Genomic DNA, 72,089 nt, shown 5'->3' with positions numbered 1-72,089 from the left:
ATTTTGCAGGGGTGGCCAGATAGAAGAGTAGAAGTTCCAGAGTGTATACGTGTTTATTGGAATTACAGAGAGGAATTAAGTGTTCAAGATGGACTCATTTTTAAAAGTGACAGAATTGTAGTACCACAAGATTTGAGGAAAGAGATATTGAATATTATATATGACAGTCATCTGGGTGTTGAATTATGTAAAAAGTGGGCACGAGAAGCTGTATATTGGCCAGGTATGTGTGCCCAAATTGAAGAATTGGTACTGTCATGTACCACATGTCACAACTTCACAATACCTGCGGGATCACAATACCTAGTGGAACGCCTCCCCCAATATGAACCCACCTGTACACTACGCTCTACATCGAAGACCCTCCTCCGGGTACCTACCCATAGGGAAGCTTGGAGGGTGACAACAAGGAAAAGGGCCTTCTCAGTGGTGGCCCCCGAATTATGGAACAATCTCCCTGATGAGGTACGCCTGGCACCAACATTACTATCGTTTCGGCGCCAGGTTAAAACTTTCCTCTTTTCCCAGGCATTTTAGCATTTTATTATGTGTTGAAAACTGTCTTGCTTCTTCTGGGTATTTTATAATTTTAAAGTTTTTAAAAAAGTTTTAAATTTGTTTATATGTGACCTATTGTATTTTTATGTTTGACTGTTGTGCACTGCCCAGAGAGCTTCGGCTATGGGGCGGTATAGAAATTTAATAAAATAAAAAATAAATAAAATAAAAAAGAACCAATGTTACCTCATGAAATTCCAAGAAGACCTTGGCAGAAGCTAGGAATGGACTTGTTTGAATTTGAAAGAAAGGACTATCTACTTTTGGTTGATTATTATTCAAAATATGTGGAAATATGTTTGCTTGAAGACACTACAAGTAGATCAGTAATTTTACACTGCAAATCTATATTTGCAAGACATGGTATACCTGAAGAGGTTGTCAGTGATAATGGCCCTCAGTTTTGCTCTAGAGACTTTAAAATGTTTGCCAAAGATTTGGACTTTGTTCACACAACATCCAGTCCACTATTACCTCAATCAAATGGAATGGCAGAAAGAGCAATCCAAACAGTAAAGAGGATTCTTAAGAAATCTAGTCTGAATAACACAGATCCTTAGAACATAAGAACCTAAGAAGAGCCTGCTGGATCAGGCCAGTGGCCCATCTAGTCCAGCATCCTGTTCTCACAGTGGCCAACCAGGTGCCTGGGGGAAGCCCGCAAGCAGGACCCGAGTGCAAGAACACTCTCCCCTCCTGAGGCTTCCGGCAACTGGTTTTCAGAAGCATGCTGCCTCTGACTAGGGTGGCAGAGCACAGCCATCATGGCTAGTAGCCATTGATAGCCCTGTCCTCCATGAATTTGTCTAATCTTCTTTTAAAGCTGGTGCCCATTACTGCATCTTGTGGGAGCAAATTCCATAGTTTAACTATGCGCTGAGTAAAGAAGTACTTCCTTTTGTCTGTCCTGAATCTTCCAACATTCAGCTTCTTTGAATGTCCACGAGTTCTAGTATTATGAGAGAGGGAGAAGAACTTTTCTCTATCCACTTTCTCAATGCCATGCATAATTTTATACACTTCTATCATGTCTCCTCTGACCCACCTTTTCTCTAAACTAAAAAGCCCCAAATGCTGCAACCTTTCCTCGTAAGGGAGTCGCTCCATTCCCTTGATCATTCTGGTTGCCCTCTTCTGAACCTTTTCCAACTCTATAATATCCTTTTCGAGATGAGGCGACCAGAACTGTACACAGTATTCCAAATGCGGCCGCACCATAGATTTATACAACGGCATTATGATATCAGCTGTTTTATTTTCAATACCTTTCCTAATTATCGCTAGCATGGAATTTGCCTTTTTCACAGCTGCCGCACACTGGGTCAACATTTTCATCGTGCTGTCCACTACAACCCCGAGGTCTCTCTCCTGGTCGGTCACCGCCAGTTCAGACCCCATGAGCGTATATGTGAAATTAAGATTTTTTGCTCCAATATGCATAATTTTACACTTGTTTATATTGAATTGCATTTGCCATTTTTCTGCCCATTCACTCAGTTTGGAGAGGTCTTTTTGGAGCTCTTCGCAATCCCTTTTTGTTTTAACAACCCTGAACAATTTAGTGTCATTAGCAAACTTGGCCACTTCACTGCTCACTCCTAATTCTAGGTCATTAATGAACAAGTTGAAAAGTACAGGTCCCAATACCGATCCTTGAGGGACTCCACTTTCTACAGCCCTCCATTGGGAGAACTGTCCGTTTATTCCTACTCTCTGCTTTCTGCTTCTTAACCAATTTCTTATCCACAAGAGGACCTCTCCTCTTATTCCATGACTGCTAAGCTTCCTCAGAAGCCTTTGGTGAGGTACCTTGTCAAACGCTTTTTGAAAGTCTAAGTACACTATGTCCACTGGATCACCTCTATCTATATGCTTGTTGACACTCTCAAAGAATTCTAATAGGTTACTGAGACAGGACTTTACCTTGCAGAAGCCATGCTGGCTCTGCTTCAGCAAGGCTTGTTCTTCTATGTGCTTAGTTAATCTAGCTTTAATAATACTTTCTACCAGTTTTCCAGGGACAGAAGTTAAGCTAACTGGCCTGTAATTTCCGGGATCCCCTCTGGATCCCTTTTTGAAGATTGGCATTACATTTGCCACTTTCCAGTCCTCAGGCACGGAGGAGGACCCAAGGGACAAGTTACATATTTTAGTTAGCAGATCAGCAATTTCACATTTGAGTTCTTTGAGAACTCTCGGGTGGATGCCATCCGGGCCCGGTGATTTGTCAGTTTTTATATTGTCCATTAAGCTTAGAACTTCCTCTCTCGTTACCACTATTTGTCTCAGTTCCTCAGAATCCCTTCCTGCAAATGTTAGTTCAGGTTCAGGGATCTGCCCTATATCTTCCACTGTGAAGACAGATGCAAAGAATTCATTTAGCTTCTCTGCAATCTCCTTATCGTTCTTTAGTACACCTTTGACTCCCTTATCATCCAAGGGTCCAATTGTCTCCCTAGATGGTCTCCTGCTTTGAATGTATTTATAGAATTTTTTGTTGTTGGTTTTTATGTTCTTAGCAATGTGCTCCTCAAATTCTTTTTTAGCATCCCTTATTGTCTTCTTGCATTTCTTTTGCCAGAGTTTGTGTTCTTTTTTATTTTCTTCATTTGGACAAGACTTCCATTTTTTGAAGGAAGACTTTTTGCCTCTAAGAGCTTCCTTGACTTTGCTCGTTAACCATGCTGGCATCTTCTTGGCCCTGGCGGTACCTTTTCTGGTCTGCGGTATGCACTCCAGTTGAGTTTCTAATATAGTGTTTTTAAACAACTTCCAAGCATTTTCGAGTGATGTGACCCTCTGGACTTTGTTTTTCAGATTTCTTTTTACCAATCCCCTCATTTTTGTGAAGTTTCCTCTTTTGAAGTCAAATGTGACCGTGTTGGATTTTCTTGGCAATTGGCCATTTACATGTATGTTTAATTTAATAGCACTGTGGTCACTGTTCCCAATCGGTTCAACAACACTTACATCTTGCACCAGGTCCCGGTCCCCACTGAGGATTAAGTCCAGGGTTGCCGTCCCTCTGTTCGGTTCCATGACCAACTGGTCTAGGGAATAGTCATTTAGAATATCTAGAAACTTTGCTTCTTTGTCATGACTGGAACACATATGCAGCCAGTCTATGTCCGGGTAGTTGAAGTCACCCATTACTACCACATTTCCTAGTTTGGATGCTTCCTCAATTTCATATCCCATCTCCAGGTCTCCCTGAGCATTTTGATCAGGGGGACGATAGATCGTTCCCAGTATTAAGTCCCTCCTGGGGCATGGTATCACCACCCACAATGATTCTGTGGAGGAGTCTGCCTCTTTTGGGGTTTCGAGCTTGCTGGATTCAATGCCTTCTTTCACGTATAGAGCGACTCCGCCACCAATACGTCCTTCCCTGTCCCTCCGATATAGTTTATATCCAGGGATAACCGTATCCCACTGGTTTTCTCCATTCCACCAGGTCTCCGTTATGCTCACTATATCAATGCTCTCCTCTAAGACCAAGCACTCCAGTTCTCCCATCTTGGTTCGCAGGCTCCTAGCATTAGCGTACAGGCACTTGTAAGCAGTGTCTCTCTTCAAGTGTCTTTGGCACTTGTGGTTAGGCCTGTGGTAATTTTGCTCTTCTGAATTTATATCCTGTGCCCCTGCTCTCACAATGCCTACTTCTAGGCCTACCCCTTTTAAAATTTCATCATTTCTTTGGTTTTTATCCCAGGGGGAGGTTTATTCCGAACCGGACCTTTCTCAGCTCCTGTCGGGTTTCCCCCCTCAGTCAGTTTAAAAGCTGCTCTGCCACCTTTTTAATTTTAAGTGCCAGCAGTCCGGTTCCATTCTGGTTCAAGTGGAGCCCGTCCCTTTTGTACAGGCCCGGCTTGTCCCAAAAAGTTCCCCAGTGCCTAACAAATCCAAACCCTTCCACCCGACACCATCGTCTCATCCACGCATTGAGACTGCGAAGCTGGGCCTGTCTGGCTGGTCCTGTGCGTGGAACCGGTAGCATTTCAGAGAAAGCCACCTTGGAGGTCCTGGCTTTCAGCATCCTACCTAGCAACCTAAATTTTGCTTCCAGGACCTCACGGCTGCATTTCCCCATGTCGTTGGTGCCAACGTGCACCATGACCACTGACTCCTTCCCAGCACTGTCTACCAAACTATCTAAACGACGGGCGATATCCGCAACCTTCGCACCAGGCAGGCAAAACACCTTGCGGTCTACACGCCCATCACATACCCCACTGTCTATGTTCCTAATGATCGAATCACCCACTACAAGGATCCTTCCAGCCCCTGGAGATATATCCTCGGCACGAGAGGATAGCTGCTCATCCCCCAAGGAATGGGTCCCTTCTAAGGGATCGTTTCCCTCTTCCTCAGCTGGATGCTCTCCTTCCCCGAGACCATTGTTGTCCATGATAGCAGGAGAGCTATCATCGTTGGAGTGGGACACAGCTATAACGTCCCTGAAGGCCTCCTCCACACACCTCTCTGCCTCTCTCAGCTTTTCCAGGTCCGCCACCTTGGCCTCAAGGAAATGAAGTCGTTCCCGGAGAGCCAGGAGCTCATTGCACCGAGAGCACACCCACGACTTCTGTCCAACAGGCAGATAGTCGTACATGCTGCAGGCAGTGCAAAACACTGGAAAGCCCCCACATCCCTGCTGGCTTCTTACCTGCATAGTTTTGTTTAAGGTTTATTACGTCAATGGGTTGGAGACTGTGGTTTAGTTGAGGTCAGGGACCAGACGGGCAGAGTGGGGGGCCCTGGCCTCCTCGCCCTGCTGCCGAACTCGCTCTGCTGCTTAACTCGCCTTGACGCTTTGTCAGCTGGGGCTCCCTCTAGCTCGTGGAGCAGGCTCCCTCGCTAGGGTGCTCTGACTTTATATGTGTGGCTGGTTCCTCCCAGCTACTGCTGCCAGCCAATGATGTGTTACTTGAGGCTGATGGCTATCAGCTGGGGCTTAACTCTTTAGTATTCTCTCAGGCTTCCTTCCTGAGCGAGGGGCGGGGCTGTTTAAGCTTTTGGCTGCTTTTAATCTAAGCAAGGGGCTGCGCCTTCCAGGCAAGTCTTTTGTGTTTGTTGTTTTCCCACCTAGAACAGCCTGACCTTTCTTTAACCTAGGGAAACAGAGCTTGTGGTTGTGTTTCAGGAAGGCTGAAGCTGCCCTTTTTAGCAAGGACTGAGCTGACTCTCTCCCTGTATGTATCGGTGGAGTTTCCTTTTCCCCCTTCTCTCCGACTGGAATTTAGCCTTGTTTATAGTGTCCCCTGAAGCTTTCCTGCTAGGGCGGTGTTGAAAACTAGCTTTCTATACGCTTCCTTCTCCTAGGATCTGTCTCCTAAGATATAGGTTCTTTCAGGATTTGGCTCCTAGCTCAGGGTGACCTTGGGCTGCCCTTATTAGTTATTTCTCTGAGCTGTTTTACTTCAATTTAAATAATGGAATAAATGGGAGCTACTTACCCTCTTTTCGCTCTGCTGCTTAACTCGCCTTGACGCTTTGTCAGCTGGGGCTCCCTCTAGCTCGTGGAGCAGATAAGATAAGATAAGATCCTTATCTTAGTTTATTGGATTGCAGAAATACGCCTACAGTAGATACAGCCTCACCTGCACAACTTTTAATGGGGAGTCGTTTAAGAACCAGGCTGCCTACCTCAGCACCGTTGTTACTACCTCAGCAGGTAAAAGGTGACATACAGACACATCTGAAGAGAAGACAAGAAAAACAGAAGCTTTACTTTGACAAAGGTTCAAAGCCTTTACCACCTTTGCAGGTTGGTGATTCTGTTAATGTTCGGCAAAATGGAGTGTGGAAACCAGTGAGAGTGACTGGACAAAACATGACTCCAAGATCATATTTGGTTCAGACTGATGATTTAGCTGTCTACTAAAGGAACAGAAGAGATCTTCAAAGCACTCCAAGTTGTGAACCAAAAATGGATGAGACTACTGAGACTGCAACTGCACCTCCATCAGGGGTAGACCTATCAGAGTCTCAAGACAACAAAAGTGGAACAGTTGTAGCACAAAGTGCCAGTGATATGCCAGAGAAGATTTTGGACTCTGAGTTACCTGTTACTACATCAAGAGGCAGAGTGATCAGAAAACCAATTCGATATAGACAGTAGTTTCTATCTTTTTCTTAAAAATAAAAAAGGGAGATGTAATGTGAGTAGGAACTCAAGTGAATTAGAAGTATTGTATGGGGGAATCAGTTGGGGGTGGGACCAGTAGGAAAACGAAAGTAGAGTTTTGGGTTATGCAGCAACAGACTTTTCAGTAAAGTTTGTTTCTTCTAAACAGTGTTCGGAGTTCATTTCAACACCTGCAAATATTACAGATACAGCTACAACTCAATGTGTGTCCTTTGTTGCGTGGGTATACCAAACAGAGCAGACAACCCATTCTGGACTGAGGTTTTGCAAAGAGCTCTCAATCTGAAAGCAAATTGCTTTTCCAAAACTCAGTCCAGCAGAATTTGAACAAACTGAAACAATTTCAGACAGATTAGGCCCCTTTCTTCATCTTTTCCACGAAAAAGCCACTTTTCCCTAAAAAAGAAAAAGAAAGAAGGAGAAAAGATTCCCAATATGGTTTAACAACTCATATCTTGGAAATAAAACATGAAACAGCTGATGTTTTTCACTTTGACAAACAGTCTGTGCTGACCTTTACAGGTTTGCCAGTAGGGTTAGACTGACAAATTACTTTCGTAATGGGACTTATTAGACTCCCAGAATAATATTACAGTGTCACCCTTCCGGAAACTGGAGTTCAGACTGTGTCAGCACTTCCATTTTGCAGAGACTTTATAATACAGCAGTTGAAAAAAAAAATGTCTGTGGGCAGCAACTTGACATGCCACATCTCAAGCCAAAAATGACTTGAATGGCTTTTGTAAAATAGAAGCTTGTTAGCTTATGACAGTTTTGTGCCTGTTTATGATATCAAAACCAAGGTTTTTATTTCATGCAGTGATTGGCTTTACTCCATTTTGTTGTTTTCAATGCAAGTATTAGAGGTGTGGGGGTGAAAGCAGAAGCTGCAGATTTTTCATTGAGAAAACCTTAATGAAGATTGTTGCTCAATATACACTTACCAGGCCGTATGTGCCATACTCTTCAATTGACCTTACTTATGGATTAATGCACTGTGTAAAAAGGAGAATTTTAACTTTTAAACATTTGCAATTTGTCATGGGCCACTTTCACACTGTACATTTATTCCACTATTATTCCACTTTAAACAGTCATGGTTTCCTCAAAGAATCCTGGGAAATGTAGTTTGTGAAGAGTACTGAGAGTTGTTAGGAGGCCCCGATTCCCCTCACAGACATGCAATTTCCAGAATTTCCTGGGAAGAGGGATTGAATATTAAATCATCTGGGAAATTGTAGCTCTGTGAGAAGACTAAGGGTGTCCTAACAACTCTCAGTACCTTTCACAAACTACATTTCCCAGGATTCTTTGAGGGAAGCCATGGCCGCTTTAAGTGGAATAATAGTGGAATAAATGTATGGTGTGAATGTGGACAAAGAGGCGAGATTGCTTTCTGTTGGGAAGCTATTCAGCCTCAAGTTCCCAGCCTGGCTCTGATCCAAAGTAATAGGAGTATTTTAAACCGATGTCCAGCTGGCTTTACAATATGTAGACTTTTAGTACTGTCAGTATATTCCTGGCACTACAGCCTTGGAGATAATATTCTTGCCTATGGGACAAACACTAAAATATACTTTGGTTTGCTGAGGATATCTAGGTTTGTTATTTATGGGGATGTCAATGAAGTTGTATTTTATGTTTACGATGGGCTGGTTCTACAAACTTGCATGACTATTTCTACTCACAAAACAGTCCAATGCATGTTTACTGAGAAATAAATTCCACTGAGCCTACTGGGTTTTACTTCCTAATAAGTGTACATAGGATTACAGCCTAACAGTGCAATCCTATGCATATCTACTCAGGACTTATTCCCAGATAAGTGTGTGCAGGATTACAGGCCCAATCAGTGTTGTTAGCAATTAAATAAGCATATGCACTATTATATATGCAAAAGCACAAATCCCTTTGCTTAAAAATATGTGGGGGTGTTTGACCTGTGCCAATAACACGATTATTTATTTTATTTGTTTATTATTTCATTTATATCTTACATTTCCTCCAAGGAGCTGAAGGTAGCATACATGGTTCTCCCCCTCCCCGTTTTATCATCACAACAACCCTGTGAGGTAGGTTAGGCTGAGAGACAGTGATTGGCCCAAGGTCACCCAGTGAGCTTCACAGCTGAGTGGAGATGTGAACCCTGGTCTCCCAGATCCTAGTCTGACACTCTAATCACTACATCACACTGGCTATGAGGTATAGCTATAGTTATATAGTGTGTGTATATAGTAACTATATTGCTATATTTACTATGAGGTAGAAAATAGTAGCTATAATATATACACTGCTTTTTTATGTATTTACGTTTCCAATTTAATCTTGAATATTTCTCAAGAGCCAGCTCTTCGGCTTTGCTCAAAAAAAAAAAAAAAGTCCCCACAAGTCTGAAATAGCGCTCCTGAAGTCCACACCTTCTACCTTGCTCATCCCAGAGTGCAGGACATGGAATAATGGGCTCAAGCTACAGGAAGCCAGATTTCAACTGAACATCATGAAAAACTTTCTAACTGTTAGAGCAATGGAACCAATTACCTAGGGAGGTGGTGGGTTCTCCAGCACTGGAGGCATTCAAGAGAAAACTGGACAGCCAGCTGTTGGGTATATTTTAATTTGGATTCCTGCATTGAGCAGCATGGAAGTTGTTAAAGGGACAGGCCTCAGGCTGGGAGCCATTCTGACAAATCCCTTCAAGCATATTGCCAGGTCAACATGGGGACATAGGTCCCTGGTGTTCAGGGGGATGGTTCCTTGTGGTGTGTGTGTGTGTAAACTTCAAGGGTATGGGCCCTGGGTATTCCCACTTGGAGATTTGGGACTCAAGAGCTCCTGACCTTCTGGGCTTGGGCTGTGGCCCAGGCCTGGTCAAGATGCTGGGGACTAGGTTGTCCTCTGGTGCCATTGGATGGATGCCTATGGCTGGTCCCATCTGAATTGGAGCTGCTCTGGACAGGGATCCAACAGGTCTTGAATAACCAGAGGAGCCAGGGAGTTGTCTCATGGACCAGGGATCAAACAGAGCTTTTTGCTTTCTTATACAGTGTTGTTTCTCTGGAACTGCTGAGTGTGGGAACTGGTGTTACTGCATCGTCTTTCCACCTGGGGTAGGACCGCATTTCATGTCCAGGAACCAACCACACTGCTAGTGAATATATGAATCCACTATAAGTTAGTGTCCTTAATCAAGGTGAAATAAGGAAGATTTTCCAAACCATTCTCCTGAAATCCCATCACATCTTTATCACTTGACTTTGAGACCCATCAGCATGTTGATGTGTGAGCGTTGTTGCGTGACAGCACACGTTACTTTGGAGTTAAGTTGAGCAAGAAACTTCACAAAGGCTTGAGAAAGTTTTAAGAGTCTTTACTAAGACATTACGGCCAAAGGCATAGTTCCCCCCCCTTCTTCCCTCTCAAAAGTAAAAGTAAGAAAGACACAGACAGCACTCTAACATCAACAGTTAGAGCCTTTTCCCAAGCTGTTATCTACAGTTACCATGACAACTACTGGCCTTGGATGTCTGCTCTCTCAGGCCAGGCACAGCAGATAAGGCTGCTTCTCCAAACACTTCTTGTAACTTTCCAGACGTGATGGAAAAACACTCAGTGACAGTACAGTACAATGGTCAACACAGCATGCCAGTTCCACTGGATTGCCTTTTGTGAGCATAAGAAAATAAGAAGAGCCTTGCTGGATCAGACCAAAGTCTCATCTGTTCCAGCATCCTGTTCTCACAGTAGCCGTCTGTTACAGCAGGTGAATTGAGTGAAGTATCCAGAGCACAGCCGTGTCCCGATTTCTTGGATGAGTTTCAGTTGGTACAGCTTGAGGGCGTTGACAAGGTGCTTGGACAGGTTCATGCAACCACTTCTGTGCTGGATCCTTGCCCTTCTTGGCTAATAAAAGCTAGCAGGGATGGAACAGCTGGCTGGGCCAGGGAAGTGATTAATGCCTCTCTGCGAGAGTGGGTGGTCCCTGGCTGCCTGAAAGAGGTGGTAGCGAGACCACTCCTGAAGAGACCCTCCCTGGACCCAAAAAATCTTAATAACTATAGGCCAGTAGCAAATGTTCCATTCCTGGGCAAGGTCCTTGAACTAGTGGTGGCTGGCCAGCTCCAGACACTCTTGGATGAGACCAATTATTTCAGTCAGGTTTCAGGCCTGGTTTTGGCACAGAAACAGCCTTGGTTGCCCTGTATGATGACCTCTGTCGGGAGAGAGACAGAGGGAGTGTGACTTTGTTGATTCTCCTTGATCTCTCAGCGGCTTTCGATGCCATTGACCATGGTATCCTTCTGGGAAGATTGGCTGAGTTGAGAGTGGGAGGGACTGCATGGCGGTGGTTCTGCTCCTACTTGGCAGGTTGGCTCCAGAAGGTGGTACTTGGGGAACATTGCTCGGTACCCTGGACTCTCCAGTATGGGCTTCCACAGGGGTCAGTTCTGTCCCCCATGCTGTTCAACATCTACATGAAACCGTTGGGTGCGGTCATCAGGAGCTTTGGCGTGCTTTACCATCAATATGCTGATGACATGCAGCTCTATTTCTCCTTTTCATCTTCTTCAGGTGAGGCTGTCAATGTACTGAACCAGTGCCTGGCTGCGACAATGGACTGTATGAGGGCTAATAAACTGAGGCTAAATCCAGACAAGACTGAGATGCTGCTAGTGGGTGGTTCTTCTGACCAGATGGTGGATGTCCAAGCTGTCCTAGATGGGATTGCACTCCCCCTGAAGGAGCAGGTTTGTAGCTTAGTGGTTCTCCTAGAACCATCTCTGTCACTTGAGGCTCAGGTAGCTTCGGTGGCATGCAGTGCCTTCTACCAACTTCGGTTGGTGGCCCAGCTATGCCCCTATCTGGACAGGGATAACCTGGCTCAGTTGTCCATGCTCTGGTAACCTCCAAGCAGAGCTTGGAAGATTACTTTTAAAAAGTAATAAATTACAGTTACCCTTACATGGCCCCAAAAAGTAGTAATTACCATTACAATTGCAATTGCTCTGAAAGTAACTGATTACTTTACTTTTCCTCCAAAGTAATCGCTACAATTACATTTCAGTTACTTAAAAAAATGCCTACAAGGTGCTGGCCTTGGCTGGTGCACATCTAAATAGCCTAAAACAACATTAAAAATAAACACATACAGAGGTAGGAGAATAATTATTTTTATTCATAAGATAGCAATGGTGGTCTCTCCACTGGTAAGGGTGGTGGGGAGGGAGGTTGAGGCCACTACTCAGATCTTTGCACGCCAAACCAAGTGCAACCCCCCCACTCAGCCAGCCAGCATAATCTCTCTCACTTAAGCACCTCCCAGACCCTGCCCTGCCACCAACTAAGGGACACTCAAGCAAACATTTTCCTGAGATGCAAAAAAGTTAAAATACTGCAAATGCAGCATAGTACTCAGAGAGGGTGGTGGAGGCCACTGTGTGCCAAGTGCAAACACACACACACACATTGTCATCTTTCACCTCCACAGTTCTTTATCTCCATTCTGCTGCTGCCTCCTCCTTCTCTTTTATCCATGTTCTTGACCTCCGGATCCTTTCCCCCTCCACTCCATTCTTCACCACCACTATCCATTTTTAAAAATAATTGTTTTCTCCACTCCACCCTGTCTCACTCTCCGCCTCCTCCCTCATCGCCTCCTGCCCATCCACAGAGCATGAGGAAAGAGTGACACTGCACAGAAGCCCAGTTTGTGGCACATGATTTTCATCCACAAATCAGAGGAGCAGAAGACTTCCCCTGCTCCCCCCCAAGTAATGCCCAAAAGTAATTCTGGAAATGTTAGAATTACTCCACAAAAGTAGTAAAATTACTCCTAGTTCTATTACAATCAAAATGTAAAGGAATTACCCACTTGTTACTCAAAAAAGTAATGAATTACAAGTAATTCATTAGTTGTAACTAGTTATGTCCAAGCGCTGCCTCCAAGTTAGATTACTGCAATGCGCTCTACATGGGGTTGCCTTTGAAGACAGTTCGGAAGCTCCAGCTTGTGCAAAATGCAGCAGCCAGATTGGTAACAGGGACCAGATGGTTCGAACATATAAAACCAATTCTGGCCGACTTGCATTGGCTGCCTGTATGTTTTCGAGCTCGATTCAAGGTGCTGGTTTTAACATATAAAGCCTTACACGGCTTAGGACCACAATACCTGATGGAACGCCTCTCCTGACATGAACGCGCCCATACACTACGGTCAGCATCCAAGGCCCTCCTCCGGGTGCCTACTCGGAGGGAATCTGGGTGTCTGGCAACAAGGGAGAGGGCCTTCTCAATGGTGGTCCCCAAATTATGGAATGATCTCCTTGACGAGGTGTGCCTGGCGCCAACACTGTTATCTTTTCGGCACCAGGTGAAGACTTTCCTCTTCTCCCAGGCATTAGATCATGTGTTTTTAAATTGTTTTTAAGTTTTTTAAAATTGTGTTTTTAAATTGTTTTTTGTGTTTTAAAATTTGTATATTTGTTTTTAATTGCTGTAAACTGCCCAGAGAGCTTCAGCTATGGGGCGGTATATAAATGCAATAAATAAATAAATAAATAAACCCCACAAGCAAAACCTGAATGCAACAGCACTTTCCCCACCTGTGAAACTCAGCATTGGGCATTGAGAGGCAAATTGCCTCTGATCCTGAAAGTAGCCATTAATAGCTTTATCCACCATTCATTTATCTAATCTTTTAAATACTTATCTTTTAAAGACTTCTAAAGTGGTGGCCATCACTATATATTATAACAAATCCATGGTTTTAGTGCTGTGTGAAAAAGGACTTAATTTTGTTTGTCCTGAATCTTGAAAAATTCAGCTTTATTGTATGCCCCTGGGTTCTAGTATTACGAGGGAGAAGAAACGTTTCTGTATCCTCGTTCTCCATACTGTGCATAATCTTATACCCTTTACACATCTTTATCCTAAACTAAAAAGCTTTACATGTTGTAGTTTTTGCTGATAGGGAAGTTATTCCAGTCCCATGATCAAGTTGCTTTCCCTTTTCTGAACCTCTTCCAAGCCTACAGTATTCTTTGTTGAGGTGCTGTAACAAGTATTGCAAGTGTGGCTGCACCATCGATTTATATATCAGTGTTATGATATTGGCAGTTTTGTTTCCAGTCCCTTCCCTAATGACTCCTAGCATGGAATCCACCTTTTTCACAGCTGCTGCATGGGTCATTTTGTAAACCAATTACAGGTTTTGATACAATCAAGTGATATATACATTTTGTAAAATAAATAAATGTCAGTGAGCTATCCATCACAATTCCAAGATCTGTTTCCTGATCAGATCCCATAAGAATATATATGGAGTTAGGATTGATTATTTGTTTGCATCACTATGGTTCCAGGGGACATATATGTATTTTTAAAAAGTTCTATTTAGTTTCATTGTAGCTTTTCCTGAAAGAATCCTGTCAATGGGGATGCAATAGGAGTCAAGTATTTATGAAGTCTCCATAGAAAATGTAAAGAGATGGCCGGTTTCCAATGCAACATTTGTTTTGACACCATGGGAATCTTTCCAAATGCCCTCCCATAGAGGAAAACACTATATAGGGACTGTCCTCAAGTGTATTGCTGACATTTTATCTGGAGAAAAACTGCCCACATCCCACGGCTCAGGCACTGAAGCTATTTCAGGTTAGTTCACCTTTTGGGTTGATAGTAGTGAATCACTCAGCAGCTATTCTCTAAGGTACCATTTCAGTGCAGGGAGGCTCTTAGAAATAAAAGTTCACGTTCACCACTGACATAAAATACAAATGTTTGGCAAAGTACAAAAATCCTATTGCCCACCCATAAATTATCCCATCCCTTTTGGGAAGTACACGTAAAACTAAAAAGTTGCACATTGAATGGTTTGGTTAATTACCTTCCTTTCAAACCATTTTTTATATTCCCTAAAGACACCCAAGGATCTTTGTTTCACGGAAATTAAAGTCTACTTTAGTGGCAGCCTACATAATGAAAACATTTTGTAATAATAAACATGTAGGGCCCTATTCAGATTCTGTATGCAGACTTCTGTGTTGTAGAAGCCAGTGGAGGTCACTCATGGATTTAAACTATTATATACCTCCAGTCGCATTCAGAATGAAAACTTGCTGAGTCCAAGAAAAGTTCTTAGGATATCCATCTCCCAGGGAGAACTCCTCTAGCCACAGAGGTTTTAATTGCTTCCTCTCTCACTATAAATGCTAATCCTGAGATGCCAAAGCCCAATATTATGTCATAGTTTGGTCAAAGAAAGGTGTTGGGCTCTTCCCACATAAAGTATTAGTGACTGCCTAAGACTGCAACCCTATACACACTTACCTGGGAGTAAGTCCCAATCAACTCAGTGGAGCTTACTTCTGATTAGACATGCCTAGGCTTGCACCATACACCTCTTAGCAGGTAAAGATTAGCCAATCACCATTGGCTTGGTAGAGAGGGTTGGCGCTTAACAGACAAGTGTTCTGTTCACAAGAGGCTAGTGCAAAATTAAGAAATTAATTAAGAAATGATAGTTTGAGACTTGCAGAGGTGTAGTTGAGTTAGGCTGCAATCTTAATCCCACTTACCCAAGAGTAAGACCCATTGAATTCAATAGGACCTGCTTGAATAGACTAATGGTGTTACTCTGTTACAAACACAGCAAAGAGTCCAGTAACACTTTACAGAAACATTTATTATTGCATAAGCTTTTGTGGACTAGCATCTGATGAAGCGGATCCTGGTTTATACACTTGTTACCCTTTAAGGTGCTACAAGAGTCTTGTTGGTTTAGCTAGATACTTTGAAACTTGATCTCTTTGCATCACTCCCTTTAGGCTAGGGCTGGGTAACTTGTGGGCTCTAAAAGACCACTGTGGTATCTAGCTCATGTTCCAGAGGCTGGAAGTTTGTTCAACCATACACCTTCAGGGGTAGCCACGATCTATATAGAGCCTGTGGTCCAAGGGCCACATCATGCAATCGATTAGTTCACATTTCTGGCAAGAGCAATTTCTTCTACCTTCAGCAGCCCACTGGGCGGGCGGGCGGGCGGGCGGGCGGGCGGGCGGGCGGGCAAGCAAGCAAGCAAGCAAGCAAGCAAGCAAGCAAGCAAGCAAGCAAGCAAGCAAGCAAAGTAGTGTGTCATGCTCACTTTTGGATCTGCCCACTGCCAGCATGTGGACTCTGACAAATGGAAAAATGTGGAACTGTGGCCCTTGGTAGAAAAATAAAAGACTCCCCACTCCTCTATATCAAGGTAAGGATCATCTTGAAGCAAATATTGCTACTGTTATTCAATGCATACACTTGGGAATGATGGGGTAAACTCATCCACACCATACATTTAAAGCACATGGCTTCCCCCAAAGAATCCTGGGAAGTGTAGTTTGTTAAGGGTACTGAGAGTTGTTGGGAGACCCTTATTCCTCTCTCAGAGCTACACTTCCCAGAGTTCCCTGAAAAAAGGGGATTGTTCCACTACTGAGAATTTTAGCTCTGGGAGGGGAACAGGGGTCTCCTAACAACTCTCAGCACCCTTAACAAACTACACTTCCCAGGATTCTTTGGGGGAAGCCATGACCATTTGAAGTGCTTTAGATGTAGAGTAGAGATGAGGACACTATACAGTGAGGGACCTCAGGCCTGGAGACTAAATACAGCCCTCCAGTCCTTTCTGTGTGTCCCTTGGGATTCTCCACAGGGTAGACCCCTCCTCGACCACACCCTCTATTGGCCAGGGCGAGTACACCATCCTTGAGTGTTTTTGCCTGGCTGTAATGTGCCCTTGACCTCTGATCATGCCTTTTGCTTCCTGGATGGAGGATAAAGGTATGTGTAGAAACTAATCTAATGCACAAAGATAACATTTATATTCCTTGCTTCATCTACTTTTGCCTCTGGCCCCGCCCACCCCCACATATGGACCCCAGAAGGTTGCCCAGAAAGGAATGCAGATCTCGAGATGAAAACAGCTCCCCACTCCTGCTGCAGAGCTTTTAGCATTCTATCCTAAATCTTTCCAGAAGTGGTAGCTTCTGTTGCACACACTGGATTAATTTCACTTTAAACCTGGGAATTAAAATAGATCCTGGAGCATAATAGATCCATATGCTCCCACAGAGTTGTATACTTTAAAGAACACTCCTGCCATTTCTTCTCTGTCAGCCTACATCAGTCCCACAAGTGAAATGCCTTCCTCCCTTCCTTACATCTGAATCTCTTCAGATGCCTCAAACATTAGTGAGGTGGATTTCTGCTTCTGAATCATGACATCTTACTTTAAAATTTAGTTTGGAGTGGTAGCTGGGGAGGAGATCTACTGCTTTCTCCTTCATGGAGGAAAACTTTGCACTTCCAACCACTTATCCTCTCTGTCTTTTGTGTTGACTCAGGATCCCAGACAGCTGCAGAATTTAACCAGATGTAAGAGAAAGGCCTGCACATTTTACAAGGCAATAATCTCGTTCCGGAGTTTATGCCCACAAAGTTGAGGATGAAGGGATTTATTAGAGTGAGGGAACTGAGGTGAACAACTCCTCTTCTATCATAAATAAAAGCTGAACTTCCTGCCTCCCATCTCACACATGTATTTTCTTTTACATATGTTACTTCCTTGTCCTTGTTACAACCATGACCTTCAGACTGATTACAGAACAGTTATTTTCATTCACCTTTGTATCAATTTATATCAGATGTTGGCTATAAAAAAAGATCAGATTAATACATGAAGGGCATATAAAGACTAGCTTAGTGGAACTTCCTAGTGGAGGGGCAGTGTACCTCTGAATGCCAGATGCTAGGGGCAACTAGCAAGGGAAGGCCGCAACCTTCATTGGGAGTGCCTACAGCAGCCGCAGTGGAGAACTCTCAGCCCACAGAACTAATTAAGCCCACAATGCTATCATACATGATGTCAGGTGAGGAGCAAGTAAAGATGTGGCTGGGATTGGCTGCAATGGGACTGCTCTCAGTGCTGATCAGCTGATGGGTGCTGTGAGCAGCCCCTTTGAAGCTGCACTATCAGCAGCACCAACCAGATGACTGACACAGCAAGCACACTTTCAAATCAGCTCCTCTCAGTACTGATCAGCTGATGATGCTGTGCTTTCAAAAGAGCTCTCTTATCATCATCAATTTGTATGTCACCTTTCCATAGTTAAACCACACTCAAGGCAGCTTACAACATTGAAGAACGACACAATTCACTGTTACAATATATTACAAAAATGTTATATGTTAAATAATCAAAACAATAAGCTAACAAAAAATCTCAATAAATATGCAGTACACTTAAACAAACCCTACAAAATTCATGATAAAGCAAAAGGCCCCATCTGCATTATACATTTAAAACAGGAGTATACTGCTTTAAATACTCATAGCTTCCCCCAAAGATTCATGGGAATTGTAGTTTAAGGGTGCTGAGAGATGTTATGAGATCCCTGTTCCCCTCACGGAGCTACAAATTCAGAGTTCCCTGAAAAAAGGGACTGACTGTTAAACCACTCTGAGAACTGTATCTCTGTGATGGGAATAGGGGTTGCCTAACAACTGTCAGCAAAACTACCAACAAACTACAGCTCCTAGTTAACAAGCTATACTTCCCAGGAATCTTTGGAGGAAGTCACAACTGTAGTTGTAGTTGGGGTCTAACAATAAAAATATAAAAAGCATAATCCCAGTTACAGTAAAAAATAATGCATCCCCAAAATTAAATCTTGCCCCAACAAAAACCCCTAAAGAACACCTCAACCTAGTAGTTCCTAGGACTCCTGAGCTGACAGTCTTGCAGGACTCACAAAAAAGATGGCCCCTTCAGCAGCAGCGGCAGCAGCTGTTGTATGTGGAATCTGTCAAGGCGCACATACTAAAATGTGAAATTTGGAAACAGACACTCCTCTTCTGTTCTTATTTGAAGCACTAGAACTCCTTGGTCAGAAAATGAGATGTAAACACAATTTTTGACATCTTATGGAATATCCCCTTCTGAGTAAACATGCATAGGATCATGTTTCAGGCAGAGCTTGGAAGATTACTTTTAAAAAGTAATAAATTACAGTTACAATTACTTGGCCCAAAAAAGTAGTAATTACCGTCACAATTACAATTGCTCTGAAAGTAACTGATTACTTTGCTTTTTCTCAAAAGTAATCACTACAATTACATTTCAGTTACTTTTAAAAAAAACGTCCTACAAGGCGCTGGCCTTGGCTGCTGCACATCTAAGAAGCCTAAAACAATATTAAAAATAAACACACACACACAGGGGGTAGTAGAATAAAAAAATTTATCCATAAGATTAACATAATGGCATAACAGAATCTCACATCCCCCCAAGCAATGAAGATACCCCAACTCTTGAAATCAAATTTTACACTTGAAATGCTTTTATAATATGTTTCTGTTATGTCTCAAAAGAACAAGATGCTCAAAGAGCATGTCAGACAAGAAATGTCTTTTTACAGTCATTATGTTGCCACCAGTACTGAACAGGCGTTCTACTGCGGCGCTTGAAGGCATGCCTGTGTTGTGCTGCAAAAAACACCGCAGCACACGTGGAAAGCCATGGAGTGATGACACTTCCCTGCTGGGAGACCTCAGGTACCTCACCAGTTCCTCCTCAGCAGTGTCCACTGCTGACTTCTTGCCCTGGGGCAGAAAGTTAAAGAAGTCATCTTCTAAGTCATCTCCTTCCTGGTCTTTATCTGAAGACTGATCACTGTCCTCATTAAGTACACCCATCTTTATTTCAGCTTTCGACAAGGCTTCCATTGTGTATCTAAGAAAGAGAGAAGATATGTTAACACATATATGTTAGGAAACCATCATCTGCTCTTCATTTCCTGATGCTTGTCATGTCCCCTGGTTCAGGGTCCAGCCTGAGCCTGTGGATGATGACATGGAAGGTAGGAAGGTGACCAAGTCACCACACTCATGGGGCAGCACAGCAGACCCTTAAGGATTACCTGCAGCAACCCAAGGTTGTGATGAGGAGCCCCAGGTAGAAAAGGCCCAGCCCCTGCCTACCACCTTAAGCCCTCTGATGCCTCCCTGGAGACAACATTTCCCTTGGAGTAATCCACCCAAAGGGCTTCCCTAATGTTCTTACTTGTTGGTATGGGTGGTGGCCTGACACGATTCCAGCCAATCTAGTTTGAAGCGAGGGTGTAGGCAGGCTGCCAGAAGAAGCCTCTTGTCCTCCCAGATAGCTGCAAACCGCTTTCTTAGGGCTTCGCGCACACCTCTCAGCAGATGAAAACAGTATGTGTACCTCTCAGGTTTGTTTTCCAGTCCTTCTAACTTGCGGTCCAGATTGCAGAGCGTTGGTAGCAAATACCCCATGAACATGCTGTTCTCCCGTTGCAGGATATCTAGGGACTGGGCTAGTGGCTCCATAATCTCTGTGTATTCCTGTACCACTTCAATCTCAGCAGCTGTGATCCTGGACAAGGAGCAGCGGTCCATTATGGCATGCATTTTTAGTGGCACAGTTGACAGGAGCTCATGTAGTTGCTTCAACGCATCAAAGGTGGAATTCCACCTGGTCTTATTCGGTACCTTCAGAAACACACCACATTGCGCACGGATATACTCAGCAATCTGTGCTGACTGGTTCTGCTTGGACCACAACTTGCTGCACTTTCCCATCAAGGAACGAAACTGTTTCTTGAAAGGACCAAGAAGACTACTTTTGGAGGAGTCAGAAAGCATGGCCTCTATGTCTTGTGTTGCCACAAGGTTGAGGGTGTGGCTAGCACATCTCTGGTGTGGTGGTAAAACAAAATCCTCTCCTGAGTCTGCAGCTTCTTCCTCTGCCTCAGGTCCTGTGTCCAGGATCTCACAGATAGGCACAAACTCCACCTCAGCCTCCTCCTCCTCCTGGTTATCACCATCATCGTCACTGGTGCCTGCAGCTTCCACTGGTTCTTTGGCCATGAAAACTCTGAACGCTTTCAAAAAGTTGGAGCCATTGTCTGTAGTAGTGCACATAACTTTGTTGTGGATCCTGTACATCATGCAGTGCTTTTGAAAGGACATTGTATGTATGGCGCCCCTTCAGACGCTTACAAGCCAAGGCCCCGACCTCACGTTTCAGGGTAGTTGGGTTGATCCAGTGGGCTGTTACCCCAAAGTAACTCTTCTTGCCATTGGTCCAACAATCTGCAGTGGTTGCTATATATGCCACAGCACCCATTCGGTTTGCAAGAGTTTCTCTCATGTGGCATGCTCTCTTCTCAATTCTGTCTCTCAGAGTCTTGGCACATATGATGGTGAGATCTTTGGGGAGTCCAATGCGAACCAGATTAATGAATGATGGTTTGTCCACAGTCTGAAGTGGTAATGTCTCCTCTACAATGAAATCAATGATTCTCCTGTTGAGATTGCTCTGGGTGACAGGCTCCCTGCCAGATCCCCACCTCTCAAGGGTTGTCTGCTGCTGCTTCAGCATTTTGGGAGGAGGAGTGTCATGCATTGGTTCAGGAAGGCCACGTCTCCTTGCCTTTATTGCTTCTTCAATTGCTCTCAGCTTCTCAGGGTGTGCACTCTGAGGAAGAAGAACAAAGCATGAATCCAAGAAAAAATGGAAGAGGAACTTCACAATTGAAACATAAATAGACAATGGACACTCTTTGAGGACCAGCATGACAAAGGCTTACCTCAAAATGTTTCTTCACATTGGATGAGGAGGAAACAGCTGATCTCAGATTTTTGATCCTTGGAAGGCAGTAATTGCATCGTACAACAACATTTTCCCCACTCTGGCTCACAAATGTACAAGCTTTCTCAAAGCCAAACCATGGTACTTGCTGTTCTGCAGATGTGGCTGTGGGCAACTGGCACTGCTTCATGCCCTCCTCCTCCTCGTGCACAGGGCCTCCTTTCTGAACCTCACTTTCTAGTTTTGCCTCCTCAGGATCAACAAGCTGTGAGTCAAGTGGCCGTACTAACTGACTGCTGCTCTCAGCAGCAAAACCTGCAACAGGCGTCTCTGTAATAAACAAGAGATAATGCTCCTATATGGGTGAACTTCAGCTGTGATGTGCCCCCATCTCTTCCCCATGCTGCAAGATGCCCCAGTCAGAGTGGAAGTAAGCAGGTCGATAGCACAATTAAAAGAGATCCTTGCATCATTTTTGCTCACTGAATAACCCTGCCTGGGCCAGTCTAACCTACTATCTCACAGGGTTGTTGTGAGAACAAAATGAGACTAGGGTTCAAATCCCCACATAGCCATGAAGCTCACTGGGTGACCTTGGGCCAGTCACTGCCTCTCAGCCTCATGAAAACCCTATTCATAGGGTCACCAAAAGTTGGAATCAACTTGAAGGCGGTACATATATTTTTTATTTTGAATATGATGATTATGATAATAAATATGCAGCATTTCAAATTAATTCTGTATGAGAAGCATTCCATGCCAAGCTTGGAAAACCAAGGATGAGGTATAAAATGTAGACAAAAATACTTTTGACAAAATGCTGTTTATCTTTTATATCTATATCTATAATTAGCAATACAGCTGAATGATGTATGTAAAGTATTTTTTCTTTCCCTTTTTATTAATATTTTAGTACTACTGCTAAAGTTCTGATGAAAGAATAAAGCATTCATTAGCCAAATTCACATAAATTCCACTGAAGTTGGAGTTTTTGCCATAGAAAATGAAAAAAAACATATAACCTATGATAGCCCAATAGACAATCAGAACTAATATAAAACCCTATTGCTTCTCATTTGCAAATCTTGCAAGATCTAAGGTAACTCTAGATCATGTGAGTTCAGGTGATGCATGTTATGTACATTTGTATAGATATTAGCAGAGATTGTCAACAGTCTATCTCTCTCTGGGACTGGGAATATCTCTCTCACAGAACATGAGTTTGAGAGCTGGGGGACTGAGAGGAGGAGCTGCAAGGACCCTACTTCTCACCTCATCTCTGCCAAGAACAAAAAAATCAGCCTTAAGCCATTTATTATACGCCTAATGATTTTTTATTTTTATTATTATTATTACTGAAACAGTTTTTGTCCCACATACAATTCAGTCTTGTGATTAAACAGGACAAAAATACAAATAAAAAGAAAGATGGAGTTCAAATAAATATACAATAAAAAGCTAGCCGGCATTTTAAAAGGCAGGAGTGCTCTGTCTGGATAAATACAGCATATAGGTGTGCATAGGAACAAGGGGGAGAGTTCAAAAAGGGGGGGGAAGGAAGAGAAGTAGGGCCGAAGTTTCAGAAGTGCCTTGTGATTGATGGGGGGGCGGCAGCAAGGCAAGGAGAGGCAGTGGGAGGGGCAGAAGGGGCCACGGGGGGCAAAAATGCCACGGGGGGCAGAAGGGGCCGCGGGGGGGCACACACACACACACACACACATAAATCATCGTCACTCACCTCCACAGGTCTTCGCCATTCTGCTGCTGCCTTCTCCTCCGTTGTCCTTGCCCTGGCTTTTTCCTCCGGCGTCCATTTTTTCCTCTCAGACGCTAGCAGGCCCTGCCTATTCACCTCTTCCCTCGTGCCTCCTAACACAGATCACGAGGGAAGAGAGAGTCTGCGCAGAGGTCCAATCAGTGTGAGGCACATGCCTTGTGTTAACCAATCACAGCCAGGAGCTGACTTCCCCTTGTTCCCGCCCCCAAGTAACGTCCAACCTAACGTGGAAACGTTAAAGTTGCAGCTGAAAAGTAGGGAAATTACTAGTCGTTCCGTTACTTGCCAAATGTAATGGAATTACCCACTCGTTATTTAAAATTGTAACTAATTACAAGTAACTTGTTAAAAATAACGAGTTACTCCCAAGCTCTGGTTTCAAGACTAAGAAGTGATAATCAAGTTAAAAAATATATGCAGATAGTTCACAACATTCTTAAAACACACTTGATTATTTATAAAAATTGCAAGTAGCAGAGTTTGTATATAAGAAAAAAAATCTAAAAGTAACCGTATCATAGTATCTTTGTTCAGACCAGCTAAAAAGCCACAAAAAAGTGAGCAAGCTGTCAAGTTCATCCAAACTCTTTTGTCAAGTTGATTAAGCAAACACAAACATACACAGAGATACAAAAGAGAAGGGGAGGCTGTCACTCAGTGTGATGGAAAAGCCACAGCCTATATTTTATAATCTTTTAAAGATGGATTGGAGATATTATGCAGAGTGCAACACACTTAAAGCCAGGTTGTGCCGTGCTTGGTGCAGCAAGACCTCAGGCAGGCTGTTTCTCCCTTTGAAAATACCACTCAGAAGTTAGTCATTGCCTTATACAGTATATTTGAAGGTTGAGCAGTCACACATCTCTGCCCCTGCATCCAAGCAACACCATTCCTTATCTTTTTATTTTGGTTCTTTTTCCTTGATATTACGCAAGAGAAAGAGTTGATGAAGTCAAAAGCTTGTGCATTTTGTTGTAACCTTTAAATACTATTTATTGGCCCTAATACTATCGACCATTCTGTCTTTTTCATGGATGAACAAGAGCCTTGTGGCACTTTGAAGATTAACACATTTTTATGGCATAGACCAGGGATGGGGATCCGGTGGCCCTCTTGATGCTGCTGAACTACATCTGTCATCAACCTGTCAGTATTGGCCAATAGTCTGGAAGGCCAAAGGTTCCCCACCCCTAGCATGAGACTTCGAAGGGTAGCATCTAATGAAATGGAAGTCTAGCCCACGAAATTTTATGACACTATAAATATAAGTCAATGGATCTGAAGAAACTCTTAAAATGGTTAAAAAGAGAAGGAAAGCAAAAGCAAAAGGAGATAGAAATACGTTTAGAACCCTAAATGCAACAATACAGCGATTAGTACGTAGGGACAAAGAGAACTATTACAATAGAATTATTTTCTATAGAAATACAAGAGGACAACAAAAAGGGTAGAACAAGAGCCCTATTCCAAAAGATTACAGAAATTAAAGCGAAATTTAAACCAAGGGTAGGGATGTTGAATAATCAACAGGGAAACACACTGACTGGCGGAGATGGAATAAAAGGAAGATGGAAGCAAAACTCTGAAGAACTCTGTAAAGAGATGCAAGGATGACAGATTTATTCATGGAAGAACCGTATAATGAAGAACCAGAAACTCTAGAATGTGAGGTGAAAGCTGCTCTTATAAACTACTTGGAAGAAACAAATAACCATGAACAGATGGCATACCAATAGAGTTGCTACAAGTTACTGAGACCGAATCTGTCCAAATGTTGACAAACATTTGTCAAGAAATATGGAAAACTAAACAATGGCCCACAGACTGGAAGTGTTCAATATACATCCCAATTCCAAACAAAGGGGACAAGAGGCTACTGTAAGGACAGAATATGGAGAAAGCGATTGGTTCCCCATCGGAAAGGGTGTGAGACAGAGGTGTATTTTATCACCCTATTTGTTTAACCTATATGCAGAACATATCATACAGAAAGAGGGATTGGACCAAGATGAAGGTGGTGTGAAAACTGGAGGGAGAAATATAAATAATTTAAGATATGCAGACGATACCATACTATTAGCAGAAACCAGTAATGATTTGAAATGAATGCTGATGAAAGTTAAAGAGAAAAGCACAAAAGCAAGACTATAGCTGAACATCAAGAAGACTTTAATAATGACAACAGAAGATTTATGTAACTTTAAAGTTGACAACGAGGACACTGAACTTGTCAAGGATCATCAATACCTTGGGACAGTCCTTAACCAAACTGGAGACAATAGTCAAGAAATCCGAAGAAGGCTAGGACTGGGGAGGGCAGCTGTGAGAGAACTAGAAAAGGTCCTCAAATGCAAAGATGTATCACTGAACACTAAAGTCAGGATCATTCAGACCATGGTAGTCCCCATCTCTATGTATGGATGTGAAAGTTGGACAGTGAAAAAAGCAGGTAAGAGAAAGATCAACTCATTTAAAGTGTGGTGTTGGAGGAGAGCTTTGCACATACCATGGTCTATGAAAAAGACAAATAATTGGGTGTTAGAACAAAGTAAACCCAAACTATCATTAGAAGCTAAAATGATGAAACTGAGGTTATCATACTTTGGACACATAATGAGAAGGCATGACTCACTAGAAAAGACAATAATGCTGGGGAAAACAGAGGGAGTAGAAAAAGAGGAAGGCCAAACAGATGGATTGATTCCATAAAGGAAGCCACAGACCTTAAGTTACAAGATTTGAACAGGGTGGTTCACAGTAGATGCTATTGGAGGTCGCTGATTCATAGGGTCGCCAACTGTCGTGATTGACTTGAAGGCACACAACAACAACAATAAATATAAGTCTTTAATATGCCACAAGTCTGCTGTTTTTGCTACAACAAAATAACACGGCAGTTTTTCTGGATATTGTTTATGGGTACGCGCCTTGACTCTGAAGCAAACAGCCGAATTACTACTCCACGCTCCCTCACACTAATAAATGCCAAAAGAACTCCTTTAAGCCTTCGCGTATGTGTTCGTGTGCTCAGTGGTGTTCATGCGCACACTATGCTTCAACTCGTCAGCCAGACCTTAACGGCAGCATCGAGAGGAGGCGGAGCTTACAGGACTGAGGCTGGTAGCGGAGGAGGAGAATAATGACGTATGTTAGAGAGGGGGGGAAAAGGAATTAATTCATTCGCATGCGCATAACACAGTATACACTCCTGACTCAGCCCACAAGGCGAGGAAGGTGGCTTTTGCTCGGTTGCGCGTGCGTACTTAGCGCTCGGCGTGACGGATAGTGCACGCCGGAGCTCCGCCTTTTCCTGGCAGCCTGGCGTCCAAGATGGCGGTGTACGACTTGACTACGCGCATCGCGCACTTCTTAGATCGGCACTTGGTCTTCCCGCTCCTTGAGTTCCTTTCCGTCAAAGAGGTGAAGTAGTACGCTTCCTTTTAGCCTTAGGGACCGGGATTGTGGGGGCTGGAGAAAGTCTGCGGGAGCCTCCGTGCCGCTCTCACGGAAGCCACGCTCACTCTCTCTCCTCCTCCTCGCCTCAGGCCAAGCGAGGCCCACGCGTGGCCCAAGCATGTCTTCTTCGGGCTTCGCCGCTCCGGGGTCGTTTCTCCTGTCTCGCTTTCAAATCAGCTACAGTATTTCCAGAGAAAGAAGGCGGCACGCCTGCTCTATACAAGGTTGAGGCGGGGAAGAGCTAACCTAATGCTCTGTTTCGTGTGCCGTTCTAGGACAGAGCGAAAATAAAGTAAGAAGTGGTAAAAGTAGACCAACTGAAGTCAATAGACGTGACTAATTTGGGTTCATTAATTTCAGTGGGTCTCTTCCCAGTAGGGTTTCCTCGAATGCCACCCAAAGTCTTTAGCTTAAGAGAGGGAAAGAGGGAATCGATTTCTTTTCTGCTTCTCCCAGTACTTGCGACCTCAGTCCCTTACATGCCAGGGCTTAGGTATAGAACATGGGTGGAGGGATATTAAAAATTGCTCTTTGCACATGTGTATTGTTCTTCTTCTCAATGAGCCTTTTTTTTTTAACTTCACCTGCCCCTTGAATACCTGTAACTTCTGTGGAAGTGTATCTGTGAATGTTATAATGAAAGATGTGCTAAACATGGTTGAGCTTGAAGAGCATTCACTAATAGGCAAAAAACCCTTGCAGTTTAAGAACTTATCTATAGCCCACAGATATTTCTATCAAACTTTAAAAAGCTATAGTGAAGCTATAGGGCAGCTATAGTGAAGGCACCAAGGGAGCAGGAGACCTGACCTCCTCTGTGAGATATTGTACTGCTCTACAAATTTGTCAAAATGCAAACACCATTTGGGTTGGTCTTTGAGCATATGGTGAGTGGTGGCAATACTTGCCATCTCTAAAGATGGATAATTATTTTGTATGTTTGTTGATATTGTTCTTTGCTTCTTTTTCTGTGTTACTACTATTTCTACAGAGAATCTGACCTAGAAAATTATATTTCATTATTCATTCTAGAAATCTGTGTCAAATTTATTTTCATTAATTTCAAAGCCTTTGTATAGGTCAGTGTCATATAATGGTGAGGACAGCCTTTTGTGTTTCAAACTGGAGGTTATGTTCTATTTCTATTTGGGGTGCATTAACAGTTAAATCTGAAACTGCGGTTTGACTCTAGCTGTTGGAAAAAATAAACTTGGCCTGCTGACGATGAATGTTTTCAGTCTGTTATGCTTCAACAACTTCACTAAAGGAAAGGTGGGCATGGTCAATTAAAAACATAGAGCACACCTAGAAATTTGCTAGAATATTTCACCTCCCACTCTTTTATCTTGTGCAAACTGAGACACTTCTAAAGTCCATTGGAGACTATTCTACTGAATAGTCAGTGCCATTATTCCACAATTGTTTTTGGAGTTTTTTTAGTGTAAATTTTGCAAAGTGTTGCTGTACTTCACATATTCACAGAAATAGAAGCAAAAAAAAAAAAGATTTCCTATAGGGAACTTCACTAAAATTGCAAAGTAAATCAGACATATTCAAAGTGACCATCTGAACTATATCAACTTCTTAATAATGTTGCTTCCTGCTAAAACAAGATCAGTACAGCACATGTCTTGTTTCTGTTATTTGGGCTGATTGCAGGTGTTGCCACCCGTCACCATATGCTCAGAGGCGCATTGTATTGGACTTGAAAGACTAACCCAAATTGTGTTTGCATTTTGACAAATTTGTAGGGCAGTACAACATCTCAGAGAGGAGGTCAGGTCCAATGCTCCCCTGGTGCATTCACTATAGTTGCCCAGTTTCCCTGCTTTTTAAAGTTTGATAGAAATATATGTGGGCTATAGGTACGTTCTTAAACTGCAAGTTTTTTTTGCCTGTTAGTGATTTTCTCTGCTTTTTAATCCAGGAGGTAGGAAATGGGATCCTGTGGAAGTTTGCAGAGAATGGATTGAAAATTTGCATGCTTATTGAGTTCAATGGGATTTACTCCCCTGCAATCATGCTTAGGATAGGTGAAACTGACCATGGAGGGAATGGGGAGGGGAGGAGGAGGGCAAGTTTGATCATCTGCATGCTTATTGAGTTCAGTGGCATTTACTCCCATGCAGTCATGCTTAGGATAGGTGAAACAATGGCTGACAGGTTGGCATATTTAATTAACACCTCCCTAAGGGAAGGTTCTGTGCCAACATTGTTGAAGGAGACTGTGATAAAACCTTTGTTAAAAAAGCCTTCGTTAGACCCTGCGGCTCTTAACAACTTCCGCCCAGTCTCTAATCTCCCCTTTCTGGGCAAGGTGATTGAGACAGTAGTGGCTGCTCAGCTCAGAGTTTTCCTGGATGAATCAGACTATCTAGACTCTTTTCAATCAGGCTTCAGGCCTGGTCATGGGACAGAGACTGCCTTCATCGCTCTGCTTGATGACCTATGACGGGCATCAGACAGGGGGAGTGCATCCCTGTTGGTGCTGCTGAACCTCTTGGTGGCCTTGATACGATCAACCATGGTATCCTTCTGGGCCATCTGGTTGGGATGAGGCACTGTTTTACAGTGGCTCCGGTCCTACCTGACGGACAGGACACAGAAAGTGGTGTTGGGAGACTACTCTCGACCCCCTGGCCGTTGGCCTATGGGGTACCGCAAGGTTCCATTCTGTCTCCCATGCTCTAACATTTATATGAAACTGCTGGGAGAGGTCATCAGGAGATTCGGAGTACGATGTCATCAATATGCTGATGACAGTTCTATCTCTCCTACCACCTGATTGCAGGGAGGAAGTGCTCATCCTAAGCTGGTGTCTAGAGGCTGCGAAGGGCTGGATGTGGGATAACAAACAAACTGAATCCAGACAAGATGGAAGTACTGTTGGTCAAGGGAAAAATTGCACCGGGGACGGGGCTGCAACCTATTCTGGATGGGGTTGCACTCCTCTTGAAGGAGCAGGTCCGCAGTTTGGGAGTCCTCCTGGATCCTGCCCTGCTGCTTGAATATCAGGTAGCTGCGGTAGCCAGGAGTGCTTTTGGCTAACTCAAACTGGTCTACCAGGTGCGGCCGTTCCTGGGGGCAGTTGACTTGGCCACAGTGACACGTGCATTGGTGACATCGAAGCTTGATTACTGTAACACACTCTATGTGGGGCTGCCTTTGAAAACGGTTTGGAAATTGCAGTTGGTTCAAAATGCAGCAGCCAGAATGTTAACTGGAGCATGGCGCAGGGAGCATATCACCCCTGTCCTTTATCCACTCCACTGGCTTCCAATTTGTTTCCAGGCCCAATTCAAAGTGCTGGTTCTGATCTTTAAAGCTCTAAATGGCCTTGGACCAATGTACCTGAGGGACCGCTTATGCCCATATGTACCTGCCCGGGATTTAGGATCATCTGCCTCTGGTCTCCTCTGTGTGCCTGGAATAAAAGATGTTAGACTGTCAGGCATGTGGGAGAGAGCTTTTTCATAGAATCATAGAATAGTAGAGTTGAAAGGGGCCTATAAGGCCAACAAGTCCAAACCTCTGCTCAATGCAGGAATCCAAATCAAAGCATTCCCAACAGATAGCTGTCCAGCTGCCTCTTGAATGCCTCCAGTGTCGGAGAGCCCACTACCTCTCTAGGTAAATGATTCCATTGTCGTATGGCTTTGACAGTTAGGATGTTTTTCCTGATGTTCAGTCGAAATCTGGTTTCCTGCAACTTGAGCCCATTATTCCATGTCCTGCACTCTGGGACGACCGAGAAGAGATCCTGGCCCTCCTCTATTCGACAATGTTTCATGTACTTGAAGAGTGCTATCATATCTCCCCTCAGTCTTCTCTTCTCCAGGCTAAACATGCTCAGTTCTTTCAGTCTCTCCTCATAGGGCTTTGTTTCCAGTCCCCTGATCATCCTTGTTGCCCTCCTCTGAACCTGTTCCAGTTTGTTTGCATCCTTCCTGAAGTGCGGAGACCAGAACAGAATGCAGTATTCAAGATGAGGTCTAACCAGTGCTGAATAGAGGGGAATTTATACTTCACGAGATTTGGAAACTATACTTCTGTTAATGTAGCCTAATATAGCATTTGCCTTTTTTGCAGCCACATCACATTGTTGGCTCATATTCAGCTTGTGATCAACGACAATTCCAAGATCCTTCTTGCATGTCATATTGCTGAGCCAAGCTGTGGCCCCCAAGCTTTGGAATACAGTAGGGCCCCGCTTTTCAGTATTCCGCTAATACGGTGCCAGTGGGGTGATCAGCTGTAGCATGGGGAGCTCAAGCCACTGCTCTCCGGCTGACAGTGCTTGACCCCTCAAGCTCTGCGCGCTACAGCTGATCGTGCACTACAGCTCATCAGCTGGAGCGTGCAGTCAGCTGGAGCGTGGGGAGCTCCAGCTGTAGCACGCAATCAACTGTAGCACGCAATCAACTGTAGCGCAGGGAGCTCTAGTCGCCGCACTCAAGCTGACAGCAATTAGCTGTGGAGCGCAGTGGCTGGAGCTCCCCGCGCTACAGCTGACAGCGATCAGCTGTACTGTACAGCTGATCGCACGCTATGTCCCACTTTGCGGCGGGTTTCACTTTTCGGCAGGGGTCTGGAATGTAACCCACCATATAAGCAGGGCTGTGGAGTTGGTATGCCAGACCTTCGACTCCGACTCCTCTATTTTTCTACTGTCCGACTCCGACTCCTTCATAAATGGCAAATGTATATTAACTAGTAATAACAAATTTACTGTAGTAAAATGGTAGCACAAGGCATTTCATCACCACCACGTGATGGAAAAGTTACTTTTTTGAACTACAACTCCCACGAGCCCAATCCCTGTGGCTGATGGGAGTTGTAGTTTAAAAAAGTAACTTTTCCAAGCTCTGGATTCACGTGGTGGTGATGAAATGCCTTGTGCTACCATTTTACTACAGTAAATTTGTTATTATTAGTTAATATACATTTGCCATTTATGAAGGAATCAGAGTCGGTACATTTCTACCGACTCCACCCAAAATTGCTCCCGACTCCGACTCCACAGCCCTGTGTATAAGTGGGGCCCTACTGTACCCTACCCCAAGAAGTCTGCTCTTCTCCTTCCCTGTTGGTTTTCCGGAGACTTCCGAAAATGATGTTGTTCCAGAGAGCCTTTGGGAGGGATTGAAGGTAGAGCCTGGCACTGATTTTATGCCTTCTACATTAAATTTTACCTTTGTACTCCCTTTAGTACCACTCCCTATATATATATATATGTGTGTGTGTGTGTGTGTGTGTGTGTGTGTGTGTGTGTGTGTATGTGTGTGTGTAGTATTTTATGTATTTTATTTTAATTTTTTGTGATTTTACTGTTTGCAATTTTATTATGTATGTGTTTGATTTTATTTTTGTAAGCCACTCTGAGTGCCCTATTATAGGGTCGAAGGGTGGGATAGAAATATTTTAAATAAACAAATAAATAAATAAACTATGGGGGGAGGAGGGGGGAGGGTTGGAGTGGGCAGGGGAGGAGGAAGAGGGAAGGGGAGGAGGAAGGGAGAGGACTGGAAGGAGGGGAAAAGTAGGTCGGAACATTTGCATGCATATTGAGTTCAATGGGATTTACTCTCATGCAGTCATGTTCAGAATAGGTAAAACTGACCATGGAGGAGGTGGGGGAGGGGACAGGAAGGCAGGGTGAAGGAGGGGGAGGGATTGGAAAGGGAGAAGAAGGGAAGGGGCAAAAGGGAGGGAATAGGAGGGAGGGGGAGGAGGGGAAAGCAGGTTTGATCATTTGCATGCTTTTTTAGTTCAGTGGGATTTACTCCTGTACAGCCATCCTTAGGATAGATGAAACTGACTTGGGGGAGGGGGAGGAGATTAGGTGGGTTGGCACTAGGCAGAATAATAATAATAATAATAATAATAATAATAATAATAAAATTTTATTTCTGAGTTGCCAATCTGGCCAAAAAATGGCCACTCTAGGCGACGTACAATCCATTAATAAAATACATTATAACAATAATTAAACATAATAATTAATAGGTTAAAACTAAGAACTATAATTAACAGCAGCAGCAAAACTAACTCGCCACAGAAATCCCATAGGCCTGCCTGAAGAGCCAGGTCTTTAAGGCCCAGCGGAAAACATTCAGGGAAGGGGCATGACGAAGATCGAACGGGAGGGAGCTCCAGAGAGTGGGGGCCGCCACCGAAAATGCCTTTGGAAAGCCCCTTTCCAAAAGGAAAACATTGTGAACAATATCGTTGTTTTTCAGCATTTCCTCCACCTTTTTATTCTACAGGAGGCACATGTAGTCTCCCACCCAAATTTAAACCAAAGTTGTCCCTAGCCTCATCCACACCAGACCTTTATTTTACTTTAGACAGTCATGGTTGCTCCCAAAGAATCCTGGTAAGTGTGGTTTGTGAAGAGTGCTGAGAGTTGCTAGGAGATACCCTGTTCCCCTCACAGAGCTACAATCCCCAGAAGAAGGGCTGACTGGTAAACCACGCTGGCCACTGGAACTCTGTCAGGGGAATAGAAGTCTCCTAACAACTCTCAGCACCCTTCACAAACTACACTTCCCAGGATTCTTTGGGGGAAGCCATGACTGTCTCAAGTGACATAAAGGTCTGGTGTGGGTTTGGCCACCTGATTAGCCAAGCAGCTGTGAGTGGCTTTTTAGAACACTGACAGTTGGTTCTTACTGAGCATGCCTGACATTATTATTGAGTTCCATATAAAATTTCTTAAATTAATTAAGAATCAGCCATGCTTTTTTATCTTTTAAACTGCAGAAGATGAAGGTCAGTAGTGGAATTACAAGTACTCTGTGAACATGGCTGATTTTTAATTAATTTCAACAAATTATGAGACCACTGACAGAAAAAAGTAGAACAGGGGTCTCAATTTTTTCTCTCTTGTTTTTACACTTGAACTCTAGATTCTATCTGGCTGTTGTGTGTATTGGCATGAAAATGTAGAGGGTTGTTAAGCAAGGATTTCTGAATTCACGACTATAGGTTTTATAAGATTTTGTTTTGAAATGTACTTATGGAAAGCAGCAGAATGGTAGGGGGTATTTTCAATTTAACGTTGTGGAATGTGAAAAATCCATGCTGGCTATAGTATACAGCTACTCTTGTGGCTGTATAATACTCTTTGTGTACTAGGCTGCCTTATGAAGAGGAATTGAACGTTGGGATGAAGGTCCTAAGAACTGTGTGCACACTGCACAGGTCATGTGTGGGGAGAGTATGGTGGGGTTTGCATATGTGGGGAGAGAGTATGGTGTGTGTGGAGAACATAAGAAGAGCCTGCTGGATCAGGCCAGTGGCCCATCTAGTCCAGCATCCTGTTCTCACAGTGGCCAACCAGGTGCCTGGGGGAAGCCCGCAAGCAGGACCCGAGTGCAAGAACACTCTCCCCTCCTGAGGCTTCCGGCAACTGGTTTTCAGAAACATACTCCTCTGACTAGGGTGGCAGAGCACAGCCATCATGGCTAGTAGCCATTGATAGCCCTGTCCTCCATGAATTTGTCTAATCTTCTTTTAAAGCCATCCAAGTTGGTGTGTGGTGTGCATTTGGAGAGTAGGTGTAGGGTTTGCGTCTTGAGAGCACATGTGTTGTGTGTTTGGAGAGTGTGTGGTGTAGGTGAAGTCATTTCCTTCCAGATCCCCATTTTACTAAGTTTACCAAGAGTCCCAGTGTCTTGAAGATTAACACATTTTTAGAAACATAAGCTTTGGTGGATTACAGTTTATGTCATCAGGTGCATGAACTGTTAACCTCAGTTGGCAAGTTTATAAAACTTTTATTACTATAACCATGTTTTCAGATGGTACAAGATTCTTTGTATTTGTTGCAGCAGATTAACACAGATATCTCTCTAGAAATCTGTATCATTCTAAACAACAGTGGGCAATGTGCTTGTGGCTCTGCACCTGAACTTGACCCCTGCCTCTACTGGCTTTTTAAATCTGTTGGAGTGGGGTTGAGAGGTTGGGTCAAGAGCAGGGTTTTTGGTCTTGAGGGGATGGCTCTTGCCATCTTGAAAGAGGCAGTGGTATGACTCCTTCTAATGAAACTGGACCTGGACCTGTTGGTTTAGACTAGCTACTGACCAGTCACCAATACCCCCTTTCACGTGAAAGGGGTGGAAAAGATTGTGGTGGAGCAGCTGCAGGCATTCTTGGTTTAAATGGATCATTTAGTACATTCTAATGGGTTCCTAGCCACAGGACCAAATCAGCCTTGGTAGTCCTAAGGGATGACCTCTACTGAGAGCAGGACAAGGGTAATGTGACCTTGCTCCTGCTTCTCCCTCTCTCTATGGCTTTTAGTATTGGTCATGGTGGTATCCTGGCCCATCTCCGTGAAATGGGAATTGGGAGTGCAGTGTTACAGTCATTCTGGTCCTACCTATGTGGCTGAGTACAGACATTCGGAGAGTGCTTTTCAGTCCCATGGCACTTAAGATATGGAATGTAGCAGGATACTATTTTATCCCCAATGCTATTTAATATTGATATGTAGAGTGATTTGGGGCAAGGTGCCATCAGCATACTGATGACATTTGGCTCTATTTCTTCATAATATCTGAACTGGAAAATGGTGTGCAGACCCTGGGCCAGTTGCTGGATGCAGTGGTAGACTAGGTGAGGAAAAATAAACTGAGCTTAAATCCCAGCAACAGAGGTGCTAATTCTGGTGTTCAAGAAATTGGCCAATTGCCTGCCCTGGATGGGGCTGCATTCCCTCTAAAGGAGCTGGTATGAGGATGCTTCTGGATTCAGCTTTGTCACTGGAGGTTTAGGTAGCCTTGGTAGCTAGGAATGCCTTTTGTCAGCCTTGCTTGGAATAATGCCTGCAGCCATTCCTGGACTGGGAACTACTGGGCCTCAGTACTTCAGTCTTTAAGACTGGATTACTGCAATGCAGTTAGGTGGGCTTTCCTTGCACTTGACCTGGAAATTGCAGTTGGTGCAGAATGCTGCAGCACAATTGCTGATGGGAGTGAGGCCCTGTCAGCATATTACACCCTTGTAGATGTTCACTGGCTGCTGATTGGTTACTGTTCCAAATTCAAGGTGTTACTATTAGTATATAAAGCTGTCAACAATTTGGGACCAGTTTACTTGAAGGATTGCCTTACCTCAATATGTGTCCGCTCAGCTGCTTCAGCTTGTGGAACTTGCACTTCCAGGTGCCCTATAAAATTAGTTCCACACTTGCAAAGAATCAGTCTTGCAGTGTGGCGGCACTTGCTCTCTGCATATTAATAATAGATGGCTATCGTATTCTCAGCACCTGCTAAAACTTTTTTTATGTAGCCAAGTGTAACGAGACATGTAGGTTTAGTATGTACATTTGTTTTAAAACTGCTGATTTATCTATATTTTGATAAATTTTATGTCTACTTGCTTTTAAAGTTCGATTACACTGATGTTTTCTCATGAATATTTTATATGTTTTATGTAAACTGCTTAGAGGTTTTTGTTGATCAGGCAGTAAATACATATTGTTAGATAAATAAGAGACTTGAGCTACAAATCAAATTCTTGGGTTCGAATCTCTTCTGTGACATGAGCTCATCTTGGGGATGTCACATTGCCTGGAGTTAAAAGTCAACTATAAAATGTAAATGTACTGCCTTCAAGTCGATTCCGACTTATGGCAACCCTAAGAATAGGGTTATAGTTCAACATTAAAGTAACATGTTCAGAAGTCTCCCCTTTTTGCTGTTACTGTGCCAGGGAGGAAAGAAACCTGAGGTTGTCTTCCCATTGCTTGTGAACCAGTGTTTGTAGTTTGTTTCTCTCCAAGCAACGCTAAGCCAGCCTTTGGTTTGTTTCCTCCCAGCGAGGCAACAGCAGGAGTGAGGAGTGAAGTGGACATTTGCTCCTTCATGTTAAAGCATAGATTATTTTTAACTCTGATTTAATGTGATGTCTGAACCAGTTCACTCTCAGCCTCTGTCCCCCATTTTATAATACAGGAGAATAATAAAACAAGGATCTCTCTGGACCTCAAACTTTTAGATGTCTTCTGCCCAGTTGCAAATGTTTTTAGGACAAGGTGATTGAGAATGTGGTTGCTGGCTAACTGCTTATTTATCTGAGTAAACAGATGATCTAAGACTCATTTTAGTATGGCTTCAAGTCTGGGTACAGCACAGAAGTCTTGTTTATTATGGTTGATGACCTTAGGAGAGAAGGACTGGGTGTGCTACTCTGTTAATTCTGCTTGTCCTCTCTGCAGCTTTTGATACCATTGACCACAGTATCCTCCTGGAGAGGTTCTGTGGGGCAAGGATTGAGGGCTCTCTGTTACAGTGGTTCCATCCATACCACAGGACTGTTTCTCGACCCCTTGGCATTTATATGCTGTGTGGTCTTGAATCCATTGTGGATCTGTCTTGTTGCTCATGCTATTTAACATCTATAGAAAACCTCAAGGAGCATTCATCCTTTGATATGTAGTGCAGTGTCATCAATATGTAGATGGCACCTGACTCTTAATCTCTTTGTACCATTTGAGTCAGGAAAGGTTGTGCCAAGTGTTGGACCAGTGTCTGGAGGCGGTAATGGCTGAATTAGACCAGTTCAGCTGAAACTGAATCCTGATAAGATGGAGGTATTGCTGGTTGATAGTTCCCAGGTCCAGGAATTTTAAGGAGACAGACTGTTCTGGATATGGTAGGAGCATGGGGGTAGTGGGTAGCTTGGGAGTACTTGATTTGAAAATGTTGCTGGAGGCTCAGGTAGGGATTGTTTATGTCCAGCTATGGCCATTCCTGGGGTGGTATAGCCTGGAATATTGCAATATCCCCTATGTGGGGCTGTCCTTGAAGCCAGTGCAGAATGCCATTGTCAAGTTGCTATGTTGGCTAGCAAGGAGGAAAATATCACTCCGATCCTGAGAACTCTGTACTGGTTGCCTGTTAGTCACCAGGCCCAATTCAGGATCTTCATAGACAACTACAAGGCCTTATATGACCTGAGACCCAAGAAATTGGAGTGCCTCCTTAGTGCATCCTGACCTGTGTGTTATGCCCTGCAGGGGAGACCCTTCTTATGGTACTGCCAATGGATAGGACTTGTGGGGCAATAGCATGAGACAGGGCTTTCTCTGTGGCAGCTCCTTTTTTATGAAACCCTATGAATAGGGTTTTCATGGTGAGCGGTATTCAGAGAGGGTTGCCTTCCTCTGAGGCTGAGAGGCAGTGACTAGCCCAAGGTCACCCAGTGAGCTTCATGGCTGTGTGGGGATTCAAACCCTGGTCTCCCAGGTAGTAGTCCAGCACCTTAACCACTACACCACACTGGCTCTCGATTAAAACTATGGACCCCCATAAATAAATGAATTTATTGTATTGGTATTTTTTTTGTTTGCGTCCAGTTCATGGACCCCTGGGCTTCATGGATCACAGGTTAAGAACCCTTAGTCCCAGGGTATGGTCTGAAGGCATATGAGGCCACCACCTTGCTAAAGCTAAGCAGGTCTGGGTCTGGTTAATAAGTTGAATGGGAGACCACCTGGGAACCACATGTATGTCCCCTTGGGTTTCTTGATGAAAGAAAGGCGGGATATAAATGTAAGAAAAAAACTAGATAGTGTATGTGAAGTGCTTTTGAACACTTGAAAACACTATATAAATATTAAGTATTAGCCTTGCTTGTCATGATTTGGAGAGTACTCGGAAACTAATGAAGTGCATTATGCTGCAGTCCTAGTGAATAATTTGCCAGTATGCTCCTCAAACTGAATTGGAACTGACATCTCTCTCTGAAAGATTACCACAGTTGACACAGACCACAAGACTTGCTGTGCCATATTAGCTAATAAACTGTGCGATTAATTGGGAAGTTTCCAGTTTGATTGTTGCCTTTGCTGTGAACTTATTTTGTGGCCTTAGGGAAACTATTTTTTTCAGTCCTAGCACCCCAGTATGTGAATTGTAATACTAACTTACCTTGTAGGGGTTATGCCAAGATTACAGTAAGATAGTATCTCTGAAATGTGTTGAACACTTCAAAGCATTAGGCAAATGCCAAGTGTTATTAAAAATGGGCTGTAGTCTGATGAAATGAGTAAAGTGGCTGAAGATTCCCTTCCTGTTGTTAAAGCTTTACATGTCTACAACTTCAAGCAATATGTTTGCTTAATAACAGAATTTTTGACTGGTCTCTCAGCAGTTTCTTTGCAGGCTCAGAATGTAATTCTGTGAGCTACAGTGATTGAAATGAAAATTTGTTCCATTTTCCCATGTCAACTTTTTAATATTGGTTCATGTATCTACAGCAGTGGTTCTCAAACTTTTTTGGTTTGCGGCGCGCTGTAAAACATATAAAAAATTTCTGGCGCACTTCGTGTACAAAATTAAAAATATATTAATGTATTTTAAACTCTGAATAAAAATAACAAACTATAGAAAACTATTACTTACCCTATACAAATGGGTTTCTTCTCATTTTTAAAATATGCTTTCATAATATTTGAGGCACACCTAGCCACCTCTTAGGGCGCACCAGTGTGCCTGGGCGCACTGTTTCGTTTGAGAATCACTGATCTACAGTATGTGTTGATTGAATGCAAAGAAACAAGTGTAGCAACAGAAATGTATCAGAGCATTTGGAACAGAGCTGTATAAGAGTATTTGGATAATAATGGCCTATATTTGACTGACATGGTGAAAGGGTGCATGTATACTTGGTTTATCTTTATCTTGAATGCCTGCAGATTATTTGTCTGAAAGAAGTTGGTCCAATATAAATCTAGGTCTGGGTTTTTTTGCAGGGGGCAAGGGGAAGAGCAATGATTAAAAAAACAAACAGACCTATCCCTTCCTCTGGTAGTGGTAGTGACCTTAATGATGAAATGGAACGGTGGGGAGAATAAGTTAAGTTGTTTTTAGAGACTAATAACTCCTTGTGTCTCACTTGTTTTGAATAAAGTGTTAGTTATTGAGTCAATATTCATTAAAAGTGTTCCGTTGGCATTTCAGAAATGTTTCTTGAATGGAAAAATAGTCAAATAGAAAAATAGTTCAGTAAGTCATTCTTGAGAAACTATTGAGTTTTGGGTAAAATTGCTGTTAGGGCTGACTTGAAGCAAAAGCACTGAAGCATGATCACATATCTGTTAAATTCCCCTTATGCCATCAAGAATATAACATTAAAAGTCTGTAAAAATTGGTTCACCTTGTTATTGAAGTACTGTAAGTTTTGTGTAGCAAAGATAAAGATAGTGTAGATAAAGGCTGCACTAAAGATGTACTACTGGCAGGGTCTAGTTATATCATTCTGCTTATTTTTCTGACTTCATTGTATTTAATACTTTATAGTGACCTACTCTAGAAGCTGTGCAAACAAAGGGTGACACACAAATGTTTAAACAGACAAACTTCAACTTAAATAGAAAGCAACGGATAACCTGTCAGTTACTGTTTTCTTTCCTTCAGATATACAATGAAAAGGAACTACTTCAAGGAAAACTAAATCTCCTTAGTGACACCAATATGGTGGACTTTGCTATGGATGTCTACAAAAATCTTTATTCTGATGATATTCCTCATGGTAAGCTGTCTACCTATAAATAAAACTATGACATGATCTACAGCCAATCTTCATCCTTTCAGAATAATAAAATCCATAGCTATATCCTGTACTGATACTTAACGCTGACCAAATCAGAAGCCTTGGTTTCACAATAGTGTCATTTTGTTCTGCCTAGTTCCTTAGTTTTATCCATTCATTCTCATGATCCTGCTTCTGAGTCTCAAAACGGGTACTGGCTTGCTTGCCAGTTTTCCCCATTGAGTTCTTGCAATAAGCAGAGAGGCAGGGAAAGCTAGCACTCAATCCATACAATTGAGACAAGAAGGGGAGAGGAAAGGTTTCACAGTGACGAGGGGAGTATTGCCTCCTCCCAGTTCAACATAATTACTGAGATGGAAGGGGAGCACATGCATTTCCCTTTCCACAGGACCTAGAGGCAAGGTCTGTTTTTGGGACAGGGGCATGGGAAAAAAGCCATGATGGGGAAAAATGGCCCTTGCTCTGTTAGTGGCAATGACCTCAGAGATGAATGGAAGGGTGAGGAGAATAAGTAGAAGAGAAAGGACTAGAACCTGCATCCCACCCCTTCCCTGCTTGTCAAAATTTACAGGCCTTCAGGTAGAATTATATAAATATTTCAAAGGATTGGTGATAACTGGATGGCTCTTCTCTCCTTCCCTATTTCTTTGACAAGATTCCCCTGAAACATGGGGTAGTTCAACTATATTGGAGTGCTTCTTATCAGGCAAGTCATGCTTCTTCATGCAGTGGGTTAGGAGGTGAGACTTGCACATTTTTATTAAGGTGCAGCACTCTGGTGGAATATTGGGGATCCCTGGAAAAAGTGTATTTTGTATATGCCTGGATATGTCTGTCATGCATGGATTGATCACACTTTCTCTGGTCTCAAATGTTCCCACATACACCTGTTTGCTCACATTCCTTTACTCATTGCACAGATTAAGCTTATATCTAAACTCTTCCATCATTTTCCTGCAGCACTTCTGGCTTAAAATATTTAATTATCTTTCATTTGTATTAGGGAGCTGGAGCTCAAGTGTTCAAACACGTAAACGACTATATTCAGGATGGATTTTGATTGATTGATTGATTGCATTGATATTCCGCCTCGTAGCCGAAGCTCTCTCGGTGGTTACAACAATTACAAACATTAAAAAGAAGTGTACAAATTTAAAACCATACCAAATTAAAACCTTTAAAAACAATAGGCAAGTTAAAAATGTGTGATTCAAATGCCTGTGAGAAGAGGAAAATTGAAAAGATAAGTGTTGGTGCCAGGTGCACCTAATCAGGAAGATCATTCCATAATTTGGGGGCCACCACTGAGAAGGCCCTCTCCTTTGTTGCCATCCTACAAGCTTCCCTCGGAGTAGGCACCCGGAAGAGGACCTTTGATGTTGAGCATAGTGTGTGGGTGGTTTCGTGTTGGGAGAGACATTCTACCAGGTATTGTGGTCCCATGCCGTGTAAGGCTTTATAGGTTAAAACCAGCACCTTGAATCAGGCTTGGAAACATACAGGCAGCCAGTGCAGGCGGGCCAGAATCAGATCACAAATAACTATTCTAAAACTTTGTTCATGCTGCTGCCATTTTAAAGTTGTTAGTTAACTGACCTATTTCAGAGTTTAATTCTCAAATGCTCCCCCCCAGTTACATTCAAGACGAATGTTTAGGTCACTGCTATGAAGCCTTTGTGTTACTCTGCTGTGATATTAACAGCTATAGTGAAATACATTAAAACAGGTGGCTTTATTGAGCTAATAGTTAAGGGTGTCTGTCCAGCTATGATGTAAGTGAATTATATTGAGAATGCTAGGGCACACAGTAATGTCTTCCTGCTCTATTGAATATTGGTGATTACCTTTTTGCGCAGATGACTTACCTTGACTCTTTATTTTTCTGGCCAGCTTTGCGTGAAAAGAGAACCACAGTTGTTGCACAGTTGAAACAGCTTCAGGCAGAAACCGAATCAATTGTCAAGATGTTTGAAGACGAAGAAACTACACGGCAAATGCAGTCTACTCGGTAATGCTTTTGGGTATTAACTTCCTGCATTGTAAAATCACAGTAGACACTTCCATAGCTGCTGCTTGAGTGTAATTAGATAATTTTCAGTGTTTGATCTTCTAATTAAGAGACTATGCCTGTCTATTTATTTATTTATAAAAATATCTGTATTCCACTATTCGTTAAAAACAAAGTTGTTTACAACGTATTTAAAACAACAGCAACCATAGAATTAAAGAAAAATTTTAAAAGTGCCTTGAATTCAGTGAGACTTAACTTCCACATATGTATGCGTAAGTCTGCAGCTTCAGTTACTAGGAGGTTTTAATTGTCTAGATTAGAGATAAAATGGGAAAAGTTCTGCCTTTGTGTACAGCTGAAGTTCTGTAGATTGCCTATAACTTGTGAAACCTAATCTCAAAATGCTTGACAACAATGCAAGCTGAAATTCTTAACTTGATAGTTCTTTCAAATGAGAGAGATTAACATGTATTACACATGTGGAAATTGGGTCTTTAAATCTCCATTTATTTGATCATGTTCTAGGGCAACCTGATACCCTCTACATGTTTTTGGTCCAACTCCTGTCAGCCCCAGCACAGCTATACTAGTTGAGGCTCTTCAGAGTTGTAGTCTAAAACTTCTGGAGGGCACCAGCTTGGGCGAGGCTGCAAAAGATGACTTAGATATTTGAATATGTAGACAAGCAGAAGTATGTCACAATTGCATCCTGCTGTGCTGGGAGTCCAGATGCATCTTTCTTATTAAAGCTACAATTCTAAGCCCATTTAAGTGGGAATAAGCCTCATTAAATTCAGTAGGGCTTACTTTCTGTGTGTCTCCTACCTTTTAAAAATCAGGACAGGTAGCATACAGTAAAAAGAAACAAGGCCCTAATCCTGGTTTTTGAGGGAGCTTCCTGGAAAGTGCTACTGCTACATCTACCACTCTTTCAATACTCCTTTTAAATATCTGGGTTGGAGGTTGCAGACTTAGGCATTATTCCCTGAGTGGTTGTAGTTGGTTGAAGAGTTGACAGGTGCTGACTTCTAGTCTAGACGGACAAGGATTACAAGTGATGGGGCAGAATAGAATGTTGTCCCAGGCACAGAAACACTGGCCAATGGTACCTCAGTACTCCTCTTGTTTTGGGAAGAGCGTATCAGACTCTGTGTCTATATTTTTGAAAATTAGAGAATGGCCCCAGCAGTCCTTTTTGCAGCCCACTACATGTAAAAATGCACGCTGGGACCATGTGGGAGCTGGCATTGACTGAAAACTCATTTACTTGTTAATATAAGAAATGTAAAAAAAATATGGAATGAATTAGCTTTCAGTAGACAGTTTCTCTCTGATATTTTTCTGTGAATCATATCACCACAATGAACTCTTCTTTATTACAGGGATGGTCGGATGCTATTTGATTACTTAGCTGACAAACATGGTGTATGTATCAATGATTATATCTGTGAATTGTTTTTTGCTTTGCATTTTAAATATATCTTGTCTGTCTTGTAGGAGGAAAAAAGTAAAGATGAATAAATGTACTTCAGATATGAGAACTGGTCATTTTTGCAAATTGTGGCTACTTTTTGTATTGTACAATGTTTTATATCTAAAATGATGGCTTTATGAATTCAGTCATCCGAAAACTTACTGTGCTATCCTTGCTTTATGCATGTATTTGTAGCCTGCCCTTTGAAGCGAATTGTTCCAGGTCAGGTTACAAAAATTTCACAATTAAAACAAGTACACATTATATTAAAATCATATGGAGCCATTCCTGTTTTAGGTAATAATTTTAAACTCATGGTGAGCAACTATTTGAATAGAATTGCTTTGTCACCTAGTGTAAGCTGTGAGGCACCTGCTGTCTGTTTAGTGGGAGCAGAGTATTTCATTGATAATTAGTTACCCAATAGAGTGATTATGAATGGATCTACTCTGAGTATGACTTTGTTGGATACAACCCTATATATTGATTGAATCAAAAAAGATGCATAGTGGAAAGCTTTCTGGCAAATACAGTAAGAGGCTTTGACAACTCCTGGATTGATAAGTGATACGAGTTCAGTTGCACTGAACTGGGCATGTCAAACGAATGCTTCTTTAAAGGGAAAATTGAGGTTTCTGAGTCACCCTTTAGTCACCTGGGGACAGTTTCTGATGCACAGGTAACTTATTAATGACAAATCTGATTAAGTCTCATTTTAACTTTTCATGTAACCAAAGTGTTAGCAGTCTAACACTTCTAAGCATTACTGGAATGAGGTGGTAGTCAGGACTTTCTGTGGTGAATGAGATGTAACATTTTTGAATGTTAATAGATTTCCTGCAAATTAAACAAACACAAACAGTATGTTGGGAAGATAGGTTCTAGCCCAGCCTGCTGGGCTGGTTTTGGGCTTAGGCAGAATTCATAATTGAGCCACCTCCTTCGGTCGTTCTATGACCGCAAAACTTTATCTCTGTCTTGTTCTGCTGCTATCTTATCTGCATCTTGTTCTGCTGCGAACTCCGCAATTGGTTGGAACATTTTTTTCATAATTGCTCTGGTTTGTCTTTCAGTTTAAGCAGGAGTATCTAGATACACTCTACAGGTATGCAAAATTCCAGTATGAATGTGGCAACTATTCAGGAGCAGCAGAATACCTGTACTTCTTTAGAGTATTGGTAAGTTCTTTTTTGAAAAAATAATAATTTAGATCATACTTTTAAAATGTATGTAGGCCCTGGGCATCCATATGAATTTGCCATTAATTTTGAGACTATTAATATGAATTCTTCTTTTCAGGGAGGGCATCTTTTAACAAGCTCCCTAATTTGTTGCCAAAATGACTGTGGAAGGCTATTTGTTCCTTTTATGTGTTTAATTTCTGAAAGCAAGTTGGGAATCTTGATTCTTTCTACTCACCTGTATTTGAATAGCATACCTGCCTAAAGAGAAACAGAACTGTTTTGTAAGATGCAGTTAACGTAGTCTTGGCATGCTTGACTTCTGTCTTTGCAAGTGCGACATGAAAATTTTAATGCTGACTTGGCTTTCAAATACTACACCAATCGGGCAACTAAGATCTATCCACAGAGCTGTTACAGATGCTCTTTGCACCCGTTGTACTTGATGAATGTGTCTGCGGATGGGGGTGTTTTATTTTTTATGGCTATGGCTTACTCTCTATTGTGTTAATATTTTTAATTGTTTTATTGCTGTATGTATTGTATAAGCTACTTTGAGATCCCATTTGAGTTGGCAACAGAGTCTACATTTAGGGAAATAAAGAAAACTGGATTGTATTGCACCTGGAACATATACTTATAAATTAATTTTCAGGAACAAAATAGTGGTGAGATGCTTGCAAGTAAAATGAGGTGACTAGATGGTAACGAGCAGCTTATGAGAATTTTGACAGACTTATCTTTGAATACTATGAAAGACTTTGAGTAATAGTCTTGCATTTTGGAAACAGCTTATGCCAAGATTTTTTAAATGCAGCCATGACTAACTTATAGAAACATGAAGAGTTGATTATTCATATCACTTGGTGTGCTGATAAATTGAGAGAAGGTCTAGTATACTGTTGCAGTCCTATGTCTATGAACTTTTTGTGGCTGGCTGAGTGAACAGTTTATTTATTCTGTTTTAGAAATGGCAATTTATGGTTCGGAAAGTCCACATATTGAAACTACTCTAGCATACCCTTACCTGAAAAAAGGTGATTGAGCAGTGGCAAGTGTACATTTTGTCCCGAGTTCTTGTGCTGCAAAGTCAAATAAAATAGTGTTTTTTCACCCCCTGTGGGAGGTGAAAATATGTATAGTTCCAATATCATTTAAGGGTTTGGAGTATATAGGAAAGGCATTATTTGATATGCCCTCCAAATTTAGCCTCTTTGATCTTTCAGTGCACAACTTTCAGTGATATGACAGAGCTTGTTCTCAGTTGAGACTGACATAAATAATGAAGTAATATTTAAGCCACAGCTAACAACTAGCATTCATTTTGTTACGATTTCAAAAGCTTTAGAGGCTATCCAGCTTAGGATGGAAAGATTTTTCTGCAGACCTGGCAGTATTCAATGGTAGATCACTTTTTTAAAAAAACAATTCTCAAGTATTTTATCTTAAATCTTTTAGAACCGGGCTAAAAGTTAATTATGTTCTATAGATTTTAAAATAATGGCTAAATATGTTACTGTTAATGGTTTGATGAGAAACTGGCTTTTCTTTAACCAAAACATTTGTTTTTAAGTGAGGTTTTTGGAAAGCACATGCTATGAAAGTACCATTGTAATAGATCTGACACTAGGATTTTATTCTGTTAATGACTTGCAGTTAAGTCCTGTTTCAGCTAAAGCTACACTATCTGGAAAGAGCTTGATGAACTATTCAGGGCGGAGGTCTTAAGGGATTGTGTTCAGTACTGTCTCGTTTGATTCAGTGTTTTTCTCTTTTGCCACTTACGCGACTTCTGTTATAGGGTGCCCTATAAATAGTATGATGAAATAAATTTGTTGAAATACCCATACTGAGCTGTAAGGGTACATATTGTAATTGTAAAAGTTCTTTATCATATAAAGATAGCTTGAGCTGAAATTACACAAAGGGTCATTATGTCCATAACTATCAGTCTGTATAAACCATTACTCTATAGTAGCTTATTATTTATTTATTTTGTCTAGGTTTTCCTCATTCTGATTAACAGAGGTTTTCTGTAGAGCTGGTGGTTTTATTAGTTAAGCTCTAAACCCTTTTAAATTAGTGTGTGAAACCCCAAACTACACTGAAGTATTGTTGACAAAGGAAACTTTATTGCCTACACTGAAAGTTCTGTGCAGAAGCTGTGGCTGCCAATTCTCCAGGCTTTCCTGGTTTTTAAAATCTCCAGCTGAATCTCCTTGGAAATGCCTAGCGCTGCTGATTGTTTCCTAGAAAATCAAAACTGATTTGCTAAATGAAACACAGCTCATTCTCCCAAAATTGTGGAACAAGCATGTCAGTGGTATATTCTCTCTACTGGTGCCAGCAAGTCTCTAATCAAAATGTTTGACCTAGAGAAGTATTAAATTATTGTGGTTATTGTAATTGGATTCACTTATTTAAAACAGGTTCCATCAACAGATAGAAATGCTTTGAATTCACTCTGGGGAAAGCTGGCATCTGAAATTCTGATGCAAAACTGGGATGCTGCCATGGAGGACCTTACAAGGTTGAAAGAGACAATTGACAATAATGTGAGTTTATTTTTGTTTACATTTTGACAAATAGCTAATGTGGGAAGAGGACAAACTGCCGCTGGTGGATGCTTGCAAATATTTAATACCACTTCACATTTTCCTCAAATAGTTATGATTAGCAGTGCTCTTTGAGTCTTTCCTTTTAGGCAGCTTTTGCATGGTGTGCGTGGGAAATGAGCTAAATCGGCTAATTAGTTGATAGTTCCCCATTAGTTGAAAGAACTGGGAGTCTAGCTTTCAGAAGTAGAGCAGCAAATAGCTAGATACCATAAAAGATGCAAAGCTGTGTAGGAAGAATGCATTTCAGGACATACAGTGCCTTGCAAAAGTATTCAGACCCCTGACCGATGCTCTCATATTACTGAATTACAAATGGTACCTTGTAATTTCATTCTGTATGATATTTTATTTTGAAACACTGAAACTCAAAATCAGTTATTCTAAGGTGACATTGGTTTTATGTTGGGAAGTATTTGTAAGAAACATAAAAAACTGAAACATATTCCTTGCATAAGTATTCAACCCCTGTACTGTGGAAGCTCCCAGTTTACACAGATGAAAGAAATTGCCCTATCGAGGACACAATTACCTTACAGTTGGCCTCCACCTGTGAACCATTAAAGCTGCTATCACATTGTCGGGATAAAACCCCCACTGTTGAAGGATTATTGGTCAGGCTGTGGATCTGAAGGAGAATGAAGACCAAATAGCATTCTGTAGAAGTGAGAGATAATGTAATACAAATACATAGACTAGGAAAAGGGTACAAACTAATATCCAAGTGTTTGGATATCTCAGTGAGCACAGTTGGATCAATAATCAAGAAGTGGAAGCGGCATCGCACCACTCACGCACTTCCGAGAAAAGGCCATCCCTCCAAACTTAGCGCTCAAACAAGGAGACTTGTGAGAGAAGCCACAGAGAGGCCAACAATCACTTTGAAGGACCTACAGAGTTCAGTGGGTGGGAGTAGAGTAATGGTGCACCAGTAAACCATATCAGGAGCTGTGCATGACACTGGTCTGTATGGGAGGTTGGCAAGAAGGAGGCTGTTACTCAAAAAGTATCATCTGAAAACACGTCTGGAGTTTGCCAGAAAGCATGAGAGTGCCCCAGGTGCAATGTGGGAAAAGGTTTTGTGGTCAGATGAGACCAAGATAGAGCTTTCTGGCCAAAATTCAAAGTGCTATGTGTGGCACAAACCTAACACTGGCCATGCCTCAAGACACACCACCCCTGCAGTGAAGTATGGTGGTGGCAGCAGCATGCTGTGGGGGTGCTTATCAGCAGGGATTGGGCATCTTGTTGAAATCGAAGGAAGAATGGATGGAGCAAAATACAGGGAAATACTGCAAGAGAACCTGCTTCAGTTCACTAAAAAACTGAAGCTTGGGAGGAAATTCATTTTTCAGCAGGACAATGATCCTAAGCACAAGGCCAAAACAACACTGGAGTGGCTCAAGAACAAAAAGGTGAATGTCCTATAGTGGCCCAGTCAAAGTCCTGATCTCAAACCCATTGAGAATCTGTGGTGCTCTTTCACAATTGTGGTCCACAAATGACATCATACCAACCTGAACGACCTGGAACGAATTTGCAAGGAACAATGGGCCAAAATCCTTCCGACACTGTGTACAAAGCTGGTACATACACACCCTAAAAGACTTAAAGCTGTTATTGCAGGGAAAGGTGGCTCTATCAAATTAATGGGTGCGGGATGAATACTTACACAAGCAATATGTTTCAGTTTTTTTATGTTTCTTTTCCCATCATAAAAACAATGTCACCTTACAATAATTGATTTTGAGTTTCAGTGTTTGAAAATAAGATATACAGAACGAAATTACAGTGTACCATTTGGAATTCAGTAAAATGAGAGCATTGGTCAGGGGTCTGTATACTTTTGCAAGGCATTGTATTTCTGTTCCTATATTACCATATGTACTGAAACTAAGTATTGCCTACAGTAAAAATCAGAGGCTCTCCAAGGCTTAAGACAGGAGGATTTCTCAGCCTGACCTGAAGATGTCAGGGATTAAATGTGGGATCTTTTACATGCAAAGCATGATTGCCCAAATCGTGCTACCTCTGTATTTCTCCCATGTGTTGTCATGAAGCTGCTGTCATGGCAGAAGCGGTGGTGGTAGTGGCCCTGCTTCTGCTAGGGTGACATTGGTGGGAGGAAGGGCAGGATATATATTTAATAATAATAATCAAGAACTATGCCTTTGCTGTTTTACAGCAATGACCTGGTATTACTTGTAGGTAGAGGAGGCAGTAGTATGCTCAGTGATACTACTGCCCAGCCACTAAGTTGAATGATTTGGTCTGGTTGGTCTGGTGGCACAAGAAGCATAGCTCTGCAACATTTGTATTTGGGACTCTTTCTGTAGTTTAGACTACTAAAACATTGAAACCAGAATACAGACAGAATCAACTTTCTATGTTTCCCAAGCCAGGAAATCTTGCTTAGTGCTGTAGCAGTGGGAAAGATGGCTGATGAGGATTGGCACTCAACTATTGCTTGAGTGGCAAATTGTGTGGTTAGTCTTTTTCTATAAATCTCTTTGGGTTGAATTCAGATTGTTTGAAAATCTTCTATTAAAATGTGCTAGAAGGAAACTAAAAACCAATTAGTCCTAGATCCAAAGATAAGTTAACCTAAAGAAGCTCACAGGAGAGTTTGCTGTTGCTTCTTCCCTCATGAAGAAACTTTTCACAAACACACCTGAAAAGCCATTCTGGAAGATGTGGGGGGGTATCCTGAAAAATGTGGGTGTTTTGCTGGGGGGTGGGAGAGTTTCTTTTTATGAACTTAAGTTAATTTAAGATCCAAGCCCTAAAGTACAGTACATGTAAACTGTTTAGTAAAATATATTTCTGTTTTTCAGTCTGTCAGCTCTCCCCTTCAGTCTCTTCAACAAAGAACATGGCTCATTCACTGGTCTCTCTTCGTTTTTTTCAACCATCCTAAAGGCAGAGATAACATCATTGATCTCTTTCTCTATCAGCCCCAGTGAGTTATTATATACATATAAAAATGAAGGGGGTGTATAAAGATGTGATCCGTTTTTTTTAATTCTGAGAATGTTAAAAGATGTAATTGGATAATTGGAAGGTCACTGTAGCTTGCCCACATTCCTGCAATCCTTGGAATTAAAGCAGTCTTTGGCAAAGTGAATGTCAGCTCTACACTGCGTCAGCAGTGCCGGTGGGGGGCTGGAAATTCCTGGGTGGTTGGCAGGGAAGCAAAGTCCTTAGCCGGCAGTCTGGTCATAAATCTGCCAGGTCTAGGAGGAGGGGAGCTGATAAGGGCCAGGCTTGTCCAAAGCGTACTTGCCGAGTCAGGAGTCCAGAAGTGAGGTCAGTAGAGGTCCGGGATCAAGTGCCAAGGGGTCAGTCTGAAAGAGGGTGCCAGGAAACTAGGAACACACAAGCCACGCCTGACGTTGCAGTCAGCAACAAGCTGCAGCCAAGGTGTGCCTTATAAAGAGCAAGGTTGACAGCAGGTGTGAGTCCTCAGCGTTTGGGCCTTAAGGAGACAGACCTGCCTCTCTTCTGCCTGACCTTCTGCTCTCTACGTTCTGCAGGTGAGGGGGGAGTATCCTGTTCACTGTCTGTGTCTGGCTGCAGGGCCTCTGCTGTATCTCGGGTGCTCTGCAGCTGAGGGGGAGAAGGAGCTGGATTCTCAGGAGGCTCCTCCGTGTGTCCTTCTGAGTCTGCTGCTCCTGGGTCTGCAGCTGTTACTCCCGAGTCGTCCTCATCTGAGGAGTCCTCTGACGGGGCCATGACAGTGAAGCTGAGGCTGGTTTCAGAAGACTGGATTTAATGACTAAAGTTAAGCGATTGGGAAAGTTATGTCTGTGGTGGCCCCAAACACCATAAACATTGCTACATGCTTTAAAAGGCAGTTATGCATCTTTGAAATGAAATGTTTCTACAGTTCTGAGGCTATACCTCTGTATACTCTTACATGTGAGTAAATTATTTTTTAAGTCACTATGTCTGAGGAAAAATGCAAAGCATCAGGCTGAATGCATGTTAAGTCCAGCCATTTAGGAAACAGAAGTATACAGCTTTTAATTCTAAGGACTACAATGGAAGCTTAATCACATTCTGAATAAAATTAGGTATAATCCTTAACATCATTGCAAGGTACTAATATAAATCACTTCATATTACATTACTTTAGTAAGCTAGCTTTGTGATTTGCAATTTGATATTTGGTGTGTTAAGTTTCAAGTTTTCTGCAATACTATGATGCATCAAATATTGAAGAGGTAAATATTGCAGGTGCAATCCTTTTAGTGGTAACTACTATAAACTGGAAGACACATTATTTCATGGGTAACTTTATCCTGGCATGCTGTCACTGATATTGTATTACATTTAAAACTATCTCTTTCAGTGCAGTTGGGTGGTGATGTCAGTGTTGCATGAGGTAATGCACTGATTCCTTGCCATATTCTAGTGTTGTTTCAAGGACATATGATTCATCTGCTGTAGCCATTATATGCAGACTAGACAAGCAGTACACGTGAATTAATCTCAAGACTGAAATGTTTCAGTCAACCTCCTTCAAGTAATTATCTTGAACTTTTTATTGATGGTAATTATTTCCCTTAGATTTGTACCCATTTCCCTTCTGCAGTTAATCCTTATTTGTGCTGATATGGTCTTTCTGCATAATACCATAGAATCCATATTTTGGGCAACACGTATAAAACTTGTAGGAGGCTGAATTTGGGTGGAATTTAGTGTATATTGCACACACCTAGTATGTAGTGTCTAGCCTCTCATTTGGTTTGAGATGTGGGGTTAAAGGGTGTATTGTGTAGCACATTTTTCTTTTAAGGCTGACCCAGGGTAGTAGTAGTTAGTTTCTGTCCTGTAGCATTTAGAGTACACTTCAAACTCTTTGAAATTGATAGTATTTAGTCAGGGTAGTTAAACTGATTTTAAATACTATGGTAGTCCGTTAAAGAAATATCCTGAATTTACAACAAACTGAAAGTGAAAATGCAGTCAAAATTATCACCAGCTTCCCCAGCTAGCTTAAACTTAAATTTTTGATGATGTGTACTTAACTATTGGGAGATAATATCAAAATGACCCTTGCTCAACAAGGATAAAAATATGAATGAAACGAATGATAATCTTTCAGAGTTTATGGACAAGAACCAGAGCACAATATCGTGTATGAGACTTGGCCAACTTCCCGCTTCCTTTTCCTGTTTTTGTGGGGTGAGGGGAACAAAGAAGCTGAATCCCGAATGCTGTTGGAGATCCAGTAGGCGGGTTTTTTTCCTCCTCTAGCTTTCTGCCAGGTGAAGAGCCTGAGTTATCTTGTACTGTACTTTCCTTCATTTCAGTACTACTCACTCTACAAATTATTCTACTTGTCCAGGTATCTTAATGCAATTCAGACAATGTGTCCGCATATTCTTCGATATCTGACTACAGCAGTAATAACAAACAAAGATGTTCGAAAACGTAGGCAAGTGTTGAAAGACTTAGTCAAGGTTATTCAGCAGGTAAGATATACTTTGTTCATATTTGTAAGTATAAAAATCCACTGCAGTGTGACATCTTCTATCTGCTCCTGCTTTCTTAAGTATGATTGTAATTGATCAGAGATTCTAAGCTGTCACTATTTTGGGGTAGGATTCAGGCACACACGGGCAAATTCAGGTCACAAAATTTTAGTTGATTGGGAGGAGCTGCACAACAAAGCTGCTTCCTCAAAAAGATCAGAGTTTTTGCAATAAGAAAAGTGATGGGAACATGCACTGGAAAGTTTGGGATAACACTTCATTTTACACAACCTCATCTAATTTCCGGGCAAACAATGAATGCTCAATAAGCAAGTCAACTGGAAGCACAAAATTACAGCTTAATATAGGATTTTTAGTAGCCACATCAATACCTTATAAAGATACTGCTGCTTGAAACAACGTGAACAAGATGCAAATGTTTACTCCATGTGTTCAAAAAGCATGTTAGTATATCTTAACACTAAATGTTAACAGGTTTCCAGATAAACCTTTTGTAGGACTAGTAATTTGTGTGCATTTTAAATTCATTGTATTATTCATGTTCTTTGAAACTGTTTCAGCTACTGTTGCTATAAATCAAGGGCTCACGACCTTTTTGTGCCTGGGGACATGCTTGGAAACTAAGAAATTATGGTGGGCATTACAAAATACTTACTCCACAGAACAAAAACTGGTGATGCTCAGAATGCCCCCAAAACAGTCCAAACACATATACCTCCCTCAAACAAATAGAACAGACCCTTCCTCAAAAACACCATAAAAGCCAACCAAACCCCAAATAAAAAAAGCCTCAATTAAAAAAAGTTGGGAGGAGCAAGGGGGCTTTGGTGAGTCCAGGGTGGTGGTGGAGGGGGCTGTGGTGCTCACTGGTGGCAGATTGGGAACTTTAGCTATTTTGATGAAAATGTTTGCAGGTACTATTTGAAGTTATTAATCCTATAACTGTAATTTAATTTGTAGGAATCCTATACTTATAAGGACCCAATAACAGAGTTTGTGGAGTGTTTGTATGTGAACTTTGACTTTGATGGAGCTCAGAAAAAGCTGAGAGAATGTGAATCGGTAAGGATCTTGTTAAACACTACGCTTGTTAACAACTATAAGCCTATAAATTGGTCACTATGCATAGTTATCACTATAAACTGAGACACACATTCATAATTACTTCTTGAAAATGGCAGTTAATGTTTGAATAGGCTGGGAATATTGGGAAACTTGCCCCTACCATTAGTACAACTTGAGATCATTGAGTGCTGGGTCTTGCTCATCTAACCTTGAACCACAGCAGCCTAACACTAGATTGCTTGAGGTAGAAGGAAACTCTCAGTCTGAAGAGTGTAATGTATATTTTTGGAGGGTATTTTTACTTCTTTCAGTACTATATGGGAGAATTGAAGGGATTAATTGAGGTAAGGAAATGTATGTCTCGTGTGAACCCCCAACCATAACATTATCTTTCCTCTCAAGATGATTTTAAATGCTTAAGTGTTTGTAACTCAAAGGGTGCTCCAAGTATGAAATTAAATCATAATTAATTTCCACCCAGTCCACCCTTGAACTTCTTAGTTTCAAAGTGGTCAGAACCTTAAAAACATACAGTATTCTAAAAGGGGAGGGTCCACGTGAACCCCCTTAACCTAATTTCCCACCCCTTCCAGGATATTATGAACAATTTGAAACTTGATCAGACAAATATCTCTCCCCCACCCCCCCTTTCCTTTTTTAAAATATTCAACTGCTCTCAGTATTACATGCTTCCTCCTGGAGAATAGTGAGCTTGCTGGGTTATTGTCAGGTCCTTTCAGGTTTTTTCCCTCCCTTATAATTCCTTTATGCTGCCTTGCAGGTTCTTGTGAATGACTTCTTCTTGGTGGCATGTCTTGAAGACTTCATTGAGAATGCTCGCCTCTTTATATTTGAGACTTTCTGCCGCATCCACCAGTGCATCAGCATAAAGTGAGAAAATTAGAAGCACAGTAGGAAAGCTCTTTTGTTTCTGAATCAAGTTGCACTTAAAATAATATTGTGAAGTTGCTTCAAATAGGAGTTAAATTATAAGCTAAAAAGAATTAACATTAGTGTGATGGCTGAATGTGATGGCATAATCCAGGAGTGATGGTCGAGTGTGATGGTGACCTACAGTCAGCTTTCATCCAGCTGCCATGACTTCCTTCTAGCCTATCAGATACTCAGGAGGGAGAAGCTGAAGGGGTAAAGGGATTTGATGTACAATTATTTTATTTAGATAACGTATATATTGTTTCATATTTCAGAGAAATATGAGAGGTTTACAACATCCTAAAAATATCACAAATAAGTCATTAAAAATATAATACAGATTCCACATTTTTAGGCAGTACAGAACAATTAGATAAGATATCTCCTTAAACATTATAATCTAAAAACACCTAACACGGGACCATAAGTACGAGCAGATCCAAAATACAGCAAACACAACCAACCCCACCCCACCCCACCCACCAAATATACAAGCATATGTATATATAGGTAGCAGCAGCTCTCCCACTTCTGCTGCTCTATCTCTCATTTAAATCTTCACCAGAGTTGGCTGTGGATACCTTGTCCAATTGCCTGGAGTCCGTAAGTGGATGGATGGGAGAGAACAGGCTGAAGCTGAACCCCGACAAGAACGAGGTGTTGCTAGTGGGGGATAAGAGAAGGTTGGGAAATTTAGACTTGGTGCTTAATGGGGTGAGATTACCCCTGAAGGACCAGGTCCGCAGCCTAGGGGTCATTCTGGACTCCCAGCTGTCTATGGAGGCTCAGGTTTCGGCAGTGAGCCGGGCAGCCTGGTACCAACTTCATCTGGTACAGAGGCTGCAACTCTACCTTCCTATACATCTGCTCCCACGAGTGATACATGCCCTGGTCTCCTCTTGATTAGACTACTGTAATGCGCTCTACGTGGGGCTACCCTTGAAGACGGTCTGGAAATTGCAGCTGGTACAGAATGCGGCGGCACGCTTAATAAAGCAGAGCCGTCGCCGGGATCATGTCACCCCAGTGTTGATGGAGCTACACTGGTTGCCAGTTGTGTACCGGGCCCAATTCAAGGTGTTGGTGTTAACCTTTAAAACCCTATACGGTTTCGGCCCAGTTTATCTGAAGGAATGCCTCCAGTATCACCAAATATGCCACCAAACAAGGTCAGCCTCACAAGACCTTCTCTCGGTCCCACTGGTGAAAACAGCTAGGCTGGTGCGGACCAGAGAGAGGGCTTTTTCGATCGTGGCCCCCACCCTCTGGAACTTGCTTCCATTTGACCTCCGACATGCCTCCTCCCTGATGGCTTTTCGCCGAGCCTTAAAGACGTGGGTATTCAGGCAGGCCTATGGGATTTCTGGGGTGGGCTAGGTTCTTATGCTGTATTATTGAAGGGATGGTTTTAGATGAATTGATGTTAATATTGTGATTGTTGATTGTATGTGTTTTATATTGTATTTTATATTGTTGTAAGTCGCCCAGAGTGTCCGTTAATTCGGACAGATGGGCGACTAACAAATAAAATTTATTATTATTATTATTATCTCTCCAACTTCAGCACATGTTAAAAGGTTGGGCAAAAATTACATGTTCCCTTCCTTCCTTCCTTCCTTCTATTTATTTATTTGTTTGTTTGTTTATTTGTTTGTTTGTTTGTTTGTTTGTTTGTATACCGTCCCATAGCCGAAGCTCTCTGGGCGGTTTACAGCAACTAAAAACATCAAAAACAAACATACAAATTTAAAACACATCTTTTAAAAACAATTTAAAACACAATTTAAAAAATTTAAAACAATTAAAAAAAACCACACATGCTATTTATTTTCCTTCCTCCCATAATACCCAAAAAGGCACAAACAACAACAAAAGGGGGTGGCACCCTCACCCTATGTGTACCACAAAAAGATCTGCAGCAGCACTGATGGTTTTTACTTTATTATTTATTTATTTATTTATTTATTTATTAAATTTATATACCGCCCGACTAGCAATAGCTCTCTGGGCGGTGAACATAAAATAGCATAAAAATACAATGAATAACAAAATAATACTAAAATACAATCATCAATCCAATACAATAAACATTTTAAAAAGTAAATCAGTGTAACTTAAAATGCTTCAGAGAATAGGAAGGTTTTGACCTGGCGCCGGAAGGAGAGCAGAGTCGGCGCCAGGCGTACTTCCTCGGGGAGACTGTTCCATAGTTCGGGGGCCACCACTGAGAAGGCCCTAGATCTTGTCATCACCCTCCGGGCCTCCCTGTGAGTTGGAACCCGGAGGAGGGCCTTCGTAGCAGAACGTAGTGCACGGGCCGGTTCATATCGGAAGAGGCGTTCCGCAAGGTATCGTGGTCCCACACCGTATTAATTGATTTGTGAATCTTCCAAACATATATCCCAAGGCAATTTACACATATATCCTTAAGAACAGCTAAAATAAATCTAAAGACAGTTAAAGAATAGAGGATAGGTTTAAAAATAGCACAGAAAGAATACCTGGGCAGAGACTTTTTCATCTAGTTGGAAAAGCTTATTGGGGAAAAAAGTCTGAAAGTACAATTAGTGGGCGCCTGTTGTATCTCACAGGAATACTGTTCCACAGAACAGGGGCAGCCACATGGGAAGGCCCTGCTTTGTGTTACTGTGAATTGATATTTAGTTGAGAAGTCCATGAGCTGGGGGTGTTCCCAACAAGCCCCAGATGTCTCCAGTTTCCTCCAGGTTCTGCCCAGGCTCATTGCTATCCAGCCAGCAGGGCCGTGATCCACAGCTATGATGCTCGGTGGGGTTTTTTTGTGGTCACATACCTGGAGGAGGGAACAAACAGCAGACAAATACTACTCAAAAATGAACATTTGAGGAGCAGTAACAGATAAATGGATGTTGTTATTGTTGTTATTCAATTTTATTTATACTCCATCTTTCGGCCAAAGGCCCTCAAGGCGGCTTACAAGAAAAATAAACACAGGTATAAAGATACAATAATATACAATATAAACAATACAATATACAAAAAATAAATTAAATAGAAACAACATTATCATTATCAGCACCGGCAGAAAAGAGAAGGTGGTGTTAGTGGGGGCGGCAGTTCCTGAGAGGCAGAAAGGCGACAGGCATTTGTTACAGTGAAGCTGTTTGCTGTTTCAGTATTATCTTCCTCTCCATGTCCTCGAGCTTGCTCAGCTGCTGCTCCCTGGGCTTCTGCTGCTGCTGCTGATGGCAGTTTATGTCGGAGGGCAGCTGCGGGAGCTCAGGCTTGGGGATCTGGGCCCTGCCTGGAGCAAGAGAAGGAGAAGGACGTGGAGGCGGTGGCTGTTGTCAAGCAGGAGGCCCCGCGCTGGGAGGCCCCACAAAAGAGGCCCCGTGCCAGGCTGTTTTTGGGTAGGAGGCGCCAGGCTGTTGTTAAACAGGAGACCCCCACGCCAGAAGGCCCCGCACTGGGCTGTTGTTGAAGAAGTGGCGGCAAGGTCCTGGGTCCTGCTTAGAGCAGGAGGAGGAGAAGAATGCGATGGCAGTGGCTGTTGACGAGCAGAAGGCCCTGCACTGGAAAGCAGCTGCAAGGGGCGCTCCCCCATCCCCCACACCTTCTGATGTTGTTCTGGTGTTCCAGTTGTTGCTGCTGGTTGAACAGTTGCTTCCCTGTTTTTGGCATGGTGCTGGTGGGCTCGGGCGGTTCGGCGGGCTCCTCTCGGGGCAGCGGTGGCAGCTGCTGGTTCCTTCTTAGATACCCTAAGGCTACCATCAAAGGCCAGGGCCTCTCAAATCTTATCCAAAAGGGTTGGGGAAACCAGGGAGGGCTTCCTCTGTCTCCCTGCAAATATCAGGAAATGTGTGTAGACGTCTGTTACTCTGGAGGGCTCTGCTAGGTGTAGCTTTTTTAGTAGTAAAGTTGAAGGAGCCAGAGTAACTAATTCCTTGGATGCTTTGATTTGTCACCTTCCATCTCCTTCTGCTGTATTTTTAATACTAGGTTTTAAATTACTTTATCAGTACAGTTGTTTTGTATAGCATTTCTAGTTCCATGCTATGTGAAAAACTTAAGACACTATTTTCCACCACAGCTGTAGATTCAGTAGTTAATATATTTTCACATCAGTCATGGTTTTACCAACTGCTTTTTCCACACAGTAGAATTCAGTTTTGCACTGGATGTTAAACTCGGCTAATACAGTAGCAGACATTTTTGAGTTGCATCTCGTAGATTTTTCTTATTTTGAACGGTTATGGCCTCATTGTTATGTAAATGTACTGCCTTCAAGTTGATTCCGACTTACAGCGACCCTATGAATAGGGTTTTCATGAGGCTGAGAGGCAGAGAATGGCCCACGACCACCCAGTGGGCTTCATGGCTGTGTGGGGATTCGAACCCTGGTCTCCCAGGTTGTAGTCCAACACCTTAACCACTACACCACACTGGCTCTTCTCATTGTTATACTATCAAAGGAAAGTTCACAGTTCACTGATTAGAAAACTATGCCTTGATACTGATTCAGACTAGTGGAAAAGAAATCCTCAAGTCCTCTGGGAGAGACTTTTGTGGTCATCCATATAAGCCAGTGATAGCTAACTTGTAAGCCAAGGTCACAAACCTTTTTGGACCAGCGGGCACACTTGGAATTTTGTGAGAAGAGCTGTGAGTGTTGTCAGAAGATGGCTGCCATGAGAGGCGTGGCATAACACAACATCGCTGCCATGGGGGGAGTAACATAAATTGAGAGAGAGTACAGTCATTGCTGCTCTCCCCTGCTTCCTGTACAACCTCACACTTGCTGATTATGGAGATCACAATATTGCTCTCTCTCTCTCTCCCTCTCTCCCCCTCCCTCCCTCCCTCCCTCTCTCTCTCTCGCTCTCTCTCTCCCTCTCCCTGTTGCCTTCAAGAACACGCCCAAATCCATTTGTTTTAAAAAAATTGAATTTGCATTTTTTAAAAAACTACTGCTCCTGTGGGTTCCCTGATGTGATGCCAAAAGTTTGTGTGGGTATGATGTCTATGTATATAAATTTCTTTTTATGGACTGTTCCCCCACTGTGATGCTAAAACATTTTTGTTGCCTCCAAGCCCCCCATTGTCCATTTTCTTTCTTTCATGTTTTTTTTTAAATTATTGATCATTCTTAAGGGTCCCCTTTTGTGACGCAGCCTGGAGAACTGTAGTTTTTGCCAGACCTACTCTTATGTTTTGGCCACACCCACTGCAGGTCCCAGAAGGTAAAGCCATGGGACAGTGTGATCCTTGGGTTGAAAAAGGTTAGCTACCCTGATATAAACTACAGCTGAGGTGCTTCATAACTGAAATGTAGATGTTTGAACAGGTGGGACCTTGACATTGTAGGAATCCTAGTTGAGCATTTCTCGAGTTGGGATCTTGCCCACAAGATTGAGTAGTATTAATACCCTTAAACTCTTTGAAATAGCAGAAGTTATTTCTGCTACTTAGTACTAGAAACTCCATGAAAACATAAATTTACTTTAGACTTCAGACTGGACCACCTGCCTTAATAGTGTAGCAAAAATACTTGACTAAATGTTTGTGAGCGCATCTGAATAACAAGAGCAAATCTTCAATACTGATCCAGTAGTTTATTTTGTGTTATGAATGTTGCATTAGGATTAATCAGATTGGATAATGTTGGCTAGTAATCTCAGCTGACCCCCAAGAAATTGTTAAGTAGAAAAGCAGTGGCTTAAATGGAAACATGTTAAAGGGTCTTCAGTTTGCTAAAAAGCTGACAGAAAGAAAATCTTGTTCTGTACCAATTGCGTATTTCTTACATGCTGCCATTATGATTTGCTAGACTTCTTCAAACTTTTGCTTTTTCAAAGCTTTTATCTGCTCATTTTAATGGGTGTTTGTGAGAATATAAATGATTGTGAGTGGGAGGGGGATGAGATTCCTAAGTCTTAGTGAGGGTGGTATCTTTGACTAAGTATTTCAGAGCTTCATTGGAAAAATCATAAAACACACTTTGTGAAAGTTTTATCTTTCATCTTCACTCTTATAGTCAGTAAGTGTGTGACAGCCTAAGTGTGTGAATTTCCAAACTTCTAAAGGTTGCCACATCATGCTAATCTGTTACGATCAAACTGAAAGTGTATTGGTTCCTGTACATTAGGTCACTGGTTTCAAACAAGAGCAACGATTGAAGTTATTACTTAAGTGTACAAACATTATTATTGCGGAAAGAAATATGAGTAAATCAATGCAGGTCAGAGAAGGAAGTGCATTTAAATGAGTCTTCTTGCTTGATTAGTCATTGTCACTCAACTGATTGTAGTTCTTGCATAAATTGGTTTTCAACAATAACAACAATAACATAATACCTTAGACAACTGTTCTTCAACCATAGGTCCCCAGATGTTGTTGGACTACAACTCTCATCAACCCCAGCCAGCTTAGCCAATGGCAAAGGACTATGGGAGGTTGTAGTCCATCAATATCTGGGGACCCAAGGTTGTTGAAGAACAGTGCCTTAGACTAACACAACTCATCCAGTAGCCACACCTAAACATAATGGTTTTAAAATATTAAATAAACTGTTTTATCTGTATAACTATTGAGAGAGTATGTAGGAAGATACAGATTTTTTTTTAAAAAAAAGATAAAATAATTGATTAGTAATCCAGTTTGAAACCTACATTTATTTTCAGAGGCCAGGATAAAAATTCCTTTATAAGCCAAATTAGCTTAATATGTGGTCTTCCATTTTCCTCTTCAGACATTAAGTTTGAACTTACGAAGGGCTAAGTGGAAGCCTCTAGGGTGAACCCTGCCCTTATGATGATGATGTATGCACTGGCCATACTCTCTGGCAATACTCCATACATGAGCACTTTACTTGTGCGTAGGGTTTCTTACATGGGGTGGGAGCTCTGTTAACAAATTACTGTATAGTTGAAGTTCTGTAGTTGAGAGAATAAAGTCTGAAAATGTAATAGCTTTAAAGTATGTTATCTTAGTTCAGGTAGCCAGAAGGCAACATAGCTTAGCTTTAGTAGAATGTAGGCAGAGATTGCATTAGGGCACAACTAAAACAGAGGTTCCAGTGTAGCATGTTGGCTAGGTTTGAGGTTAAAAACAGGGTATTTCTGAGGTTCAGAAGCTGGGAGGAAAATTTTCAAGTTTATAATTATCAAATAAATGAAGCCCCAGAAGAAAAGCCAAAAACTTGTTAGAAAACCACAGGAAATGCCAACTGCAGAGTACTTGTTGACAAAACAACAAATCTTGGCTCTTGCCTCTTGTCAAGAAAAAGAAATTAGGATAACTTTGGTCATAAAGTCACCTCCATGAAAGAGCGAGCCAGTTGTAAACCTATATCTGACTCTCAAATCTTGGGAACAAGTGATCTGATGCATCACATAGATGTGCCATCTGGCCAATGCTTTATTACTAATTGAGTTAATATGGAACCTATCCCTGGAACGATTTACTTTGCCAGGGAGACCTTCCAGCAAATGAAAAGAAGCCTATATGGTCCTTTTATAGTGTGTATTGCTGTCCTAATGTTGTGCTGAAATTGTCTAGTTACCTAACCAAATCTAATTCCTTCTAGTTTCTGGAATCTAGTCCTATTATAATTAATCTTAATTGGCCCTCTCCTTCATAAATGTAAACTATTGTGACTGGTGTAGCCTTGGTTTTAAACAGTATACATAAAAGGGTCCATGAATCACACTGATTTGTAAGGGTTGTGTTATTAGTCTCTCTCAACATGAATCAGGTGAAGTGTTTTGGACAATAACATCAGTTTATTTTTTCCTGTGAATACCTCTCAATTGTTTTGTTTTTCTTTTGTAGTGTAAATGGGCATCAAGCAGATGAGTCTGGCAGACTTCTAGTCAAATGTTTGCAGACTGTAGCTAATAAGCAGTATTTTTTTACCATTGAAATGACAACTAGGTCCTCTCTTTGATGGCAAATTTAAAGGGCCTTGATGTATGTTAGAGTGATTTTTAATGGAGAATATTTTGTGGTGCATGTTAGGCTAATTTATAATCTAAAATATTCTACAATGCAGAAGACTATTGTGAGGTATCTTTACTTTTTCATGTATCCTTCTCTTGTTGCTTCTAGCTGTTACAATATTGCTATTTAATATTCTGTATTTGTATTGTGTTGATCCAGCATCACAAGTACTTAAAATAAAATTGGCAATAGTGTTGAAGACGTCAGGTATGTTATTTAGTGTGTTACCTAACTATTGAAACATTGGTAAGTAAAAAATCGAATGCAAAAGTTGAGTCAGGAGCATGTATTTAATAAAATATGTATTTATTTTTTCTCCTTCAGTATGTTGGCAGACAAGTTAAACATGACTCCTGAAGAAGCTGAACGGTGGATTGTGAATTTAATTCGTAATGCAAGGCTTGATGCCAAGATAGATTCAAAATTGGTAAGTTTCTCATTGCACTGTATGGCACAACCCAATTTGTTAATGGGAACTCGTAGAACTCATTCCTAGCTACAAGACCTCATCACTACAAGGTCCAACCTAATTTCGCACTGTTATGTTCTTTTTCCCCTCTTCTGACATTGTTTTCTGCATCATCTAGCTCAGGGATGGGGAACCTGTGGTCCTTCAGATGTTGTTGGACTCCAGTGCCCTTCAGCTCAGCCAGCATGGCCAATCATCAAGAATGATGGGAGTAGTCAACATTTGGAGGGCCACACTTTCCACGTCCCCAGTCTAGACTGGTGAAGAGTTCTGTAGAACTTGAATGTTTGCTCACTGTCTTGTGACCTTCTGGTTGATCTTAATAAAGGTGTTGCTCAGCTGGATTTTACTGAAGTGCTTCTTGCTGTTTTCTGCTCTCTTCTCCCCTTGCTCCCTGCTATATGGGGCTGTAGCTCAGTTTTTGATACTAAAATGACCCATAGCACTTTTCATGAAGAACAAGACTATATTACTCCAACGTGGATGGATTTAGATGATTCAAGTAATACTTTGAGATACAAGTGGGACCTCAACAAAATATTGCAGTCTGGAATGCTGTTATACAGGGTGCCAGACATACTCTCTTCAAGGATATTCCATTCCTCCTGCCACTTGGTTTACCATTTTTTCACTCAGTATTCATTCAGTCACTCAGTATTCCATGACCTCTGACCATGCTTAGTTCTTGAAGGGCTATTTTCAGTTCTCTCTCCCCTTTTCGCTCTCCCCCCTAATATTTAGGGTTCTTGCTGAAGTGTTTGTATGTCTGCAAATCTAGAGCTTCCCCCAAGCCTATTGATACTTCCCTCTTATGCATGGATTGTGCCATTTTGGATACAATGTCAGACTGATTGTTTTGATTATTTTGGCTGTATTTTACTTGCCTCTTGTTTTGATTATTTTGGCTGTATTTTACGTGCCTCTATTTTCATATTTTATGCACATGTGTATCTTTTAACTTGTAACTTGCTCGGAAATTGCATGCAATGAAGAATGGGGTAGACATGATTTTAATAGGCAAACACATAAGGATTGACACTTGACTAATGAGTTCACAATTAGTATAGGATAATATTTAAATTAGCGTTCCAAAGTACTCAGTGATCCTTAGAAATCCTCTTTCATAAGGTATGCAAGGAATGGTATCTCCATGTTGCAGATATATCCCAGGCAGTGATGCTGTGGGTTATCCAAGGCTGCCTACTAAGTTCATTCCTGAAGCAAGATTTGAACTATGGATTTGATATGAAGTTACTAGTGAGGGAATGCCCAGCGGTGCATTCTAACAAGCCAACAGCAACACTCACTGACATCACTGAAGTTTTGAAAGGTTCTGTCCTCCTTCTTGATTCAAAATAGTGGCCAAATGTATCCAAACACAGACAAAAACCAGCTACCTCAGGAACCATTGTGCCAAATTTGGTTACAATATTATTATTATTTATTAGATTTATATCCTGCCCTTTCTCCCAGTAGGAGCCCAATATCTTAGGACCTCTTAATATTGTAAGAGGTATCTAAATCAGTGCAGCTTTTAAAGGTTCAGTCCACCATTTTGATACAAAATGGCATCCAGTGTTGTTCAAACATAGACAGAAACTTGCTTCTTGATCTCAGGAACCATCATGGCAAATTTGATTATCTTAAGAGGTGTCCCAACTGTGTAAGTGTACAAAAACAATTTTTCAAAATATATAGTAGATTGCTACATTGCACCAGTTTCTGAGCAAAGGGAATCTAGGGCATAGTACAAGGTATTCCAACATATCATTTTACTACTTCATAGTCTTCAACTAGGTTTAAGTTTTATCCATACAATATTGATGTCTCCTTATGGATGAACAGCATGGGAGTAATAATGAATTGTAGTAGTTTAATACTTCTGGCTTAGGCTTCAGGGCAAACATCATAGTTCCCTCGATGTACAGCACAGGAGCAAGAAAACGGCATTATACCAGAATCCATCTAGCCCGGTATTATCTACTGTGACTGACAGTGGCCAGGGTCAGGCAGAGGTCTTTGCCATTGCTAGTTACTTGACCTTTTAATTGGAAATGCTGAGGATTGAACTTGGGATCTATTGAATGCAAAACTTGTGCTCTGTTACTGAACTGTGATCTTTCCCAAAGCTATTCTTCGTAAGCTATGCTTAATATGTTTTATGTGTTGTTACATTTATATCCCACTTTTCCTCCATGGACTTCAAGGTGGCGTCCTTGATTCTCCTCATCCCCATTTTTATCCTCACAACAACTCTGTGAGGTAGGCTAAGAGAGGGTGACTAGTTCAAAGTCACACAGTGAGCTTCATGGCTGAATAGAGATTTGAACCCTTGTCTTCCAGGTCCTGGTACAACACTTTTGACCATTACAGCACACTAGCTAGTTATCAGTAGTACATCATTATGGACATAAATGTCAAAACATAACTTCAATAAGATGCAAGAATTTTAACCCTCTTCCAGATCTCTCTGTGTGTGGAAAAAGTTGGGATGTCATTTGGATTACTGAAAGGAAGATGTAGGTTGCATATCTTTGACTACTCTAAGTCCTATTAATTCAGGCTGGAGTTGAAGTGGAAGTGAGAGGACAGCTATCACAGATGGGTATAAATGGCAGCAGATATGTCCCCTGCAGTTTTGAAGTGTGTGGGGAGGGGGCATGGAAGATCAAGGATGTGATTAATACTGTACAGTAATTTTTAGCATGTTCCTAGTTGCACTTTCTCCCTTTGAAAATAAAAAATCCCTCAAGTTTTTACATTTTTAGACTACCAGAGGTTTGGTGAAAGATCTGTCTACAGGGGAAAGTTCTAGTATCTGTGCTTTTTTCAGCATGTTCACCAATTGTCATCAGTTGTCCCAAATTGATTGGTAAAATCAGGAATTTGTTAAGGGATAGCTATTCATAAATGCTAGAGTGCTTAAGTGTACTCAGTGCATGCTTTAGTAATTATAGAATGGGATGGGGTAAACTTCATAACATTTGATAAACATTAAGAGTATTTGAAAGTTACAGGTCCTGTTCATTAGTGACACAAATACAAAGGTAATAAAATCTCCATCTGTTCCAATGTCCATAAATTTCCTCCCATAAAGGGGACAAATAATATCCTGTAAATTTCATCTGTTGACCTTGAGCTTAAAAGACAAATGTGTTAACCAGTGTCAAGAGTAGAAACTGTATCCAGTGTATAACCTCTTTTCAGTATTTGAGGCAAGATTTTTTTTCCCCCTTTTCTTGTTAGGGTCATGTTGTTATGGGGAACAATGCAGTATCACCTTATCAGCAAGTGATTGAAAAGACCAAAAGCTTGTCTTTCCGGAGTCAGATGTTAGCTATGAACATTGAGAAAAAACTGAACCAGAGCAGTAGGGCTGAGGTAAGCACAAGTTGTTTTGCCAGCATATTATTAATGTATGCAGAAGTGGCCAAAATGGAAGTTCATAAAGGAGTACTCAGACTCAGAGGAAGGCAATGGTAAACCACCTCTGAATATCTCTTACCACGAAAACCCTATGAACAGAGTATCCAAAATGCAACACGAGATCGTGCTGGAAGATGAGACCCCCAGGTCAGAAGGCACTCACTGAGCTACTGGGGAAGAACAAAGGACAAGTACGAGTAGCGCTGTGACTAATGATGCAGCTGGGTCAAAGTCGAAAGGAAGCCCAGAGGCTGATGCGCACAGATGCAAAAGGAGAGTCCAGAGTTGTATGATGCACACAATAGGAACATGGAATGTGAGAAGCATGAACCAGGGAAAGTTAGAAATTGTCAAGCAAGAAATGGAATGCATCAACATTACAATACTTGGTCTGAGCGAACTAAAATAGACGGGAATGGGAGATTTCCAATCGGGCAACTACAAAATATTTTATGCAGGAAATGAGAAATTAAGAAGAAATGGGGTTGCTTTAATAGTGAGAAGTGATGTAGCAAGAGCAATTAGGAGCTACAATGCAAGGTCTGAGTGAGTTATATCAATGAAATTAAATGGGAAACCTATCAACATAACCATCATCCAAGTCTATGCTCCGACGGCAAATGCAGAAGACGAGGAATTGGAGTGATTTTATGCAGACGTACAGGAGGAAATTGATCACACACCAAAACAAGATGTGCTGATAATCATGGGGGATTGGAATGCAAAAGTAGGGAACAGAGAAGAATTAGGAATTGTGGGGAAATGGGGCCTAGGAGACAGAAATGAAGCAGGAGAAAGACTTACTGAATTCTTTGAAGCCAATAATTTGTTTCTTGCGAACACATTTTTTGAACAACCGAAAAGACGACTATACACGTGGACATCACCAAATGGTCAATATAGGAATCAAATTGGTTATATAATTGGTAGCAGAAGGTGGAGAAGTTTGAGGTTTGAGGCTTTAAACTTAGTTGACAGAGAACCAGAAGAACTATGGAATGAAGTCAGAGACGTTATCAGAGAAGAATGCAAAAAGACAATACCTCTAGTTAAAAAGAGAGAAAGACCCCAATGGATGACTGAAGAAACTCTTCAAATGGTTAAAGAGAGAAGGAAAGCAAAAGCAAAAGGAGATAGAAACACAGTCAGAACCCTAAATGCAACAATACAGCGACTAGTACGTAGAGACAAAGAGAATTATTACAATAGTTACTGTATAGAAATAGAAGAGGACAACAAAAAGGGTAGAACAAGAGCCCTATTCCAAAAGATTAGAGAAATGAAAGGGAAATTTAAACCAAGAGTAGGGATGTTGAATAATCAACCGGGGAACACACTGACTGACCGAGATGAAATAAAAGGAAGATGGAAGCAATACACTGAATAACTCTATAAAAGAGATGACAGGATGACAGATTCATTCACAGAGGAACCATATGATGAAGAATCAGAAATTTTAGAATGCGAGGTGAAAGCTGCTCTTAAAATACTTGGAAGAAACAAATCACCAGGAATAGGTAGCATACCAAAAGTTGCTACAAGCTACTGAGACTGAATTAGTCCAGATTTTGACAAAAATCTGTCAAGAAATATGGAAAACTAAACAATGTCCCACAGACTGGAAGAGTTCCATATACATCCCAGTTCCAAAGAAAGGGGATCCCAGGGAATGCAGTAATTATCGAATGATTGCCTTAATATCCCATGCAAGTAAAGTAATGCTCAAGATTCTACAGTAAAGGCTCTTGCCATATATGGAGCGAGAAATGCCAGATGTCCAAGCTGGATTTAGAAAGGGAAGAGGTACCAGAGATCATATTGCAAACATTCGTTGGATAATGGAACGGACCAAGGAATTTCAGAAGAAAATCACCCTGTGCTTTATAGATTACAGCAAAGCCTTTGACTGTGTAGATCATGAAAAACTATGGAATGCTTTAAAAGAAATGGGGGTGCCACTGCACTTGATTGTCCTGATGCGCAACCTATACTCTGCACAAGAGGCTACTGTAAGGACAGAATATGGAGAAACCGATTGGTTCCCCATCGGAAAGGGTGTGAGACAGGGGTGTATTTTATCACCCTATTTATTTTATTATTATTATTATTATTTATTAAATTTATATACCGCCCGACTAGCGATAGCTCTCTGGGCGGTGAACATAAAATAGTATAAAAATACAATGAATAACAAAATAATATTAAAATACAACCAACAATACAATAAACATTATTAAAATTAGATCAATGTAACTTAAAATGCTTCAGAGAATAGGAAGGTTTTGACCTGGCGCCGGAAGGAAAGCAGAGTCGGCGCCAGGCGTACTTCCTCAGGGAGACTGTTCCATAGTTCGGGGGCCACCACTGAGAAGGCCCTAGATCTTGTCATCACCCTCCGGGCCTCCCTGTTTTTATTCTATATGCAGAACATATCATACAGAAAGCAGGATTGGACCAAGGAGAAGGAGGTGTAAAAATTGGAGGGAGAAATACCAATAATTTAAGATATGCAGACAATACCATACTACTAGCAGAAACCAGTAATGATTTGAAACGAATGCTGATGAATGTTAAAGAGAAAAGCACAAAAGCAGGACTACAGCTGAACGTCAGAAAGACTAAAGTAATGACAACAGAAGATTTATGCAACTTTACAGTGGACAATGAGGACATTGAACTTGTCAAGGATTATCAATACCTTGGCACAGTCATTAACCAAAAGGGAGACAATAGTCCAGAAATCAGAAGAAGGCTAGGACTGGGGAGGGCAGCTCTGAGAGAACTAGAAAAGGTCCTCAAATGTAAAGAAGTTGGACAGTGAAAAAAGCTGATAAGAGAAAAATCAACACATTTGAAATGTGGTGTTGGAGAAGAGCTTTGCGGATTCCATGGACTGCAAAAAAGAGAAATAATTGGGTGTTAGAACAAATTAAACCAGAACTGTCACTAGAAGCTAAAATGATGAAACTGAGGTTATCATACTTTGGACACATCATGAGAAGACATGATTCACTAGAAAAGATAATAATGCTTGGAAAAACAGAAGGAAGTAGAAAAAGAGGGAGGCCAAACAAGAGATGGATTGATTCCATAAAGGAAGCCACAGACCTGAACTTACAAGATCTGAACAGGGTGGTTCATTACAGATGCTCTTGGAGGTCACTGATTCATAGAGTCGCCATAAGTCGTAGTGGACTTGGAGGCACATAACAAGAACAACAAGTGGGCTCGCTTAATATATTTTGGTTGTATCCAATTAGGCATTCATATTTGTTGAATTTATTACTTGTCTCTAGGTTTGGAATAGGCTTTGGGAAATAAATTGGTTTATTTTATTAAGATTTCTATATCTTTTCATTTTCCAAAGTATTCATAGTGATAAAACATAACAAATCCAATCAAAGCAATTATCAGTATAATAAGCAAAATTAACAGTAACCAGCATTAAAAATAATGGTCAGGAAAAACCTGTATGAAGTATTTCAGTTGATGGCAAACACACCCTGCAGGTGGTGCTCACCTGATCTCAACAGGGAGATCATTCCCCATGGTGAACACCATAACAGAAGGCTGTTGAGAGTAAAATCTTGAGAGTAAAATCTTAACTATTGACTAAATTGACTAAAGTGGATTTAAAAAATATTTTCCAAATAAAAAGGTTTTATTAGCTTTGAATGCACAATATTTTGTGTCCTGACTTTCAGATATGCTTTTTTTTTTTTTTAACAGGCACCTAACTGGGCTACTCAAGACTCTGGCTTCTACTGAAACACTTGGGGAAGAAAGACAACTTCCATTTGATAAGGACTTTAATTATGTACTGTTTTGAAGAGGCGGTAATTATGTGAACTTTGCAGCACATGTTGATTTGAATAAAATTGGCTACTTTTAATTGACTGGTTATCTATCTTTATAATTAGATTTGTAAATAGCTTTTGTTCAAGGCAGCAAAACTAGCAGTTTCTTAGAAGCTATAGGAATCTAATTTAAAGTTTAAAAGAATCACTTCAACTACCATTGCTAAAAAGTCCCTGCTGGATATTATTTTCATAAGATGTGTGTGAACACTAGACTCCTCTTGTGCTACTTGGACAGTGAGTATAGGTCTTCCAAGACTAAACCAAACATCCCTTCAACAGAGATACATCTGCCATTCTCTTACTTATTTATTTATTGCATTTGTATACCGCCCCATAGCCGAAGCTCTCTGAGCGGTTTACAACAACCGCCTCTTGTGACCTTTCTTACAGAAATGAGTCGTCAACATCAAATGTGTTGTAACTGTTACAAGAGTTTCACTACCACAAGTAGCAAAAGTATTCATCGTAAAATATTTATTGTCATTTATATTATTGTGTGTTATATCTTGAAAAGGACATTATCAGAGCAATATTTTTTTTTAGTGTAGAATTAATAGGGTAAAATGCAAAGGGTATGAAAAGTAGGGATAAACTATTCATTCAAGGAAATATACACAATAACTAACCTGTGGAACTCTTTCTCTGTTATATACCTTATAATGATGACTATCATAAATGTCTTATTAAAAAGTGCAGCAGGATAAATGGAGGGCGCATGTTGTCAGTGACTAACAGACATGATAAATCAGAGCATTCATTTTTGAAGATATGGCCCCCCAAACTACTATATGTTTGGGTCTAACAAAATCAGAAGTACCATAGATTAGTGGCACTGCCTGTGATTTTGCATTCAGAAAAACAAGTTTAGTTCGAGTTGAAAGATTCTTGTGTTGCAGAATGAGAAAAGACTTCCACCTGACAACGTGGCAGTAAGCCATACTAGGCTTGATGGACCAGTCAGCTGACCATGTTTAAAGTAAACATACTGAAATGGATCGATATCTCCATCATGACTTGTTTACAGACTTGGCTGGCTACTGTCAGTAGACAGTATATGCTGAATTTAGATGGGTCTTTCGTCTAACCCACCCTTTCCCTGCCTTTGGATCCTCAGATGTTGCTGGACTTACAACTCCCATCAGCTCCAGCCAGCATAGCCATTGGTCAGGAATTATGGGAACTGTAGGTCAGCAACATCTGGGGACCCAAAAGTTGGGACAGACTGGTCTAACCTATTCTGAAAATGGTAGTCTTCAGAGGGCTTGTACACAGTGTAATCAGTTCTGGTGTAAGTTGTACTTGCGGAGCAGTTCTTGTATATCTGATATATTCCCATTCATTCATTTTACAGATGGACTATGGGACACTTTTAAAAAAGTGTGATAATGGAACTCAGCAACTGACTTGAATTATTAATGAGCATATGACAAA

The 72,089-nt window shown here is 41.6% G+C and overlaps 1 protein-coding gene across 3 annotated transcripts; it reads left to right on the top strand.

Moving 5' to 3' along the window:
- Window positions 1-26,350: 26,350 nt before the first annotated feature.
- EIF3E (eukaryotic translation initiation factor 3 subunit E) lies at window positions 26,351-70,690 on the top strand. 3 transcript variants are annotated; one of them, XM_061605117.1, is made up of 14 exons: window positions 26,351-26,550; window positions 40,014-40,128; window positions 40,805-40,855; window positions 42,040-42,157; window positions 43,543-43,585; window positions 44,708-44,812; window positions 47,245-47,370; window positions 50,265-50,389; window positions 52,781-52,907; window positions 53,889-53,990; window positions 54,775-54,884; window positions 63,228-63,330; window positions 66,619-66,753; window positions 70,528-70,690. In XM_061605117.1, exons 1-14 carry the CDS (start codon window positions 26,461-26,463, stop codon window positions 70,564-70,566), a joined length of 1,389 nt encoding a protein of 462 aa, XP_061461101.1. In that variant the 5' UTR covers window positions 26,351-26,460; the 3' UTR covers window positions 70,567-70,690. The 3 variants fall into 3 exon arrangements, with proteins under 3 accessions (XP_061461101.1, XP_061461110.1, XP_061461118.1); XM_061605134.1 differs by having other exon boundaries at window positions 26,460-26,550; window positions 40,805-40,889; XM_061605126.1 differs by lacking the exon at window positions 40,805-40,855 and having other exon boundaries at window positions 26,353-26,550.
- The last annotated feature ends 1,399 nt before the right edge of the window (window positions 70,691-72,089 follow it).

The sequence above is a fragment of the Rhineura floridana genome, chromosome 1 (assembly GCF_030035675.1).
Source record: "Rhineura floridana isolate rRhiFlo1 chromosome 1, rRhiFlo1.hap2, whole genome shotgun sequence".
Classification (NCBI taxonomy): domain Eukaryota; kingdom Metazoa; phylum Chordata; class Lepidosauria; order Squamata; family Rhineuridae; genus Rhineura; species Rhineura floridana.
Note: the sequence above shows the minus strand (reverse complement) of the source record. Positions and strands in the feature narration are given on the sequence as shown.

Coding starts and splice junctions, on each gene's coding strand:
- EIF3E (XM_061605117.1), top strand. CDS start 26,461: ATGGCGGTGTACGACTTGACTACGCGCATCGCGCACTTCTTAGATCGG. Junction 26,551..40,013: donor AGTTCCTTTCCGTCAAAGAG/GTGAAGTAGTAC, acceptor TCTTTCCTTCAG/ATATACAATGAAAAGGAACT. Junction 53,991..54,774: donor AGCTGAGAGAATGTGAATCG/GTAAGGATCTTG, acceptor GCTGCCTTGCAG/GTTCTTGTGAATGACTTCTT.